The 72,089-nt window shown below is 47.3% G+C and overlaps 1 protein-coding gene across 1 annotated transcript; it reads right to left on the bottom strand.

Annotated features, from left to right (window-relative positions):
- Positions 1-12,507: 12,507 nt before the first annotated feature.
- Positions 12,508-58,608, bottom strand: LOC137335695 (docking protein 2-like). Its single transcript, XM_068000996.1, has 5 exons — positions 58,515-58,608; positions 43,403-43,702; positions 39,688-39,805; positions 20,728-20,900; positions 12,508-15,529 (listed from the first exon to the last, which is right to left on the bottom strand). The coding sequence occupies exons 1-5, from the start codon at positions 58,572-58,574 to the stop codon at positions 14,468-14,470; spliced, it is 1,713 nt and encodes a 570-aa protein (XP_067857097.1). The 5' UTR covers positions 58,575-58,608; the 3' UTR covers positions 12,508-14,467.
- Positions 58,609-72,089: the final 13,481 nt, after the last annotated feature.

The following is a 72,089-nucleotide window of genomic DNA, read 5'->3' as shown; positions in this document are numbered from 1 at the left end:
TCGGATCGGAGGATAAAAGGCGAGGCCGGAGAGCGGGAGAATCACAGAGACCGGAGTGGGATCGGATCGGAGGATAAAAGGTGAGGCCAGAGAGCGGGAGAATCACAGAGACCGGAGCGGGATCGGATCGGAGGATAAAAGGCGAGGCTTAGTCTGAGACCAGCGGCAGAGTTCAGGGTGACGTCACCAGTCAGAAAGTGACGTGGCACAGGGGAGGCAGCTGATTGGTGAGTAGGTTCAGGTGAGTATTTCTACCATTTTACTGTAAGTAAAGTAATAAGAAAGGGAAGATCTGCAGGTTTTACAGCAGGTAGTGTTTTTTTTAGTGAACCTAGGTCCCTAGTATAGTTAACATTTTCTAATTTCAACGTAATTTAAAAGGGGTAACTAAACTAAGGCAAGTCATGGCAGCAGACCTCGCACCCGTGATATGCCCCTCCTGCAAGATGTGGGAAGTCATGGACACTACCAGTGTCCCTGCTGACCATGTGTGCAGGAAGTGTGTCCACCTGCAGCTACTGACCGATCGTATCTCGGAGCTGGAGCTGCGGGTGGATTCACTGTGGAGCATCCGCGATGCAGAGAAACTCGTGGATCGCACGTTTAGCGAGTTGGTCACACCGCAGGTAAAGGGAGTACAGGCAGGAAGTGAATGGGTGACCACCAGGCAGAGTAAGAGGTGCAGGCAGGTAGTGCAGGGGTCCCCTGTGGCCATCCCCCTCTCAAACAGGTTTACCGTTTTGGATACTGTTGGGGGAGATGGCTCACCAGGGGAAGGTGACAGCGGCCAGGTTCATGGCACCATGGCTGGCTCTGCTGCACAGGAGGGCAGGAAAAAGAGTGGCAGAACTATAGTGATAGGGGACTCGATTGTAAGGGGAATAGACAGGCGTTTCTGCGGACGCAACCCAGACTCCAGAATGGTATGTTGCCTCCCTGGTGCAAGGGTCAGGGATGTCTCGGAGCGGCTGCAGGACATTCTGGAGGGGGAAGGTGAACAGCCAGTTGTCGTGGTGCATATAGGTACCAACGATATAGGTAAAAAACAGGATGAGGTCCTACAAGCTGAATTTAGGGAGTTAGGAGTTAAACTAAAAAGTAGGACCTCAAAGGTAGTAATCTCAGGATTGCTACCAGTGCCACGGGCTAGTCAGAGTAGGAATGACAGGATAGCTAGGATGAATACGTGGCTTGAGAGATGGTGCAAGAGGGAGGGATTCAAATTCCTGGGCCATTGGAACCGGTTCTGGGGGAGGTGGGACCAGTACAAATTGGACGGTCTGCATCTGGGCAGGACTGGAACCAATGTCCTAGGGGGAGTGTTTGCCAGTGCTGTTGGGGAGGGTTTAAACTAATGTGGCAGGGGGATGGGAACCGATGCAGGAAGTCAGTGGGAAGTAAAGTGGTGACAGAAACAAAAGGCAGTAAGGAAGAGTGTACAAAACATGACCGGACAGATGGTCTGAGAAAGCAGGGCAAAGACCAAGGGAAGTCTAGATTAAACTGCATTTATTTCAATGCAAGAAGTCTGATGGGCAAGGCAGATGGGTACATGGGACTGGGATGTTATAGCTATTACTGAAACATGGCTAAGTTAGGGGCAGGACTGGCAGCTCAATGTTCCAGGGTACAGATGCTATAGGAAAGATAAAGCAGGAGGTAAGAGAGGAGGAGGAGTTGCGTTCTTGATTAGGGAGAACATCACGGCAGTAGTGAGAGGGGATATATCCGAGGGTTCGCCCACTGAGTCTATATGGGTAGAACTGAAAAATAAGAAGGGAAGAGATCACTATGATAGGATTGTACTACAGACCCCCAAATAGTCAACGGGAAATTGAGGAGCAAATATGTAAGGAGATTACAGACAGCTGCAAGAAAAATAGGGTGGTAATAGTAGGGGACTTCAACTTTCCCAGCATTGACTGGGACAGCCATAGCATTAGGGGCTTGGATGGAGAGAAATTTGTTGAGTGTATTCAGGAGGAATTTCTCATTCAGTATGTGGATGGCCCGACTAGAGAGGGGGCAAAACTTGACCTCCTCTTGGGAAATAAGGAAGGGCAGGTGACAGAAGTGTTAGTGAGGGATCACTTTGGGACCAGTGATCATAATTCCATTAGTTTTAAGATAGCTATGGAGAATGATAGGTCTGGCCCAAAAGTTAAAATTCTAAATTGGGGAAAGGCCAATTTTGATGGTATTAGACAGGAACTTTCAGAAGTTGATTGGGAGAGTCTGTTGGCAGGCAAAGGGACATCTGGTAAGTGGGAGGCTTTCAAAAGTGTGTTAACCAGGGTTCAGGGTAAGCACATTCCTTATAAAGTGAAGGGCAAGGCTGGTAGAAGTAGGGAACCTTGGATGACTCGGGAGATTGTGGCCCTAGTCAAAAAGAAGAAGGAGGCATATGACATGCATAGGCAGCTGGGATCAAGTGGATCCCTTGAAAAGTATAGAGATTGCCGGAGTAGAGTTAAGAGAGAAATCAGGAGGGCAAAAAGGGGACATGAGATTGCTTTGGCAGATAAGGCAAAGGAGAATCCAAAGAGCTTCTACAAATACATAAAGGGCAAAAGAGTAACTAGGGAGAGAGTAGGGCCACTTAAGGATCAACAAGGTCATCTATGTGCGGAACCACAAGAGATGGGTGAGATCCTGAATGAATATTTCACATCGGTATTTACGGTTGAGAAAGGCATGGATGTTAGGGAACTTGGGGAAATAAATAGTGATGTCTTGAGGAGTGTACATATTACAGAGAGGGAGGTGCTGGAAGTCTTAACGCGCATCAAGGTAGATAAATCTCCGGGACCTGATGAAATGTATCCCAGGACGTTATGGGAGGTTAGGGAGGAAATTGCGGGTCACCTAGCAGAGATATTTGAATCATCGACAGCTACAGGTGAGGTTGCTGAAGATTGGAGGGTAGCAAATGTTGTGCCTTTGTTTAAGAAGGGCGGCAGGGAAAAGCCTGGGAACTGCAGACCGGTGAGCCTGACATCTGTAGTGGGTAAGTTGTTAGAGGGTATTCTGAGGGACAGGATCTACAGGCATTTGGAGAGGCAGGGACTGATTAGGAACAGTCAGCATGGTTTTGTGAGTGGAAAATCATGTCTCACGAATTTGATTGAGTTTTTTGAAGGGGTAACCAAGAAGATAGATGAGGGCTGTGCAGTAGACGTGGTCTACATGGACTTTAGCAAAGCCTTTGACAAGGTACCGCATGGTAGGTTGTTACATAAGGTTAAATCTCACGGGATCCAAGGTGAGGTAGCCAATTGGATACAAAATTGGATTGACGACAGAAGACAGAGGGTGATTGTAGAGGGTTGTTTTTCAAACTGGAGGCCTGTGACCAGCGGTGTGCCTCAGGGATCGGTGCTGGGTCCGCTGTTATTTGTTATTTATATTAATGATTTGGATGAGAATTTAGGAGGCATGGTTAGTAAGTTTGCAGATGACACCAAGATTGGTGGCATTGTGGACAGTGAAGAAGGTTATCTAGGATTGCAATGGGATCTTGATAAATTGGGCCAGTGGGCCAATGAATGGCAGATGGAGTTTAATTTAGATAAATGTGAGGTGATGCATTTTGGTAGATCGAATCGGGCCAGGACCTACTCCGTTAATGGTAGGGCGTTGGGGAGAATCATAGAACAAAGAGATCTAGGAGTACAGATTCATAGCTCCTTGAAAGTGGAGTCACAGGTGGATAGGGTGGTGAAGAAGGCATTCAGCATGCTTGGTTTCATTGGTCAGAACATTGAATACAGGAGTTGGGATGTCTTGTTGAAGTTGTACAAAACATTAGTAAGGCCACACTTGGAATACTGTGTATAGCTCTGGTCACCCTATTATAGAAAGGATATTATTAAACTAGAAAGAGTGCAGAAAAGATTTACTGGGATACTACCGGGACTTGATGGTTTGACTTATAGGGAGAGGTTGGATAGACTGAGACTTTTTTCCCTGGAGAGTAGGAGGTTTAGGGGTGATCTTATAGAAGTCTGTAAAATAATGAGGGGCATAGATAAGGTAGATAGTCAAAATCTTTTCCCAAAGGTAGGGGAGTCTATAACGAGGGGGCATAGATTTAAGGTGAGAGGGGAGAGATACAAAAGGGTCCAGAGGGGCAATTTTTTCACTCAAAGGGTGGTGAGTGTCTGGAACGAGCTGCCAGAGGCAGTAGTAGAGGCGGGTACAATTTTGTCTTTTAAAAAGCATTTGGACAGTTACATGGGTAAGATGGGTATAGAGGGATATGGGCCAAGTGCAGGCAATTGGGACTAGCTTAGTGGTATAAACTGGGCGACATGGACATGTTGGGCCGAAGGGCCTGTTTCCATGTTGTAACTTCTATGATTCTATGATTCTATAATGATCAGGTCATTAAACCATCTGTTGTAAGCAAACCCTAATCTCTGCATTTGTAATTTAGTACTGACATGCAATGACATTGTCAGAGTTACAAAATCAAAGTAAACTGGAACAATTTATTATGTGAAGAGAATTAACATCCATTCGGTGGGTTAGCATTGGCTCCACACTCACATCATTAATCATCGGTGACTGGATTTTCCTTGCTTGTTTTGCAATTGCTTTCTGGAAATAAATTATTGCCATAATAGAAGACCTACATGAAAATGATTTCAAACTCACTGGAGGCTTTGAGAGCAACTGACAATGATGTATTAATTTTTGGGGGCGCACAGAAAACTCATTAAGTATCGCTGACTCGAGATGTGATGAGGTCCGCGTGCCCTTCTCCGCGCTCTTGTCGCGCTGACGGGAATTGTGGCGCAGCTCATTAACCCTTGCCCGCCTTGTAATCGTTCAGTCGTCGTTCTGTGATTATACAAGCACACACTGACCCACATCTCTGCTGACGCGGATTAAAACCAAGCCTTTCCAAGAGTGCGCCCTTCTAACCTCCAGCTAGCGTGAAATTCATGTAACAGGATGACACGATAAACCAAATTGCACTTCTTCGGGAAATCTTTAATTCAATTTACAGCTGAGCTGAGTTGGTCAAACTGAATCTCTTTGTTAACTCTGCTGCTTGGGATCTGGCTGGTGTTGATCAAGTTTGAAGGCTTACTCACAAATCCTCAATCTGTTGCCACCATTGTTTTACTAGGATATTAAAGCACCCCCTCCATCACCCCCCACCCCCCCGCCATCGCCCCCTTCCCATCGACCATCACTCGCACCCTCCTCCCCGCCCTCCTCCCACCCCCACCAACGCACTCAATTCTAATCCCTTCATCCTGCCGTTAGTCTGAAATTCCTTCGCTTTCACTTCTACAGAAGATGTTGTCCCTGTCACTCCACACAATGGCAGCTGGGCCCACTTTTACTGTTCGGGATCCCCCTCGGTTCTTTCCAATGAAGGAGAGACTGGCATCGAAAGAAAGTGATTTTCCAAATGAAGTTTTAAAGGCATTCATCAAACAATGAGGATGAGTGCAGAGTGCATACAGGCGTTCAGGGTGAATACAGGCATTCAGAGTGAATACAGGCGTTCAGAGTGAATACAGGCGTTCAGTTTGAATACAGAAAGACAAAGTGCATACAGGCATTCAGAGTGAATACAGGCGTTCAGTGTGAATACAGAAAGACAAAGTGCATACAGACAGACAAAGAGTGCGGACAGGCAGACAGAGTGAATACAGGCATTCAGAGTGAATACAGAAAGACAAAGTGCATACAGGTGGACAGAATGAATACAGACAGACAAAGAGTGCATACAGGTGGACGGAGTGAATATAGAAAGACGAAGTGCATACAGACAGACAGAGTGAATACAGAAGGACAAAGTGCATCCAGGCATTCAGAGTGCATACAGGTGGACAGAGTGAATACAGAAAGACAAAGTGCATACAGATAGACAGTGAATACAGACAGACGAAGAGTGCATACAGGCGGACAGAGTGAATACAGGCTGACGGAGAGAAGGTTGTCCTTTGAGGAGAGATTGACTGCCACATTTCCTACATTACAACAGTGACTACACTTCAAAAGTACTTAATTGGCTGTAAAGCGCTTTGGAACATCCTGAGGTCGTGAAAGGCGCTATTTTCTGTTTTCTTTTTTTATCTGTGTGAGATTCATTGCGAAACACTGGTTATGTATAATATGTCAACGTGACTTAAAATGCAGTTTGAAAGATGGCAGCCTTTTTAGCATGTAGAATTTACTGTCGAAATATCAATCTAACAAAGCTATCACGTTTATATTGCCTCCTTTATGGTGCTGTGCATTTTATTTACGATCGATGCATGGGCCTCACAATCTACAACACAAAGCTGAGCTGCCTGAAATCACTTTAAAATGACAAGAATTGTGAGCCTGTCAGGACAGCTTTAATTCATCACCAGATATCAGAATCAAAATTCTTTATCTTAAAACCCATGCAGAGGATGTGGAATTAATTTCCTGGCACATTGTCTCCCTCTTTAAGTTTACTGGCTCCCGCGCTTGCCTAACACGGTGAGGGTTTTATTTTCTCCATGCTTTATTTATACTGATCTGGTTAATGACAGCATCATGTCAAATTCCCATCTGCACTCGAATGTTCGTGACTAAAAACAAGTCAGAGGAAGTTGTGATCAAACTGTACAGGGCTCTGGTCAGACCGCACTTTGAGTGCTGAAGAAGAGGACGAGGAAGAAGAACCTCTCTTGTGCATCTCCCACTCCCTTCAGCCCACCATTGGCGGCGGAACCTTCAACTGCCTCAGCCTTAAGCTCTGGAATTCCCTCCCGAAGCCTCTCTGCCTCTCTCTCCTCCTTTAAGACGCTCCTTAAAATTCACCTTCTTGACCAAACGTTTAGTCAGCTGTCCTAATATCTCCTTCCTTGGCTCAGTGCCAATTCTTGTCTGATTAAAGCTGTTGTGAAGCCTCGGGATGTCCGAACGTGCAGATAATGCAATTTGTTGTTATTGTTGAACTCGAGTTTCTGTCGCACCTTTCACACCCTCAGGACGTCCCAACGTGCCTCACGGCCAATTAGGTACTTTTGGGAGTGTGGTCACTGTTGTCATGTCGGGAACCGTGGCAGCCACTTTGCTCAACTCTTTCCAGCTCTGCTCGCCAAGACGCCAGGGAGACAGCCCAGCACTGGAGGCAGTGCGGAGAAGATCCATGAGGCTGATCCCCAGTACCAGGGGTCTAAGTTATGAGGAAAGGCCTGGAGAAACTCGAGCTTTTCATCCAGGAAAGGAGGCAACTAAGATGCGCCCTTATTGAGATGTATAAGATAGTCAAGTGAATGGGAACGCTATACCTGGAATATCACTTTAAAATTAAATTGCGAGAGCAAGACAAGAGGGCACAGGTTCAAACCAGTAAGAGAGTAAATTTAGGACTGATGTCTGGAAATGGACTCCCGGATAGAGTAGTGAAGGCAAAAACCCTGGAATCATTTAAGAACCAATTGGATGCTGCAATGAGAAGGACTGTCGGGTTGTTCTGGATGGATGAATTAAGATGGGCCGAACGGCTTCACTCATCTGTAATTGTCTGTGACTTTTGTAATCTTAACGCAGCCACTTGTTTCAAACCAGGTGACAGCTGCTTTATGAGTCAGGAATGTAATGTGGATGAGATAACCAGTGCACTATAAAAAGCCCCGAGAAGTTTTTTTTTCTTGCCTTTGTGCATTCGTTTGAGCACACCACTCAATCCCTACCTGTGCTAATTTGAGCACACAGGCTTGGGTTAACCGGCGAGCTAAAAATAGAGCAGAGAGGAAGTTAAAACCAAAGTCAGCTGTTTGGTCTTTCTGTTTTCATTTTCATCCGCTTCTGTCTTGTTTGGCTGTTTCGAGTTTTGTAGTCTGATGCAGCAGGCAGTGCTAAAATTTCACCCGGCAATAGTGTTCCGCTGATGACTTTCAAGCTGTGCATTCTAACAGTGCCAGGACCCTGCTGAGTTAGTTCTCTATCATTAGAATTACCCCATCCACCACCTCAAGCAGCCACACCCTCCACCACCGACGCACCGTGGCTGCAGTGTGTACTATCTACAGGGTGCATTGCAGCAACTCGCCAAGGCTTCTTCGACAGCACCTCCTAAACTTGTGACCTGCACCATCTAGGAAGACAAGGGCACCAAGTGCATGGGAACACCACCACCTGCACGTTCCCCTTCAAGTCACACACCATCCCGACTTGGACATCTCCTGACCGTTCCTTCATCGTCACTGGAACTCCCCCCTACCTGACAGCACTGTGGGAGAACCTTCACCACACGGACTGCAGCGGTTCAAGAAGAAGGCCCACCACCACCTTCTCAAAGGGGCAACTAGGGATGGGCAATAAATGCCAGTCTTGCCAGTGACGCCCATATCCCAAGAATGAATTTAAAGACAACTTGGAAACCAGTAATCACTGGCACATGTATCCCACACTCAGAGCTGCTGTTTTACGATTGGCTAGATGGGCCAAACTATCTGAACCTCAGTGCTATTCCCCCCCACCCCAGTGGGGTCCAGCAAGCAGTGGGTGGCTGATGGGAAAACCGTGGGTGCGTTGATTTCGACGGACACCAAACCGTGGGCAGAGCCCCCCGCGATTTTCTCCCAATCCATGGGAGACCCCGTCAGTGGTGAGGGGTGTCGGAAAATCTTTGCTCCAGAAGTAAAGTTTCAATTATGCTGCGTGGGATTCTATGGGTTTTTTTTAACCGATATTTTGGGCATCACATTCCATCACGAAGTTATGCTTAATCTTTATAAATCAGTGGTTAGGCCTCAGCTGGAGTATTGAGTCCAATTCTGGGCATCACATTTTAGGAAGGATGTCAAGGCCTTGGAGAGGGTGCAGAGGAGATTTACTAGAATGGTACCAGGAATGAGGGAGTTCAGTTATGTGGAGAGGCTGGAGAAGCTGGGATTGTTCTCCTTAGAGCAGAGAAGGTTAAGGGAAGAATTAACAGAGGTGTTCAAAATTATGAGAGATTTTGATAGAGTAAATGGGGAGAAACTATTTCCACTGGCAGGAGGTTCGGTGAACAGAGGTCACTAATTTAAAATAATTGGCAAAAGAACCAGGGGGGAGATGAGGAGAAATTTTTTACGCAGTGAGTTGTAATGATCTGGAACGCGCTGCCTGAAAGGGCGGTGGAAGCAGATTCAATAGTGACTTTCAAAAGGAAATCGGATAAATACCTGAAAAGGAAAAATTTGCAGGGCTGTGAAGAGCTTTTGGGACGTCCCGAGGTTGTGGAAGGCACTATATAAATGGAAGTTCTTTCTATTATAATTAAGCCCACTTGTTTATAAGTGAGTGAATAAGTCAATTTCTGTTTTTAGTACATGGGATCACAGAGTAAATTCACTACCATCGCCAGAGGTGATGGCAGAAGTGGAAATTATAGGTTACTGCTGGGAATAACTGATCCAAACCACACCATCATTTGATGCCTTAGCAACACTGGGTGTCAGGAATGGCGTTACATTCCTAGCGGCCAGCTTTGCCAAGGCTGCAGTGGGTGGGGAGGATTTTGAAAGTTGAAGGGCCACCTTGCCTTGCAGAGCGATTGATTGACAGGCCCACAGGATACCAGGTCACACTACACTGCAACAGGTAATTTAGTAATTACCCTCCCCGCCCCCCCCCTCCCCCACAGTGGGCACTGCCAGGAAAGCGCCAGAAAAATTTAAATGAAAATCTGTGCCAGGGTCAGCACTGATGGAGGCAGGTGGGTCTAAAGTTTGTGGGAGAGTCCAGAACGAGGGGGCATAACCTTCAAATTGGAGACAAGCCGTTCAGGGGTGATGTCAAGAAGCACTTCTTCACACAAAGGGGAGTGGAAATCTGGAACTCTCTCCCTCCAAAAAGCTGTTGATTGAAATTTCAAAACTGAGATTGATAGATTTTTGTTCGGTAAAAGTATTAAGGGGGACAGGGCAAAGGCAGCAGGTAAATGGAGTCGAGATTCGGATCAGCCATGATCTAATTGAACGGTGGAACGTGCTCAAGGAGTTGAATGGTCTCCTCCTGCTTCTAGGTTCCTTCCCATGTTCCTATGTAACCTCGTTCTCAAACCGTTGTAGGAGACAAGGACCATCTACATCTTTGAAAAGTTGAAGAAAGAAAGAAGGAAAGATTTATAATCGCACCTTTCACAACCTCAGGACATCCCAAAGCGTTTTACAGCCAATTTAGTACTTTTGAAGTCTAGTCACTGTTGTAATGGCGGCAGCCAGATTCTTATTTCTAAACTGTCAGGTTTACAATGAATTTGGTAAAAGAATTTCTTTTGACTTCATATAAATAGATAAAAAGAAAGAACTTGCATTTATATAGCTCCTCATTGCACCCTCAGGACGTCCCAAATTGCTCCACAGACAATGAAGTGCTTTTGAAATGCGGTCACTTCTGTAATGTAGGAAACACATTTGGGGAGTTAATTTAATGGGCCGAAAAGCTTCAGGAAAATGTTTGTGCACAGCAAGATCCCACAAACAGCAAATGAGATGAATGACCACATAATCAATGTTTTTTGGTGGTGTTGTTTGACGGAAGAATATTGGCCAGGACACCGGGGAGAACTCCCCTGCTCTTCTTCAAATAGTGCCATGGGATTTTTTACACCCATCTGAGAGGGCAGACGGGACCTCGGTTTAACATCCCATGTGAAAGACGGCACCTCTGACAATGCAGCACTCCCTCAGTACTGCAGTGGAAGTTTCAGCCTGGATTTTGGGCTCAAATCTCTGGAGTGGGTCTTGAACCCAGGACCTTCTGACTCAGACAAACAGGTAGAAATATACCCGCACCAGTGAGGATTACCACGAAAGGGAAAGGAACAGCATGAAGTCAACAGAAGTATTAAGCAGCAACATATTCAGATCCTAGGGAGATTCGACTGGCAGATGAGGTCAGGGGTCACCCCGCCCCCGAAGGCGAAACACAGATCCCAGCACCTGCCTTCTGCGCAGCAAACATCTCCTGAATGACATCCCAACTCTTGACAAAACACTCAACCCTACTCCAGAAATGATACCACCTCGGCAAATTGCACTTGATCCATGGGTGGAGAGCACACAGTTTAAGGTTTCTCCTGCAGCCTCTGTGTGCTGGCTGGAGTTGCCAACCATCCAGGAGTCTCCAGGAATTAAAGATTGATCTGCTGCGAGTAACCCAGGAGGAAAATCGTTGGGGCACTAAAATAAATGCGGTGTATTTTTTTAACTTTCTTTGAACACGTTTGTTTATCATTTGTAAAAAAAAATATTGGAAATGGGAATAAAGGCTATTTGATTGACGGTTAAGATTCATCCGATTGGATAGCAAAAAGTTTATTTGTTTTCCAATTGATGTGGGAAGACGGGACGCCATGAGGATGGACATGTCAGGCGACCAACGGCGGGAGCGTCGGGGGTGGTGGGGGGGGTTGGAGATGGGCAGTCATGTGATGGAACCTCCTGGAATACGTCCAACCAGTGTTGACAACTCTCGTGCTGGTGGACTGCCACAGAGTACCCCTGCCTCTTGTAACGGAGCCTGGGATAACTCAACGAGCAGCAGTTATTTCTTCTACAATAAGCTATCCTGCACTTCACGTCCACAAAGCATTGCAGGCGGTTCTGAAGTAGATGATCAGTCCGATAAATCCATACACTGAGGAGGAACACACTGCAAATGGAAATTATGAGCATCGCGAAAATCCAATAACTTGCGCACCATAGTGGTGAGATGTAAGGAAAATATATCACTTAGTCAATCAAAACTTGGCCACTCATTTATTGTTGTGATCTGTCTGCCCAGTTTTGACAGCTTATCTGCTTATCTCCATTTGAAACATTTTCCTGAAGCTTTGAGGCCCATTAAAATAGCTCCAAGAGAGGAGTAGGAATTTCAAATTCTGACAACTGATGGGCTCCATAGCAGAATCCAGTTTCAAAGATTCTAAGTCCTGATTCCACTCCCTGTCTTTCTGTTTAGCTTTCGTTGTCACCCCCTGTTTGGCTTGTTACACAGAGGTGGGGGAGCGAAAGGAAGATATTGTTCAGTCACTATGAGATAAATTTGAACACACACAAACACTTCAAAAACACACTCTAAACACACACATTCACATTAAGCACACGTACACAATCTCTTCAAGCACATGTACATTTTAAACATACACATATCAAGCACAAACACATTCCTGTTAAACACACACTTCAAACACACAGTCATGTTATGCTTGCATATGATAACATGCACAATCTCTTCAAACACACACGTACACATGTCAAACACATGCACACTCAAATACACACGTTAAACATTAAATGCACATTTTCATGTCAAACACACACATACCACAAACACATACATAATACTTCAAAATGACACAAACTTCAAACACACACACGAACATGTCAAACATACATACCTACTTCAACCAAATACACAGACATACATATATGCACACACATTCTTCACAAACACACATATACAAACATCAAGCACACAACAAGCATAGCTAAAAGATAATTTCCTCCAATTCACTCGTTTATTTAAATTTCACTAACTTTATTAAGTTATAAAGATGTAACTCAACGACAGACACAAGTGAACAAGAGATGGAGATTGGAAAAGCAGTGATATTTCTACCCGTTGCTCTACACATCAGGTGTCAGTAAACGTACAGATGCAACGGGCATTTGGTCAGTCGGTGGGCTTGTGGTGGGTTGTAAGAAGGCCTTAGGTTTCAATAACCATGACTATATTTTAGGAAAGGAGACTTTCGTTTAGACCAATTCAGAATCCCAAGCTTGACACATGCATTATATATATATATCTATATACTCGTCACATTAAACATCGTACTTCAGACATTGCTTTTCAGACATCGCACTTTGATGTTAATAAGCTGTTTTTAAAAAGAAGAAAGAAAGCCAGTCCTTTTTGTGCTGATTTTTTTAACTGGGGGAGAATTTAATAACAACCGCCAATCTACAGGGAGCTAATACCCTTCTAATTGACCTCAGCATGTGCCTAGGAATAATTAGCCTGTGATTGACCTCAAGATGTGCCAGGTTATTGCACTTAAAAAGGACACAATTGCACTTTTGCAGTGGAATAATATGTTGTGCATTATCTGGTGTACTGCTCCAATGAATTTATACACGAGCTGATCACCTATGGCATTGCTCACGAGTAGTGTGGGGTCTGGAGCACCGTTATGATGTTTAGCTATTAACCAGGCCCACCCCCTAAAGGGCACTGCTCAGGGACCTTCTGTGGGCAAGTGATCTAAAATAGACTCATCCTGAAATCAGTCAGCTGCTAATTGCTGTTAGCTGGGCTCCCCTTTGGGAAAAGGCTGGGTTGTCTCAAGGTCAGAAAAAAACAGTGAGCAATGACTGGCTTTCTTTCTCCCTTTTGTATTTCTGGTCGGCATGGAGCTTTTCTCTACATTCCAAGCGCAGGCGTTCATTTCTTTAAAAAAAACAGACGTGTTGGAAGAAATTTAAGAATAAGCTCATCAGCTGCAAGATATTTGCCCGTCTTTCGGATGAGAGGTTGAACCGAGGCCCCGTCTGCCCTCTCAGGTTGACGTAAAAGATCCCAATGCACTATTCGAAGAAGCGCATGGGAGTTCTGGCCAATATTTATCCCTCGACCAACATCACTGGAACAGATTATCTGGCCGTTATCACATTGCTGTGTGTGGGACCTTGCTGTGGGCAAGTTGGCTGCATCACAAAAGTAATTCATCGGCTGTGAAGCATTTTGGGGTGTCCTGAGGTCATGAAGTCTTTCTTTCTTTTGAAGTTGGCCAAAAATCTGTCCGAGCAAAGAATTAAGAGCATTATAGGGAGTAGAGCTACACCTGACTATTCCCGGGACAAATCCTACACTCTTCGCCTGTAGTGCAACTTTTCACCCAACTACTGCCATTTGACATACAAAAAAAGTCCCAGAGACAGTCAAAATGCATGTTTCAGAATGGAGCTGAGCACTTGCCCTGCCTAAAAATGAGACCTCACCAGATTCATTGCATTTTTCCAAGAGAGAAAAAAATGTCAAAATAGGAATACAATTTTATTGGGAATTAAAGACTATAAAACATAATTAGTTGAAGCATTTGAGACAGCTGGTTGGAAAGGAATATTGTCGCCATGATCATCAGTTCACTTAGAGCTGTCAGAGGCAAGAGACTTTTCCTGCTTCTCTTTCCCCCTCCCTACCCCACTGTACTATTCCTTAGCCAGAGGACACACCGGCAACCCACTCGCAGGCTTCGATGAATGTTGCAGGGCGACTGTCCCTCTTCGAGTTGTCCCAGAAGGAGTGGCCCGCAGGCCAAGTTTCCCCCTCCCACTTTCATTTCCCCCTCGTGATTCAGTCAGGGCCTGCATGGGCAAATTGCAGGGGCGAATGTCCAAGAATGTCCTACCACACCGAGTCTCCTCAGTTCACCTATGATTTAAGATTCGTTCGCCCCTAAAGGTTGGCCTTGCTCGACTTATTTGGCTCCCTTCTTCTCCAAGATTTTTAACAGTACGTTATCATATTCACTTTCTGTGGGGACGCTGTCTTTTTGGTGCAACTTCTCTCTGGATTTCTTTTTACTGACGCCCCGCTTTGCTGCCTTAGGCACCGCGTAGTCATCCATGTTTGGGTTGTATGGGTATTCATGCCCTCGCGGGTCACAATCCAAGCCCTGAAGCTTCCATGCGTGACCTTTGACCTCCTCCGGGTTGTCATAGACTGAAGGAGTAGCCACTCCTTCTGGTTCATCATAGATGTGGTCTTTTGGGAGGCAGCTGGACAAAGCTGCCTTTCGCCGAAAGGTGGATTCATCTATGGTGTCATAAAGAGGGTCTCCAGCTTCTTCATGATTCATAGGTAAAAATGTAGAAAATGTCATTTCTGGAATGTCATTGTCTTGTTGTTTGAGGGGGAGTAGGCCTAAAGAAGGAAGGCATAATGTTTTTGCTATAGCGTCAAAAGGGACCGCATAGTCAGACTCTGGCGCACACTGGTTCTCCTGTGATTTCTTCCCAGCTTGAGTTTTGGTCATTGCTTTTGTATTGCCACGAGAACTTTGTTTCACAATTACATCCTTTACCTCAGCATAAGTTGACTGGACATCCGGGAGTTGAGGAAGGTTTCCTTTGGCCCCTGCACTCTGTGGGTAGCTGTGATGGCTCTTGACTGGCAGCTTCCAGGGCATAGTAGAGGCCAACTTGGCATCGCAGGCTGACTCCAGTGACAAACACCTCAGGGAAGGGAGAGTGGCATTTGACATTTCACCTTTGACCTTGGTTGACTGTTGCCCTTCCTCGAGGTCACTTGGCACCGCCTCCTCTTCTGCCTCATGACCAGGGATTGGTAGAGGCCTCGAACTTAGAAGAGTTTCATTTTCCAAACCACTAGGCCACTGCTTGTCCTCCTCGTTGCTTTGCTTCTGCGTTTTGATAGCAGACTCAATGATTTGGAAAATCTCATTCCCTTGCCTGGTGTCAAACTCAAAGTTGCCTTCTCCAGATGCACATCTCCTCCCGGCCTCAAAGGAAAATGTCACCTAGAAACATAACAGACAGACAACATTTTACAATGCTGGACCATCATGGAGGACTCCCAGTTCAAGCAGGCACCAATGACCATTTTACCAGGACATTTCTGATTTGATTTCGATTTTCATAAATGTTTCATTGAAATGTCTTCCTAAAAAACCCATACATTTTTCAGTCAACGACACCTTTTTTCAATAAAACCTTGGAAATACACAGCAGTTCAGTCAGTATCTGTTTAGAGAAGAGATGGGTTAACATTTCAAGTGTAGACCCTTTGTTAGCAGGTTCCTTTTTACCTCTTTTTAATGCATAGGTATCGCTGCGAAGGAAGCTACTTCAATCCAAATACCTTTTTTTAAAATTATTTGTTTGTGGGATACAGGTGATGTTGGTGATACCGCATTTATTGCCCATCCCTTGTTGCCCTTAGAAGGTATTGGTGGGCCTTTTCCTTGAAGCAATTGTTTTGGCAACTGATTGGCCACTTCAGAGGGCGTTAAGAGTCAACCATGGAGTATGGACTGGAGTCACATGTAGGCCCTCAGACCACTTAAGGATAGCAGGTTTCCTTCCCTGAAGGAGATTAGTGAACCAGTTGGGTTTTTATGACAATCCGACAAGTTCCATGGTCATTTTTTCTGATGCTAGCCCGCACACTGTCAGATGTATTGATTTCTATTTCAGAACTTGCCACGGTGGAATTCGAACTCACAACCTATGGGTTGCTAGTCCAGTACCATGACCAGCGCACTCGCATGCCTTAGCAAGCATTTAAACCATTCTGATAAAACCCGCCGAGTTCAAGTGGGCACAGTTAATGAGGGGAAATAATCAGCAAAGTATTTTTAGGGGGAGTTTGAAAAGGGGAAAGGCACAGAACACAATCTCTCTTCCAGTGTCATCAAGTCCCAATGAAGGCTTGATGGCGTGTTTTGATGCAATTGATTTTCTTGCCTCGTGCAATAATTTATATGAAAAATAACGTTTTCCAACAACAACAACAACAACAACAACAACAACAACATGCATTTATATAGCACCTTTAACGTTGTAAAACATCCCAAGGCGCTTCACGGGAGCGAATATCCACCGAGCCACATAAGAACATATTAGGATGGGTGAGAGGTAGGTTTTACAGAGCGTCTTAAAGGAAAAGAGAGAGGCGGAGATTTAGGGAGGGAATTCCAGAGCTTAGCCGCCAATGGTGGAACGATGAAAATCGGGGAGCGTTGTAGGGATGGCAGAGGTTATAGAGGTAGGGAGGGGAGTAGTCACAGAGACGTGGCCACTTTATCCACAGGAAAGCCTGTCAATTTGGCTGAGTGATTCAATTGGAAAAAAAGTAACAACTGCTGAAAAATCTGGAATTGGAAAACAAAAAGCTTTGAGGCAATAAAGGACAGCTTGTAATCATAGCAGTTGATGGTTTAACTCTTTTGACAAAGTGCAACCCCCTTTATATATAGCTTCATTCGGCATGAGAAATATGAAGATATCCATGCCAGCCTAAAATATAGAGTAACGGTGTGCAATGTTACATAGATGCAATGGTGTCAGCTGTGGCTCGGTGGTAGAACTCTGACCTCCGCGTCAGAAGGTCGTGGATTCAAGTCCCACTCCAGAGACTTGAGCACATAATCCAGGCTGACACACCCAGTGCCAGTACTGAGGGAGCGCTCCAATGTCGGAGGAGCCGTCTTTCACATGAGACGTTAAACCGAGGCCCCGTCTGCCCTCTCAGGTGGACGTAAAAGATCCCACGGCACTATTTTGAAGACGACCAGGGAAGTTCTCCCTGGTGTCCTGGCCAATATTTATTCCTCAACCCAACACCCAACAACAGATTATCTGGTCATTTATCACGTTGCTGTTTGCGGGAGCTTGCTGTGCACAAATTGGCTGCCGATTTTCCTACATTTCAACAGTGACTGCACTGCAAAAAAGTACTTAATTGGCTGTAAAACGCTCTGGGACGTCCTGAAAGGCGATGTATAAATGCAAGTCTTTCCTTTTTTTAAACTCTAAACTTATGGGTGTTGATACAATCATAAACCATTAATGTTGAGGCACCCTGCAGACCTTCATTCCCACCCATTAACTTGAGGTTGACTGGTCTTTCCCGCTGCCAGCCCAATAATGGCTAAATTGACACTTATTGGCTGCAAAAAGCTTCTTTGACACACCAGCATAAGATGCACCACAATCAGGTTGCAAGTCCTGGATTTTTTTTTGCATTGAGAAACCCAGGGTGAAGAGCTAAAGTCCACAGTACAGTGCAGCACCAAGATTGCAAAGAATAAAAGAGAGGTGAGATAAACCAGCAAGCAGTGATCAGCTGACTCCAGGCTTGGGTTTTAAAAGCTTGGCAATTATAGTTGGAAGGAAGACTGAGTGAGGGGAGGAGGTCCACAGTTTTGAAGTCCTGGGTAAGAATGAGTTAAAGACAATGTAAGAAGCCGGAACTGTCTTGGGTGGGATATTTAGAGGATAGTTGGAATGAGAAAAGAAAAATTTAAAAAACACCAGTTATAGTAATATTGAAATACAGAGGGACCAGGAAGGTTGCAATGGAGAGGGAGGGGTTAGAGAGGGGAGAGAGGGGTGTGTGACAGAGGTGCTAGAAGAGCCACCTCAGGTATGGAAGCAATTTTACAAGTTTTGGACATAATGGGGCTTTATAGAGAGTTGAGGGTTGTTGGTGGGAGGGAGGGTGATAAAGTGTTCGGCCCAAAAGAAGCAATCAGCTTTAGGGGGCGACTTAAGTAACAGAGAAAATTGAGAATCTTCATTGGAGAGCAGAGAAGATAGTGAGGACTAAAATATTGGAAGATGAAGATCGGACATCACAGACAAGAGATGGTAGCCATTAGTTGAACTTGCAAAAAGCGTGAAGATGACATTTCTTTGAAGAAAGGAGATTTTCACTGCTGCATCAAAGGGCCTGGAGGAGCTGAAGATACCCCATCTTTCCTTAAAACCATACTTTACAAAAGGTATCTCCAAACTTTAGCTTTATGAAATGCATAGGTGCCTCAAGAGCTCCAGCTAAAAGCAACAGCACTATGAACACCCTTCCCAAACCTCCAGGCCCATAGAACTCGAACAGGAAAAACCAGCGAGTAAAAATACAAGTGCAAATAGAAACTGAGTTGTCCAGGCTTTTGAGGGCTAGGTTGCCCGGGCTTGGGGACACATGATGGCCTTGGGCAGCGTGACTGTCTGTGAGGATATTTAAATCAACGGAGGAACTAGAAATGCTGCTGGAATAACAGGATCTGACCATGTGTTGCCTTTGAATAGCACAATAAGAAGCAGGAACAGTATCTTGTGTCACAAGGCTGCACCCACCAGACTGCAATGATTGAAATGTCTCGCAAATGCATGAATATTTTAGAATAATTACTTTGTTTACATGATGTCAGAAGAGCACCTAGGTGTGAGTTTAAACCTGTAATTCAATCTGGAGCTCAGCTGACATTTATAAAACCCTCCAGCTTCTAATATAATTAAAACTCCTCAATTGAATTACAACCTCATAATTCAACTCATGAAATCGGTTATTCTGAAGAATTGTGTTCCCTGATGGATCAGCTGGTTAAGCTCTGATACTGTGTTATCAATACTGCAGAATGAATACAAGATCTAGTGCTGTATTATCAATACTGCAGAATGAATACAAGATCTAGTGCTGTATTATCAATACTGCAGAATGAATACAAGATCTAGTGCTGTGTTATCAATACTGCAGAATGAATACAAGATCTAGTGCTGTGTTATCAATACTGCAGAATGAATACAAGATCTAGTGCTGTATTATCAATACTGCAGAATGAATACAAGATCTAGTGCTGTGTTATCAATACTGCAGAATGAATACAAGATCTAGTGCCGTATTATCAATACTGCACAATGAATACAAGATCTAGTGCTGTATTATCAATACTGCAGAATGAATACAAGATCTAGTGCTGTATTATCAATATTGCAGAATGAATACAAGATCTAGTGCTGTATTATCAATACTGCAGAATGAATACAAGATCTAGTGCCGTATTATCAATACTGCAGAATGAATACAAGATCTAGTGCCGTATTATCAATACTGCAGAATGAATACAAGATCTAGTGCTGTATTATCAATACTGCAGAATGAATACAAGATCTAGTGCTGTATTATCAATACTGCAGAATGAATACAAGATCTAGTGCCGTATTATCAATACTGCAGAATGAATACGAGATCTAATGCTGTGTTATCAATACTGTAGAATGAATACAAGATCTAGTACTGTATTATCAATACTGCAGAATGAATACAAGATCTAGTGCTGTATTATCAATACTGCAGAATGAATACAAGATCTAGTGCTGTATTATCAATACTGCAGAATGAATACAAGATCTAGTGCTGTATTATCAATACCGCAGAATGAATACAAGATCTAGTGCTGTGTTATCAATACTGCAGAATGAATACAAGATCTAGTGCTGTATTATCAATACTGCAGAATGAATACAAGATCTAGTGCTGTATTATCAATACTGCAGAATGAATACAAGATCTAGTGCTGTATTATCAATACTGCAGAATGAATACAAGATCTAGTGCTGTGTTATCAATACTGCAGAATGAATACGAGATCTAATGCTGTATTATCAATACTGCAGAATGAATACAAGATCTAGTGCTGTGTTATCAATACTGCATGATGAATACAAGATCTAATGCTGTATTATCAATACTGCAGAATGAATACAAGATCTAGTGCTGTGTTATCAATACTGCAGAATGAATACGAGATCTAATGCTGTATTATCAATACTGCAGAATGAATACAAGATCTAGTGCTGTGTTATCAATACTGCAGAATGAATACGAGATCTAATGCTGTATTATCAATACTGCAGAATGAATACAAGATCTGGTACTGCGTTAATACTGCATAATGAATATAATATCTGGTACTGCGTTATCAATACTGCATTATGAATACAAGATCTGGTACTGTGTTATCAATACTGCATATTTAATACCAGATCTGGTACTATGCTATCAATACTGCATAATGAATACAAGATCTGGTACTGCATTATCAATACTGCATAATGAATACAAGATCTGGTACTGCGTTATCAATACTGCATAATTAATACTAGATCCAATACTGGACTGCACTGAATGAAAATGAAAAATCCAAGTGTTTACCTTGTCTCGCCCAAAGCGTCTCAAAAACTTGTATGGCCAGGTGTAGTGGACATCGCCACTTATATTTTCCCTCAGCTCCAAGCCATCTTTCTCCGCTTTGAGAAGGAATATTCCTCGCAGTCGACATCTCTCTGCAGCTTCCGTCTTCCTCACTGTGACCCTGAATCCATTCACTGAAACAACGAAAAATTAAATAATGAAAGATGTAGATCTGGAAGGAAAATGTGACAACATTTTGTTCACACTGCTGATGCTCCAGGTTGAAAGACTGATCATAGAATCATACAGCAAAGAAGGATGCCATTTGGCCCATTGTGTCTGTGCCGGCTCTTTGAAAGAGCTATCCAATTAGTCCCACTCCCCCTGCTCTTTCCCCATAGCCTTAAAATTTCTCCTTTTCAAATATATATCCAATTTCCTTTTGAAAGTTACTACTGAATCTGCTTCCTCCATCCTTTCAGGCAGTGCATTCCAGATCATAACAGCTCACTGCATAAAAAAATTTCTCCTCATTTCCCTCTTGGAATTTTTGCCAATTATCTTAAATTTGTATCCTCTGGTTACCGACCCTGGTGTAATGGAAACAGTTTCTCCCTATCTATTCTATCAAAACCCTTCAATTTTGAATATCTCTATTAAATCTCCCCCTAACCTTCTCTGCTCTCAGGAGAACAATCCCAACTTATCTAGTCTCTCCATAAAAACATAAGAAATAGGAGCAGGAGTAGGCCATATGGCCCCTCCAACCTGCTCTGCCATTCAATAAAGTCATGGCTGATCTTCGACCTCAACTTTCCCGCCCAATCTCCATATCCCTTAATTCTCTTAGTATCCAAATATCCATCGATCTCAGTCTTGAATATATTCAAAGACTCAGCATCCACAGCCCTCTGGGGTAGGGAATTCCAAAGATTCGCGACCCTCTGATTGAAGACATTTTTCCTCAAATCTAAATGGCCAACCCCCCATCTTGAGACTATGACCTCTAGTTCTAGACTCTCCAGCCAGAGAAACAGGCTCTCAGCATCTACCCTGTCAAGCCCTCTAAAGATTTTATATACTTCAATGGGATCACCTCTCTTTCTTCTAACTCCAGGGAATATAGGCCTATTCTACTCAATCTCTCCTCAAATTACACCCCTCTCATCCCAGGAATCAATCTAGTGAACCTTTGTTGCAACCCCTCTAAGGCAAATATATCCTTCCGTAGGTAAGGATACCAAAACTGTACACAATACTCTAGGTGTGGTCTCACCAGAGGCCTATATAATTGCAGCAAGACCTCCTCACTCTTATACTCCAACCCCCTTGCAACAAAGGCTAACATACTATTTGCCTTGATTATTGCTTGCTTTACCTCTACATAACTGAAATCCCTCACCCCTGGTACCATTCTAGTAAATCTCCTCTGCACCCTCTCCAAGGCCTTGACATCATTCCTGAAGTGTGGTGCCCTGAATTGGACACAGTACTGTAGCTGAGGCTTAACCAGTGATTTATAAAGGTTTACCATAACTTCCTTGCTTTTGTACTTTATGCATTTGATTTGCAGCAAAGTTATCTGTGGTATACTTCATCTTACAGAAGAATATGTTTGTAACTGCAGTACTGAGGGAGTCCTGCATTGCTGGACCTGCCGTCTTTTGGATGAGCTGCTAAACCAAAGCCCTGTTTCCCTGTTCTGCTGGTGAAGCCCCAGTGGCACTATTCAAAGACAGTGTCCTGGCCAATAAGTTTTCCCTCAGCCAATACCACTGAAAAAAGACTAATTGGCCATTCATCTCACTGCTCATTTGTGGGATCTTGTAGCACATAATCTGGGCTGGCACTCCAGTGCAGTACTGAAGGACTGCTGCACTGTAGGAGGTTCCGTCTTTCGGATGAGACATGACCTCGTCTGCCCTCTCAGGTGGGCGTAAAACATCCCGCGGCACTATTGGAAGAAGAGCAGGTGAGTTCTCCCTGGTGTCCTGGCCAATATTTAACCCTCAACCAACATCTAAAACAAACAATCTGATCGTTTATCTCATTGCTGTTTGTGGGAGCTTGCTGTGCGCAAATTGACTGCCGTGTTCCCTACATTATTGCAGTGAATACACTTCAAAAATACATGATTAGCTGTAAAGCGCTTTGGGACATCCCGAGATCATGAGCGGCACTATAGAAATGCAAGTTCTTTCTTTTTAAATTCATTGTACATGATATGTTTTTCAGTGATGTACGAGGAGATATACAAATTAATGTCTTTCTTTCATTAGAAGCCACTAATAAAGAGATCATTCATAACTTAAAACTTTTAATAGCAAAATTATTGTCGTGTAGCATCTTTTTCTTGCCGTTACACCAGGAGGAAAACCCTTAAAATAAAATCAGTTAAGATGAAATATCGCCAGTTAAAGACCAACTGAAATGACCAAAGGGGGACTTTCACGCCCCATGTAATAACTTTTCAACGCGTGTTTACAGCATGTTTGAAGTTCCACTGAGCAAAGTGCATGTTTAATGGTAAGTTCCTCCAGAGCAACAGGACACAGATGGGCGCAGAAGCCTAGGAGGGGTGTGGTTGAGGCAGCAGCAAATAATGGACAATGAGGACAACCCTGACAATGAAAATCGCATGTGAGAACGCTGGTCCCACACTCCCAGCAAGTGGCCAGGCTAGAAGGGAGTGTGAGTCAACAAAAATTCAGCTCTCACTGTCTCCGGCTCACGGTCCCTATGATCACACCTCCTACTGGGAGCTACGGGATTGCTGAATCTAAACTAAAGTATGGTGGCAGTGACTCCATAGTATTTGTGTTCTGTAGTATTTGTGTTCTGCGCTACTATGTATTATGGTACATTTCATCCTTCGCCTTGCATTGCTGATTGTTGGCATGTTATTTGTGTGTGGCTCACAGGAGCCCTACTGTTCTACTGTTGAACAATGAAACGCAACAATAGTACAAGTCACTCAGATGAGAAAATTAAAAAAATAGTGCGAACCACTTCAGCACTCTTTAAATGCACAAATTAGACACATTTTTCTCTGGGTGTGACAATACCGTACGCCTTGACTGTGACCCAGTGGTTTACTTGTAATTCTCTATTTTCCATTCAGAATCATCAGGTGTAATGTGCTGCAACCTCAACTCATTTCAGCTGTGAGCATTTATAAGTCTAAAGAGAAAAGTCAAGGCTGTAGACCAGAGTAGCGATTTGGGTTAAAAAAAAAAGCAGAGGGTGTCAGGAAGGGACAGAGAGTTTAACAAAGATAATAGGGCATTAGTGACTAAGGTCACATCAGGGAAAAATAGTAAAAGGTTAAAATTAAAGGTGCTATATCTGAATGCACGAAGCATTCGTAACAAGATAGGTGAATTAATGGCAGCAATAGAGATAAATGGGTTTGATCCAGTAGCCATTACTGAGCTGTGGTTTCAGGGTGACCAAGGTTGGGAACTAAATATTCCAGGGTACTTGACTTTTTAGAAAAGATAGGAAAAATGGAAAAGGGGGTGGGGGTTGTGGTGGAGGGGTAGCCCTGATAATAAAGGATGAGAATAAGAGAGAAATGAGAAAGGATCTGAGCTCAGTATGGAAGGAGCTAAGAAATAACAAGGGGCAGAAAACACTGGTGGGAGTAGTTTATAGGCCCCTAACTGTAGTTATAGTGTTGGACACAGTATAAATCAGGAAATTAGAGGAGCATGTAATGAGGGTAATGCAATAATCGTGGGGGACTTCAATCTTCATATAGACTGGGCAAACCAAATTGGCAAAAGAAGTTTGGAGGACAAGTTCACGGAATGCATCCAAGACAGTTTTCTACAATATGTCGAAGAACCAACTAGGGAACAGGCTATTTTAGATCTAGTGTTGTGTAATGAGACAGGGTTAATTAGTAATCTCACGGTAAAGGATCCTCTGGGGCAGAGTGATCATATTACGATGGAATTTCATATTGATTTTCAGAGTGATGTATTTAAGTCCAAAACTAACGTCTTAAATTTAAACAAAGCCAATTACGAGTTGGCTAAGGTAGATTGGGAAATTAGATTAAAAGCTATGACAGTAGATAAGCAATGGCAAACATTTAAAGAAATAATTCATAATTCTCAACGAATATACATTCCCTTGAAGAATAAAAACTCCACGGGAAAAGTGGTCCAACCGTGGCTAACTAGAGAAGTTAAGGATAGTATTAGATTAAAACAAGAGACTTACAATGTTGCCAAAAAGAGTAGTAAGCCTGAGGATTGGGAGGATTTTAGAAATCAGCAAAGGATAACCAAGAAATTGATAAAGAGAGAGAAAATTGAATATGAGAGTAAACTAGCAAGAAATATAAAAACAGATTGTAAGAGCTTCTCCAAGTATGTAAAAAGGAAGAGATTGGCGACAGTAAACATGTGTCCCACAGAGGCAGGAGAAATTATAATGGGGAATAAGGACATGGCAGAGATGTTAAACAAATATTTTGTATCTGTCTTCACAGTAGAAGACACAAAAAACATACTGGAAATAGTGGGGAACCAAGGGTCTAATGAGAGGGAGGAACTTAAAGTAAGAAAAAGTACTGGAGAAATTAATGGGACTAAAAGTGAACAAATCCCCTGGACCTGATGGCCTACATCCTAGAGTTTTAAAAGAGGTGGCTGCAGAGATAGTGGATGCATTGGTTTTGATCTTCCAGAATTCCCTAGATTCTAGAACGGTCCCAGTGGATTGGAAGGTGGCAAATGTAACTCCGCTATTCAAGAAAGGAGGAAGAGAGAAAACAGGGAACTACAGGCCAATTAACCTGATATCAGTAGTAGGGAAAATGCTGGAATCTATTATTAGGGACATGGTGACAGGGCACTTAGAAAATAATAATACGATTAGGCAGATTCAACATGCTTTTATGAAAGGGAAATCATGTTTGACAAATCTAGAGTTTATTGAGGATGTAACTAGCAGGGTAGATAAAAGGAACCAATGGGTGTAGTATATTTGGATTTTCAAAAGGCATTCGATAAGATGCCACACAAGAGGTTGTTATACAAGATTGGGGCTCATAGGATTGGGGGTAATATATTAGATGAACTGAGGATTGGTTGACAGACTGAAAACAGAGAGTAGGAATAAACAGGTCATTCTCGGGTTGGCAGGCTGTAACTAGTGGGGTGCCGCAAGGATCAGTGCTTGGGCCTCAGCTATTTACAATACATATTAATGACTTAGATGAAGGGACCGAGTGTATTGTATCCGAGTTTGCTGATGACACAAACCTACGTGGGAAAGCCTACAGCACAAAACTGTGTTTCAGTTTTAGCAGTAATTACAAACCTCACCGCAGGATGACTGATATGGGAAATGGGGCTGAAACGTGTTGTTGGGCAGAGTAAAAGGATTCTCGCTGTGCTCTACCTGATCTGGCAGTGCTTGATGCTGACACCGGAAGGAGCGGGGAGTAAATTCTCCTCTTCGCAGTGGAGTGCCAATGGGCGGGAATTTCACCCGTCCCACCATATCCGCCCCCAGCACTGACCCATTGTCTCACTGTCCCATTACATAGGCACAGCCGCACCCCACCCCCACCCCCGGCAATATTCCTGCTGTCAAAAAGGAGGCCGCCAGTGCAAAGGGTAAAATCCCGGCACTCCTTTGGCATCTGAAGATCCGGCGAGGGTCCGTAAATTGGGACAAGAGGGCACCGAAGATTACAGGAAATGAAGGCCTCAGTCAAGAATGGGATTTTCAGCCGGTAAGTCTCTGGCGCCAACTGGGGGGAGAAGAGGTCACTTCGACACCCTCTCTCACCATGGGGGCATCTCAGGGTGTCACCTCCACTTCTTGGGGCCCACTGCCACCTTCCCCATTCCCCCCCCGCTCCCCACTCCCCCCGGGTCTGAAATGGGAAGACTCCCACCATCCAGCACTGACATCCCTCACCTTGATGAGCGCAAAGGAAACATTTGGTTGTTTTATCACCCTTTGTTTTTAGCCGACATTCCAGGGATAATTTTAACCTAACTCGCCCGTTGGGACACTCATGCGATGGGATCAGCTGCCTGATTTTACACCCCGCCCGATTTTACACACCATTGACTTTCACCACCGAGCATGGAGATTTTTGTGACTGAGTTTTAATCAGGGACCCACTTTTACATGGCTGTTAATTTCTGATGTTGTCTGAGTTCTTATCCTTCTGACATCAGCGGCATATTCAAATTTCAAATAACTGGCTCACTGTTCATTGTAAATCACTCAAGTACTCATTAGAAATTTGCCTAGTGATATGTTACATGAGTCACGGAGACAGGAAAGAGTTTTCACGGCAATTAGCTGCAGTAGTTTTTGCCTCTGCCCCCGCCCCCCCCCATCTTCCTAGCAATTTTGAGGCGGCACAAGGTTTTACTGTCTAGTTGGGAGGATGAGCATCGCTGGGTCTGAAGATCTTTATTTCACTTTTCTTTCCATATGTTCACAACATGGTGTCACAGGCTATAGTGATCTTTCTGATACATGGCTCTCTGTGGGATGCGATGCCTGAATTATTCGGCCCCGCTTGCAGTGACTGTTGTCAGTTCCATTTCATAAGCATGGTTACGTAGAATTATAGGTTGAATGACAAGATAAAATCTAGCTCTTTGGACGTGATGGGGTGGGGGGGGGTTTATCTGCTCTCAGGATGTGGGTGATGTTAGCAAGGCCGCGTTTATTGTCCAACCTTATTGCATAGAAACATAGAAAACAGGAGCAAGAGTAGGCCAATCGGCCCTTCGGGCCTGCTCCGCCATTCAAAATGATCGTGGCTGATCGTCTAACTCAGTACCCTGTTCCCGCTTTTCCCCCTTATCCCTTTAGCATTGTTGCCCTGTGATGAATCTAAGTGATTGATTTTACAACTGAGCGATTTCAGGGAGCATTAAGAGTCAACCACATAGTGTGGGACTGGAGTCACTTGTAGGCCCGGACCGGGTAGGGGCGGCAATTTCCCAACCCCGAAGGATAGTAGTGAACCAGTTGGGATTTTACAACCATCTGGCAGCTTTCATGGTCATTTTATGCCAATGCCGTAACCGCTACACTGCCCCTGGGGTCAGTGAAGGCACCTAGGAACTGGCAGGTGTTATTACTGCCTCCGCCAAGCAGGCCTCTCATCGCTCTGTCTGCCCCAATTTAAACTTTCAGTCCCACTGAAGCTGGGGTGTCCAAACTGGTGCCCGAGGGTCCGCGTTGCCATTGGCAACCTGGCCCTTGAAGACCAGCTATCTTATTCTACTACCCCTTATGTTTCTTACTGGCTGGGTGGACCCGTTTCAATCGTGCGGGGCCTGGAGCTTTGGAAAGGGCTGTTCTTAGCGCTGCTCCCTCATTGGTGGATAAATCCTCAATCAGAACCCCGTGATCTGTTGCTATCGGTGACTTGAGGTATCGGCACATTAATGGGGGGGGGTTAATTGAAACTTGAGTGGCCCCTCCAGGTTCCATGATACGCATCGGGCCAGAGAGCTTGGACACCCTTACCTTGCAGCATGACTTGTGTGGATTGGAATGGAAGATGAATCCTCCCCCTACTGAATGTGAAGCATGCCACCGCTAGACGAGACCTACATCACCGCTGGCCGTTTGACCAGCATGTGCCATGTCTAGGTGCAGTTCAGACCTCCCTCGCTGTCACTCTGCCTTCCATATGGGGGCAGGTGAAGTGTTAGGAAGACTGCTGTGGGGGCAGCTCTGTTCCCATGTAAACTGCAGAGCAGCCATGTTTTGTTTTTATTCGTTCATGGGATGTGGGCGTCGCTGGTGAGGCCGGCATTTATTGCCCATCCCTAATTGCCCTGGAGAAGGTGAAGGTGGTGGTATCTCCATATCCTATTCACAATCCAAAAAAGAAAGACTTGCATTTATATAGCACCTTCACGACCTCAGGATGTCCCAAAGCGTTTTACAGCCAATTAAGTACTTTTGAGGTGTAGGAAACGCGGCAGCTAATTTTGCACATAGCAAGGTCCCATAATCAGCAATGTGATAATGACCAGATAAACCGTTTTAGTGATGTTGGTTGAGGAACAAATATTGGCCAGGACACCAGGGAGAACTCCCCTGCTTTTCTTCGCAATAGTGCCATGGGAGCTTTTACATCCATCTGAGAGGGCAGACAGGGCTTCGTTTGGGTAACTTTCACCACAGCCAGACATTTTGCTGAATTTCATCCGCAGAGAGGAGTTATCGGACCTAGGCCTCGTTTGTAAAACACCTACACGGTGGGGTATCATAGCCAGGCTGGTCAGGCTTTCTCCCTAATTATAAATAAAACTATGCCACTTTTCTCATGAGATTTGTGCTGGTTAAAAAGTTGCAATTGCTTTCGCACAGACCAGAACAAATAATTTTCCAAGCTGCCTTATCTTGCCGTGAGCTCTGCGTTGCAGTGTCTTATTGTGTTGTCGATACAATCTTGGGTGCTTCCTTTTGTGAAAAAAAAAGAACACAATATCCTTCCTGTGTTCTCAAGGTTCAAGCCAAGCACATCAAATGCAGAGAATAGAGAGAAGCACTTTTGTCTGAGGTTTGCGATTACACCAGCGTGTCGGTGCCCGAAATACAAAGGACAAACAACAAAGAGCAGAACAATACCTGCCTCACACAAGATACTGTCTGCTTGTACAGAATGGACTGACATTTGCTTCTCATCAGCCGTGGCTCAGTGGGTAGCACTTCTTGCCTCTGAGTCAGAAGGTTGAGTTCAAGTCCCACTCCAGAGACTTGAGCACATAATCCAGGCTGACACTCCCAGTGCAGTGCTGAGGGAGTGCTGCACTGTCAGAGGTGCTGAATTTCCGATGAGACGTTAAACCGAGGCCCCATCTGCCCTCTCAGGTGGACGTAAATGATCCCTTTCAGGACGTCCCAAAATGCTTCACAGCCAATGAAGTGCTTTTGAAGTGTAGTCACTGTTGTAATGTAGGAAACACGGCAGCCAATTTGCGCACAGCAAGGTCCCACAAACAGCAGTGAAATAATGACCATATCATCTGTTTTAGTGATGTTGGTTGAGGGATAAATATTGGCCAGGTCACCGGAAAGAACTCCCCTGCTCTTCTTCGAAATTGTGCTGTGGGATCATTTACGTCCACCCGAGAGGGCAGTTGGGGGACTCGGTGTAATCTCTCATCTGAAAGAAAATGCAGCACTCCCTCAATACTGCACTGGGAGCGTTGGCCTAGATTCTGTGCTCAAGTCTCTGAAGTGAGACTTGACGCCACAACCTGCTGACTCAGAGGCGAGACTACTACCCACTGAGCCATGGCTGACACCTAAATATATGATTCAGGAAGGCACATTCTGGCTGATTTAAGTGTGGCCACGTTGTACAAATGCAGGTCGTGCCATTCCATGCTGCAGAAGGTTAATTATTGCAGGTTGAGTGACAGCATTTGCATCTTTTAGAATATAAAGCAGCCTGCCTCTCTCCCAGCATCTGTACCAAATATTTCCTGTAAACAACGTCTGACTGGTGACTCCTACACAACTGGAACATCTTTCCTTGAACTGACTAAAATTAAACACATCCCTTGAAGTGACTAAAATTAAACTGTCTTATCTGATTTGGAGGGATGCTGAGGCAGTTTTCAGAAAGATTAATCCAAACTGCTTTCAGCCCATTTTTTGCAATCCTAGTGTGCCAAACTGAGAATGTGAGAGAGCTCGCTGATAGTACACAGCGAGCCGGCCAGCACCGGAGAGAGACAAAACCCTGGTCAAAGTTTTGGATGGAGACCCTCCATCGAGACTGACAGTCAATCCTTTCATCGGACTAGCCAAACCACCGTGAGGTACGCTAGTGTACATCAGGGTTCAGCCTTGTAGTGGCTACGGTGCTGGACTGGCAACCCAGAGGTCATGAGTTCAAGTCCCACTGTGGCAAAGTAGGAAACTGAATGTAATAAATCTGGTAATTTTGCCAGTTAAAGAAATGGGCATGAAAGCTACCAGATTGTCAAAGCAACCCAACTGGTTCACTACTGGCCTTGAGAGATGGTCTGGCCTGGGCTGGCCTATACTAGCCACAGTAGCTGGTTGACTTCTAGAAAGAACTTGCATTTATATCACGACCTTAGGATGTTCCAAAGCACTTTACAGCCAATTAAGTGCTTTTGAAGTGTAGTCACTGTTGTAATGTAGGGAAACGCGGCAGACAATTTGCGCACAGCAAGCTCCCACAAACAGCAACGTGATAATGACCAGATAATCTGTTTTAGTGATGTTAGTTGTGTGATAAATATTGGCCAGGACACCGGGGAGAACTCCCCTGCTCTTCTTCAGATAGTGGCATGGGATCTTATATGTCCACCTGAGAGGGCAAACGGGGCATTGGTTTAACATCTCATCTGAAAGACGGCACCTCCAACAGTACACTCTCTCAGTCCTGGCACCGGGAGTGTCAGCCTAGATTATGTGCTCAAGTCTCTGGAGTGAACCCGTGACCTTCCAACTCAGAGGTGAGAGTGCTACCTACCGGGCCAAGGCTGACATGATAATGCCAACCGAAGTTGCAAAAATAATTGCTCACGGTCCTGTCACCACTTTCTCAGGGCAACGAGTGATGAGCACCCACTATTAAAAAAAAAATGGCCAGCATTTTCCATCTTTATCTTGTTTGCCTTTTATGAATGCTAGCCCCAAACTACAGATATACTAATAGAGCAAAAATACATCCATTTAGAACAAGAAATAATACCAGCCACAGAGAGGATGCTAACTCTATAACCAAATGAAACTTTTATCCTGTGACTTGTGGTTGGTTTCTATGCACTGGCCGACAAGTCCTTGGGGTCAGCGCAGTCCTGCTCCGCTCAGAATGTTAAAGCTACCATGCACCTCAGTGAGCCACGAAGCAGGAAACACAGAAAGTCTAGCTCGCCAAGCCGTTTCCATGACGTTAGTGGCTCTTGCCTCTATGCAAAAAAAAACTTGCTTATCTCCAAACCTGGTTTGCAGGTTAACCTCGGCAGTGCTGACTCGAATTCTCTGCAGCTGGCAGGCCCCAGTGAATGCTCCCAGCTCCCCCACCTCTCCCCCTGTCACCCCGCCCCATCGCCCCCTCACGTGGCGGTCACTTCTGCACGGATGGAAGGCCAAAGTAATGAATCTGCACACCAAGGCTTGAGGAGGGGGTCTTTTCCCCAAGATGTTTCTGGACACCAGATACCCATGTTTAGCAGGTAATTTGTGCACAGTAAGCTCCCAACAGCAGCAATGAGATGATGACCAGACCATCTGTTTTTTTAGTGATATTGGTTGTGGGATTAATATTGGCCAGGACACCGGGGAGAACTCTCCTGCTCTTCTTTGAATAGTGCCATGGGATCATTTACATTCACCTGAGAGAGCAGACAGGGACCTTGGTTTAACGTCTCATCCGAAAGTTGGCACCTCTGACAGTGCAGCACTCCTTCAGTACTGGCACTGGGAGTATCAGTGGCACTATGTAAATACAAGCCCTGTCTCAGAGTCAACCGCAGGCTGGAGTCACGTGTGGGCCAGACCAGGTCAGAGCGACAGGTTCCTTTCCCCCCCCCACCGGTCCGTGATGAACTGGTCTGGTTGCTAAATTGGCTGCTAAAACCGACTCCCTTATCCTGGGCAGAATCGGAAACGTGAAAATGCTTTCCAACTCAGCAAGCTTATTTTGGTGCATGCGTTTTCAGAAACCAAAGCAGGTAAATGGAGTTGAGGTACAGATCAGCTATGAGCTGATTGAATGGCAGAGCAGGCTCGAGGGGCCGAATGGCCTATTCCTGTTCCTATGTAGCAACAGTCACGTTCCCATTACAAATGACTGCTGCATTTTCTCACCTGCCAGTACCTCGGATTGTGTGTGAAGCGCTTTTTTGGGAACGCTTTTGAGAAGGACAGTAAAAGGCAGTGTATATATGCAAGCTCTTTCCTTAAACGTGAGCCCAGAGGTGTTCCATGAGATGAGCGCTGTTGGTCGCAGTTTGCATTATCTGTCGATTGGGAGTTAAATGAGTACGTGTGACGGTTACAGTCGAGGTGAGGAAGTATATTGATTGGCTATATCCCCCCTCCCCCCCCCCCGAATCACATCCCTCTCTATCTAAATAACGCGGGCTAAACTCCTGCACGAGGGCTCGGTGAGGGCCTGAGCATGCGAGGCGGGTTGTGGGACATTCAAGTTGATAAGGTGACCCAGAAGAGACCAGCTTCTACCAGGCACTGGTGTTCTGCAGGACAAGGAAACAGCTGAAATTCCGAAGAAAGAAAAGAAAGAACTTGCGTTTATATATAGCCTTTCATGACCACAGCACGTCCCAAAGCGCTTTACAGCCAACAAAGTACTTTTGAAGTGTAGTCACTGTTGTAATGTAGGAAAGTCGTAGGTTCAAGCCTCCATTCCAGAGACTTGAAGGAGACAGCACAGATCAATTCCACAGGACACTGGGTGGAAGGAGGGCTCCCACTTATTTATTTGTAAATTGTCTAGCCTCCCCTTCCCCCCTGTCCCCCCCCTATTCCCCCCCTAACATTTAAGAGTCTTTCTCACCACCAGCCTCTGAAATTCCCTCCTCAGAAAACATGAAGATTAAAGAAGATTAAGGGGTGATTTAATTGAGATGATTAAGATGATCAAAGGTGTTGATAGGGTAGATAAAGATCAACTATTTCCTGTGGGGAGGGAGTCCAGAAGAAGGAGACATAATCTTAAAATTAGGCCGTCCAGGGGTGATGTCAGGAAGCACTTCTTCACACAAAGGGGAGTGGAAATCTGGAACTCTCTCCCCCAAAAAGCTGTTGAGGCCGGGGGTCAATTGAAAATTTCAAGACTGAGATTGATAGATTTGTTTTTTAGGCCAAGGGTATTAAGGGTTACAGAACCAAGGCGGATAAATGGAGTTAAGATACAGATCAGCCACGATGTAATTGAATGGCAGAACAAGCTCAAGGGGCTGAATGGCCTCCTCCTGTTCCTATGGTCCTAAATCTCTGGAGTGGGACTTGAACCCATGACCTTCTAACTCAAAAAGGTGAGAGTGCTACCCACTGAGCCAAAGCTAACACTTACTTGGCAGAAACGAAGGTCTCCCTTGGTATTCCTGCAGGTTCTGGAGATACGGTGGGACACCGGCGGATCCCCCCCCGCCCCCCCCCCCGCCTCCAAGGAACGTCACAGCCGTTAGCTTGTACCGGGTACGGTTCCACGGCGACTGGAAAGCCCCCGCGGTACCTCGGCCAAAGTGAACGTCCTTCGTGGTTGAGCTGCAAGAGCAAATTCCGACGCGTCGCTCCTGAAGGGCACCGGGAGTGCGTGCCGCGAAATTCCCTGCCCGTTCACTCTGAAGGATGGAAGATGGCGGGCCGGTTGCACATCAGGAGCCAGGCCGTCGGAATTTGTGACCAAGCGTTGGAAGACCAAGGTCCCGCTACCGGTCTGAACGTTGTTTTTTTTTTCCCCCCCCCCCCCCCCCGCTTCAGCCATTTGCCCGAGCTGACTCGACGTTTTCTGAGGAAACCTGTTGCCGACAAACAACAGCCGCCTGCATGATCAGCAAAAGCTCGGCATTCGTTTCTCGAATCGGCGGAGATTTCCCATAAAACGCACGAGAAGGTTTCATACATCCCACACTCTGCCGCTCGTACGCCCTGCACTGTCACTCTTTCCATGTAGGAAACGCTGTACATGAAGACGTGAAAGCTGTCTCTAGGTTGTCAAACAGAGAACAAAAACCGATGCCTATCTCGTTTCTATTCATCTCTGAACATGCTCTCTCTCGAGATGGAGTGAAAATATGCTTTTTTGTTCTTGCAAAACCCCTAGTAGGGTATCTGTGGACAAACAAGCAGGAGAGGCCCGCCAACTCTGGCAGGGGGAGGGCGCGACTCAAAAGATGGCCACCCTACTGTCCTTCATTTGCACTTTTTTTTTATTCGTTCGTGGGATGTGGGCGTCGCTGGCAAGGCCGGCATTTATTGCCCATCCCTAATTGCCCTTGAGAAGGTGGTGGTGAGCCGCCTTCTTGAACCGCTGCAGTCCGTGTGGTGAAGGTTCTCCCACAGTGCTGTTAGGAAGGGAGTTTCAGGATTTTGACCCAGCGACGACGAAGGAACGGCCGATATATTTCCAAGTCGGGATGGTGTGTGACTTGGAGGGGAACGTGCAGGCGGTGTTGTTCCCATGTGCCTGCTGCTCTTGTCCTTCTAGGTGGTAGAGGTCGCGGGTTTGGGAGGTGCCGTCGAAGAAGCCTTGGCGAGTTGCTGCAGTGCATCCTGTGGATGGTACACACTGCAGCCACTGTGCGCCGGTGGTGAAGGGAGTGAATGTTTAGGGTGGTGGATGGGGTGCCCACCATTGTTTTGAGTCTCACTGCTTCTCTGCTCTCTGTGCTTGGGGTTTGCCTTGTGAGGGGGTGGGTATTGATAGTCTTCCGGTGGGTTTTCTGTGAGGGGGGAGGAAGGGAAGACTGGCAACAGAGTGTGTAGTTTAATTCATTATCGGGATGTGGGCATCGCTAGCCAGGCTGGCATTTATTGCCCATCTCAACTTGCCCTGAGAAGGTGGTGGTGGGCCTTCTCCTTGTGCCGATAGTGGTTGGATACAACCGAGTAGCTTGCTGGGACACGACACAGGCCAGTTAAGAATCAACCATGTTGGTGTGGGACGGGGAGTCACATATAGGCCTAGACCCGGCAAGGACAGCAGGTTTCCTTCCCCAACGGGCATCAGTGAATCCGTTTTTACGACAATCCGACAGCTTCACGGTCACTTATACCGATACCAGCTTTTTATTTTCTAGATTTTTTTTTAAAACCGGAAATCAAATTCCCAAAGTGCCATGGTGGGATTTGAACTCACGTTCCCTGGATTATTAGTCCAGACCTCGGAATTACTAGTCCAGTAACATAACTGTTACACTACCGTACCCTGGTGGGTGAGGGTGTGGAGTTAACCCTGTTCACACACACCCTTCCCAAATTATCCAGGAGATTAAATTGACAGTGGAAGGGAGAATACAGTTGGGCCACGAACAAGCATTTTGCACATCAGGCATCTCAGCGTCACAATGATACAACTTCAAGGCAAAGCGTCAGGCATTCTTCGAGGCCTAACAGAAGAGAATGGGCTCTGCACTCTGTGTAAAGAGAAAGAGAGGAGCATTTTTAACCTGTGCTTCTATGCGGAAGGGGCAATGAGTATTGCACTTCTGGGAAGCCAATCTTTCATCACTGGTTCATATTTTATCAACTCGGGCCAAACAATTCAGATTTAAAATGGCGTATGCACCAGAGCAGCACGTAACGATGGCGCTGGCACCTAACATTTTCATTTAGGCGAATGTAATTTTAAGAAGAAACACAATTTCCACTCCACTATGAGTCAGTTCTTCTATAACTCTGTGGGACCTGCGCCCGAGTCATGTGACGGTCGTGGGAGCATCTTGCTCACTGACAATTAAAGTCACCACTTAACAGAAAGTGAATAAAAATAAACTTGAAAGGACTTGAATTTATACAGCGCCTTTCACGACCTCAGGACGTCACAAAGCGCTTTACAGCCAATGAAGTACTTTTTGAAGTGTAGTCACTGTTGTAATGTAGGAAACGCGGCAGCCGGTTTGCGCACAGCAAGATCCCACAAACAGCAATGTGATAATGACCAGATCATCTGTTTTAGTGATGTTGGTTGAGGTATAAATATTGGCCAGGACACCGAGGGAGAAATCCCCTGCTCTTCTTCAAAATAGTGCCCATGGAATCATTTACGTCCACCTTAGAGGGCCTCGGTTTAACGTCTCATCCGAAAGACGGCGCCTCCGACAGTGCAGCGTTCCCTCAGTTCAGAACTGGGAGTGTCAGACTGGATTCTGTGCTCAAGTCTCTGGAGTGGAACTGAAACCCCCCGACCTTCTGACTCAGAGTCAAGAGTGCTGCCCACTGAGCCCCACCTCAGTATCATGGTTCATTATTCCTCTCCATAGCCCCAGGGCGATGAAGCAAAATGCAACTGTCCTACTGTCACTTGGACTGAGGTCAATTAGCTCAACGTAGGAGGAGGAAACCTTTAAATTCAGTTTGAATCTTGACTGCAGGGAACGGGGACATAGGTGCAAACCGGGAAAAGCCTTGGTTCCTCCACCCTTAATACCCTCGCCTAACAAAAATCTATCAATCTCAGTTATGAAATTTTCAATTGACCCCCAGCCTCACCAGCGTTTTTGGAGGGAGAGAGTTCCAGATTTCCACTCCCCTTTGTGTGAAGAAGTGCTTCCTGACATCACCCCTGAACGGCCTAGCTCTAATTTTAAGGTTATGCCCTTATGGTTACATGCTGTCTATCCTTTCCTTGTGGCTCTTCTGTTCAAAAGTTGACCACAAGCCAAAAGCACCTTCAACTGACGAGGCTCAAAACTATGACTTACTATTAAGAACAAAGATGCTTTGTTTCCGGCGTTACTCAACCACTTTTTTTTTTTTTAAATTTAGCCCGATTTCTTTTAAAGTCACCTTTTCTCCTTTCAGGTTCTCTCCTTGCTACGGAGGTAAGCAGTGGTCACCCCACGTGGTTCCTCGATTAGCCACGAGGGCTTGTACGAGAGCGGTCGATTTTACCTCCTTCCCTGTTCGGGAGCACCTGCTCTCTGCTCGAGGCCCTCTGCTCCCACTCCCGCCACCGACATCACCGCTGAAATCAACAGCTTGTGGGTTTGGCGATGTGTGAACTTCAACTCGTATCTTTCCACTGCCCAACCAATATAGCTCATTGCAATAGCACCAAACTGCCCCGGCGCAGAGTTCGAAATCTCTTACTGAAACACTGGGTTCGATTTTAACTTCGGTGTGAACGGGGCAGTAGCAGCCCCAAGATGGCCGCCGCCGCCTTGGCAGGGGCCTACCTCCGGGGCAGCCAAAGTGCCCGCCTCGTTCAGGCCGTCGGCCCTTTAAATATGCAAATCGGGGCCCCCCCACTCCACGAGGGGCACGCTCTACCGGGTTTTAGCTGGTGGTCCAGCCGAACAGGAGCCAGAAGGCAAGTTCTTATTTAATTCTGTGGGGCCAGGAGGAGCAGGAGTGCTTCCTCCCGCTCCCACAAAAATAACCTGGGCCGCTGCCCCTCCCGCGAACAGACCAGCACCCCCCCCCACCCCCCCGCCCCCCCACTCACGTTTACAGTTTAACAAACCAGGCCAGACTCCTGGCCGCCCAATGTTGCGCCAGCCTGCCCTGGGCACCTGTTTTCCACCCGCAGCCCACCGGCGGCATGGAAAACCGGGCCTGGCCCCTCTCAGTAGTCAAAATCTAGCCCAGTACTTTTAACTTCTCTCAAGCTCCTCGTCAGTTCAAATTTACCGATGGAGCGCATTTCCCTGGGGCGGGGGGGGGGTGGTAACACATCACACAATGGGTGCCGATGAGGCAGGTCGTTCATCCCATTCCCACCCACTCTATTCAGAAAGAACCTCTCCTCACAACTGCTTCTTAAACGACTCCACGGATTTTGCCTGCACCATTCCATGCACTGAACACTTTCCTACATTGCAACAGTTACTGCACTTCAAAAAGTATCTCATTGGCGGTGAAGCGCTTTGAGACATACTGGGGGTCGTAAAAGGCGCTACATAAATGTGAGTCTTTCTTTCTCTTTGTTCTTTCATTCTGACGCGGTTCCTAAATTTGTCTGTTTTGCTAGTTTGGGGCTGTACCCCCCCATGTCTCACGGTCACGGTTTCATTGGGAGTGAATGAGCGACTGTATCTTCAGGCCGCCAATGGTGCGGTGAAGAAAGGGGGAGATAAACAAAGGGCCAGAATCAGAGGGACGGGGAATTACTGGAGGAGGTTAGAGATGGAGAAAGAACAGTTCAGTTTATTGTCTCTTCTAAAGGAAACTTTATACAAGTGCTATGATTGATTGACTTTTCCTTCTTTATACAAGACTTTCAGTGTAAAAATCAAGATGCTGCCTCTCATCAGAACAACAGTCCATGATGCTTTCTTTTAAGAGGTTAAAGAAAAAGTAGAAATAAAACCAGTGAGGTGAAACTTTCCTTCCTGGCTACAACCTGCGGCCACATTGTTCTAAACTAAATGCTAAGGCCAAAGGCGTCCAAACTATAGCCCGTGGGCCACATGAGGTCTAGCAATCCAGCCCACTGCAGAGACTTGAGCACATGATCTATCTAGACTGACACGTCCAGTGAAGTACTGAGGGAGTGCAGCATCGTCAGAAGTACCGTCTTTCAGATGAGTTGTTAAACCGAGGCTCCGTATGCCCTCTCGGGTAAACATAAAAGATCCCATGATGCTATTTCAAAGAAGAGCAAGGAAGTTCTCCCCATTGTCCTGGCTGCTATTTATCCCTCAACCAACACCACTAAAACAGATGATTTGGTGATTATCACATTGCTGTTTGAGAGAGCTTGCTGTATGCAAATTGGCTGCTGTGTTTCCTATATTACAATAGTGACTACACTTCAAAAGTATTTCATTGGCTGTGAAGCCTTTTGGGATGTCCTGAGGTTGTGAAAGGCGTTGTATAAATGCAAAGTTCTTTCTTTCTTTTTCAAGCCTAGGAACATAACATAGAATTACAGCGAGAAAACAGGCCATTCGGCTCAACAGGTCCATACCGGTCTTTCTGCTCTACATGAGCCTCCTCCCACCCTACCACCATATCCTTCTATTGCTTTCTGCCTCATGTACTTACCCAGTTTCCACTTAAATGCATCTATGCTATTCGCCTCAACTACTCCTTGTGGTAACGAGTTCCACATTCTCACCACTCTTTGGGTAAAGAAGTTACCCCTGAATTCCTTCTTGGATTTATCGGTGGCTATCTTATATTTATGGCCCCTAGTTTTGGACTCCCCCACAAGTGGAAACATCTTCTCTATGTCTACCCTATCAAACCCTTGCGCAAGAATGTACATGAACACAAATAAAGGGGAAACTCGATGAAGGGAATCTCCCTTACCTGGCGCTCGTGTGCTGTACAATGTGTTCTCCTCCATTGCAACTGAATTATTCTTCACCTTCCATGACCGTTGCATGCCATCATTCTTACTAAGCGCTGGCCAATCACCCCAATTCATCTGAAAAAAAAAATTAATATCAGTAAAATATCTCACTACAGGGAATCCACCTCCCTCATTTCTTCCTGATATGCTCTACAGCTTTCTATTCTATTCCTGTCTGTACCTCACGTTCATTGTCTCGGTCCGTCTCTATCACCTTCCACCTCTCTCCATCGTTGTTTTGTTGGCGCAGGAAGGATGGGGCTCCTTCTGTGCTGTAAATTCCAGAGTAAGTTCGCCGATCCCGCATTCCCAGCAGGAAAACCACACTCAAAAAGGAGCGTAGGTGTTGCTTGCTATTAAGATTGTGGCCCATGGAATAAAGGGGGCAGCAGCAACATGGATACAGAATTGGCTAAGGGACAGGAAACTGAGAGTAGTGGTGAACTGTTGTTTTTCGGACTGGAGGGAGGTGTACAGTGGTGTTCCCCAGGGATCAGTGCTGGGACCACTGCTTTTCTTGATATATATTGATGACTTGGACTTGGGTGTACAGGGCACAATTTCAAAATTTGCAGATGACACCAAACTTGGAACGGTAGTGAACAATGAGGAGGATAGTGATAGACTTCAAGAGGATATAGACAGGCTGGTGGAATGGGCGGACACGTGGCAGATGAAGTTTAAAGCGGAAAAATGCAAGGTGATACATTTCGGTAGGAAAATGACAAGAGGCAATATAAACTAGAGGGCACAATTCTAAAAGCGGTAGAGGAACAGAGGGATCGTTGAAGGTGGCAGGGCAGGTTGAGAAAGCGGTTAAAAAAGCATATGGGATCCTGGGCTTTATAAATAGAGGCATGGAGTACAAAAGCATGGAAGTCATGATGAACCTTTATAAAATACTGGTTCGGCCACAACTGGAGTATTGTGTCCAGTTCTGGGCACTGCACGTTGGGAAGGATGTGAAGGCCTTAGAGAGGGTGCAGAAAAGATTTAGTAGAATGATTCCAGGATGAGGGACTTAAATTATGTGGATAAACTGGAGAAGCTGGGGTCGTTCTCCTTGGAACGAGACAGTTGAGAGGAGATTTGATGGAGGTATTTAAAATCATGAAGGGTCTAGACAGAATAGATAGAGAGAAACTGTTCCCATTGGCGGATGGGTCAAGAACCTGAGGACATAAATTTAAGGTGATTGTCAAAAGAACCAAAGGTGACATGAGGAAAAACTTTTTTACACAGCGAGTGGTCAGGGACTGGAATGTCCTGCCCGAGGGGGTGGTGGAGGCAGATTCAATCATGGCCTTCAAAAGGGAACTGGATAAATACTTGAAAGGAAAAAAATGCGCAGGGCTACGGGGATAGGGCGGTGGAGTGGGACTAGCTGGATTGCTCGTGCATAGAGCCCGCAAGGACTCGATGGGCCGAATGGCCCCCTTCCGTGCTGTAATCCTTCTACGATTCTAGGTCAGAGAATTGTAGCTACAGTCTCGTAGCCTGATCCCCACTCCATCCTGCTAATCTTTGATTAAAAGATTGCACTACTTTATGATTTGGCTAGATTCTTATCACATTCATGTTTCCAATTAAACTAGCTCTTCAATAACGATACTTTTATTTAGTATCCAAGGTGCTTCACCCAACTGGGTTTCTTTTCTATAATTAGCCGCGATCCCGTGGCATTGCTCACTAATGGTTGCGACGTTTAGCTGCTGGCCTGCCTGTCACTTAGGGACACGGCTCAACTACTCCCTGAGGGAAAGTGATCTAAATAGGCAAATCCAGCTAATTGTAAACACCTGCCGTCAGAGGGCATGTAAATTTCTAGCTCCAGGTCAGAAGAGCCCAGCATGAAATTACTGCTTTTCTTTGCCTTTTTAAAAAATAATTATCTGCAACTGTAATAAAGTGACCCAAGACTTTTAGATTTTAGATTCGCAAATTTTTACAACAGAACACACAGATAGTTTACATTTTGCCCCAGTGGTGTCAGACACATGGGGGGCGATTTTAAACCCCAAGAGCGGATGGGCTGGGGTCGGGTGGGGGCTGAAAATAGTTGTTTATTGGTTCGCGGCCACAACCCGGCTTTATTTCCGGGTTTAACGTCGGAGCAGAAAAGTACAGGCTTTGCATTGGGAATGCCAAGTCCGAAAATTTTGCGGTTGTGATCCAAGATTTTCAACTATTTTCAACTCCCACCCGCCCCCCAACCCACCCGTTCTTGGGGTTTAAAATCACCCCCATGTTGTGTTATTGTTCCTCTAAAAGTTTACAGTTCAGTTCAATCTGCAACAGGAATACTGATTGCCTTTCACTCAGATTCAATCGTGTGACAATGGTGGAAAATTGGTCTGAGGCCTGGAGCCCTGAGGGTATAATAGAAAATCCTCAAGTCCTCTAATCCAAGATGGAGTTTTGCCATTTATATTGTTCACTGATAGGTGTATGGTGGCAGAAACACAATACTGCAGGCTTACACTGCAGTTCAACTTACAACAGGAATACTGATTGCCTTTCACAAAGATTCAATGGTGGAAAATTCGTCCGTGCTACCGCAAGCTTCCTTTGAGGGAGTCCAGCAAGGAATCACTCGGAGCCTGGGTTGAAGGAGCTGTGTGAAGTTGTGTTGTACTCTCTAGAGATGAAGAGGTTAAGGGGTGATCTGATTCAAGTAAATAATGAAGAGTGTTGACAAGGTAAAGACTCTTCCCTCTAGTAGGTGAATCAAGGGCAAAGGGGACAGAATCTTAGAATTAGAACTAGACCAGTTACAGGCATCTGCAGGATAAGTGTCTTCATGCCTTCATAGGGTTATGACAATGTGGAATGTATTGCCTCAGAGGAGCATGGATAGAGAATCAGTTGAGGTGGTTAAAAAGAGATCATTTCCACTTGGAGAAGAGGATATAGAGAAAGAGTAGGAGTTGAGGATTCAAAGATAGAGCTACCACAGCTAACAATATGGTGGAACAGGCCCAATGAGCTGAATGGCCTGCTCCAATGAATGTTTTAATACTATCAATCAGGCCCCGGAGCTCAAATTACTACACACAAAAGCTGTCTACACCTGTAAAATAACTTAACCTCGGCGAGGGAGCTTTAGCATATTGCTGGATGGCGCTAGGCAGGTAGCGAGGTGTCCAATCTCAGGGAATAGGAAAGCTGGCACTTCCTATCTCATCACCTTGAATTGCACTGGCTGTGCTGCAGTGGCATCGGTATCTGTGGATCAAACTGTGGCCCAGAATGCCCTATAGCCTCACTCGAAGCAGTAAATGGTTTGGGTGGGAGACAAATGTAAATCTATCTATCCACCTATCTTATCTGTATATCTTATCTGTGTATCGCATCTAGCACATCCGTCACACTCCAGGTATCACACGTTGGCCATCATACTTTCCTACAGTTGCAAAACAATCTTAAAAAAGAAAGAAAGCCAGTCAATGAGCCGCAGCCTGAAATTTACAAGCAGTTACAATTGCCCCGTGAATGACCACATCAGTTTACAACCTGCTACAATTACCTGGATTGGCTTTAAAAGGAACAGGTTAGGAGCTAAACATCAGAACTGAGCTGCAGGCCCCAGGTTAACCGCGAGCAACTCCATGAAGAGATCCCGCAGGTAAAATTTTTATTTTCAAACTTTTCAGGCCGGCACGGTGTTCTTACCGGAAATGCCATTTCACACAGGCTCTGGCTCCACGCCTCATATTCTGACAACTCGACTGCGAAGACGAACAGTTTCTCAATCGTCTCTAAATAAAATGACCGGCATTCGCCGGGGCAGTTCTCGCCCACAGCCTCTGCGATCCGAATGCAGTCGCTGAGCTTTATGACTTTCTTGTTCTCCGCCTTTTTGGTCCCTTGCCTTTCTGCCACGCTCGTGCCCTCCTTGAACTCGAAATACTCCAGGCGAGCGACAGAGCAAGTGCTCTCTCCGTAGAGCAAAACCCAAACTTTCTTCCATTTCTGCAAAGAAAGGAGGAGGAGAAGATTTCATTCATTCCAGGCCAATTTCATTGAATCAAAGAATGATACAGCAAAGAAGGAGGCCATTCGGCCTATCATGCCTGTGCCGGCTCTTTGAAAGATCTATCCAATTAGTCCCACTCTCCTCCCCTGACCCCATAGCCCTGCAGATGTTTCCCCTTCAAGTATTTATCCAGTTCCCTTTTTGAAAGTTACTATTTAATCTGCTTCCACCACCCTTTCATGCAGTGCATTCCAGATCATAACAACTCGCTGTGTAAAAAAATTTCTCCTCATCTTGCCTGGTTCTTTTGCCAATTACCTTGAACCTGTGTCCTCTGGTTACCGACCCTTCTGCCACTGGAAACAGTTTCTCCTTACTTACTATCAAAACCCTTCATGATTCTGAACACCTCTATCGAATCTTCCCTTAACCTTCTCTGCTCTACTATTATTATCATCATCATTGTTATTATTATTCCTGCATTATCCAGCAGTAGCTGGGAGCCAGATGTACAGCTGTTTGCTCTGATGCTGGCACCTGCTTTCTCACCGTAACCTTTAATAAATGTCAGTATGGATAGAATTCTCAGCACTGCTGCACTGTTTAATTAATCGATCCATTTAGGAAGTTTAAATGTGTGAAGGCCCTGGGCTGGGGGGGCAGTCAGGCTGTGACTGTGTTTCCATAAATCAATGTAATGATCTCTGTCCGAATGTAGCTCCTCTCATTCCACCGCTGGGAGTCCGAGGGAAGCCCCACTTCTGCACGTAAACGGGGTTTTGTGCTGCACTTCCGGCAAAGTTACGGCAGCGGAACGGGAGCTGCTCTGAGGAAATTCCCGGCCTACATATCTACGGGGGTCATTTTAACCTAATCCGCCCGGCAGGAAACTGACAGGATCGGGTCGGCCGCCCAATATTACTGTGGAGAATAAAACCAGACAGAGTGTAAAACGGGCAGCAGACCTGATCCCGTTAGCCTCCCCCCGGACAGGTTAGGATAAAATTACCCCCACTGTCTCTTTGTATATCTTTATATTTATCAACCTGCTGTGTCGGTCAGTCTGTCTGTCTGTCTGTCTATCCCTAATTTATCCAACTAATTATGTCTGCCGTTCTATCTCTATATCTATCAATCTGCTTAATATTACTAAAACTTTACAGATGTGCACACTCCCTGTCCGCCACACGCTGATGCAAAATTTAGTGTTACATGCAATAAAATAAAGAAACAAAGATAGTCATTTGCAATGTACGGTAAAGATCTTGGAACAGAAAATAACAGAGTCACAATATCCACAGGCTCTTATTCTACTTTCCCATAAACAAAGCCAGGGTTCTGATTGCCAGCCTGAATACCAATTAACATTTCCATGAAGTCAATTAGTCTGTTTCAGCATTAAAGGGACACAAACCTCCACTTTAACAGCAGAATAATACAATGGTATAATGGCCCTATCCTTATAAAACAATGCAGACTTGGATTTTCTAGATTTAAATATCTATTGCCTACCATGCACCATTGCACTCCACCCATTATACTCAAGAAGCCAAACTTTGTTAAAGATACAAAGTTATCTTTTTTAAAAAAGCAAAAGAAAGTCAGGCTAGGTTCTTCTGAAGCCTGAAATTTCCTAGCAATTTCCTGACCTCAGCAACTTACAAGCTGCTACAAGTCCCTGTGTTTCCAAAGGGAGTACATGAGCACTGCTTTTGAAGGCCAGGTTAGCAGCTAAGCATCTCAATCATGGTCCAGAATCCAGACTACCCACTGGCGATGCCACAGGAACTCTGCTAGTCGAGTAAAAATTCTGCATTGTTGGATGACAACATGCCCAACGATGTCGAGCAGTGCCGAGGGAGCCTCCATTAACAAGAGCCATCTTCTCAAGCACTTGCCAATTCTCAGTGTTGTTTTTATCCCCACTCCTGGGTTATGCTTAACAGGCATTAGCTGATAAATGGGACAGTTTAATTTCCCCGACCAATTAACCAGCTTGATTTCCATCAGCTTTATTTACAATGCATTTCCCAATAGCTTGGCCAGCTTATTAGGAAGCAGGCTAGGAGTAGTTACAACTGAGAATAGGGCTGGCTGACAAATACTTTATCCAGTGATGGAACATCACCCCTACTACTTCCACGCTTCCCAAAAGAGTAATACTGGTTAAGAATAAACCTTCTGCAGTCGTCTAATCAATCACAATGATGTCGACAAGAGTGCAACAGGAAATCCTCTGCTTGGAACTTAACCCTCTTCTATCAAGTGCGTTCCAAATGCTTTCACAAGATCACAAGGCAATTACGAGTGAGGAAAGCCATTCAGGCCATCTTAACTCATCCATCTGCAGTCCCACCCCCACCCCCTACCGAAACATCCAATTGTCTCCTAAATGATTCCAGGGTTTCAGCTTCCACTTCTCGACCCGAGAGTCCATTCCATGTGTTCCTCACTGAGTGAAGGGCTTCCTGACATCAGTCCTAATTTTTTACTTTTACTAGTTTGACCCTGTGTCCCTCTATCCTAGTCTCACAATTTACTTCAATGTAATATTCCATGGATTTGCCTCTTCTGCACTCTTAATTACGTTGTATGAGGTCACCTCTCAGATGCTGCCTTTCCAGCTGAAAAGCTAAAATCTCTCCAGCCTTTCCTCATATTTCAGACTCTTGACGCTAGGAATCAAACTCGTGACTCTTCTCAGCACTGCCTCCACCTGAATGTCTCTCTTGTTTCTCAACGGCCTGCTCTGACACAGTACTCAAGTTGCGGTCTGACCAGAACTGGACCCAGTTACTCAAGGTGGGGTCTGACCAGAACTGGACACAGGACTCGAGGTGCGGTCTGACCAGAACTGGACCCAGTTACTCAAGGTGGGGTCTGACCAGAACTGGACCCAGTTACTCAAGGTGCGGTCTGACCAGAACTGGACACAGTACTCAAGGTGGGGTCTGACCAGAACTGGACCCAGTACTCAAGGTGGGGTCTGACCAGAACTGGACCCAGTACTCAAGGTGGGGTCTGACCAGAACTGGACCCAGTACCCAAGGTGGGGTCTGACCAGAACTGGACCCAGTACTCAAGGTGGGGTCTGACCAGAACTGGACCCAGTACTCAAGGTGGGGTCTGACCAGAACTGGACCCAGTACTCAAGGTGGGGTCTGACCAGAACTGGACCCAGTTACTCAAGGTGCGGTCTGACCAGAACTGGACCCAGTTACTCAAGGTGGGGTCTGACCAGAACTGGAGCCAGTTACTCAAGGTGCGGTCTGACCAGAACTGGACCCAGTTACTCAAGGTGCGGTCTGACCAGAACTGGACACAGGACTCGAGGTGTGCTCTGACCTGTGCTATGTACATTTTGATCGTTCAACATTCTATTGGACTTGTTGATTGCTGCTCTGCATCGGTTGAATGTTTAGCGTCGAGTCTACTGGGAGTCCTCGGTCTGCACTGCATTAATTGGATAGCTCTTTCAAAGAGCCAGCACAGGCACGGTGGGCCGAATGGCCTCTTTCTACGCTGTATCATTCCATGAGGTCTCTTTCAACTTCATCCTTAGTTATTTCAACACTGTTCATGGCGTATGTGTGCTGCTTATTTTCCGTTCCTATGTTCAGTACTTTGCACTTGTCTGCATTAAATTCTATCTGCAATTTATGCCACGTAGTTATTTTGTCCAACTCATCCTGTAATTTCTGAGTTGCCGCCCCCGATTCCTCTGCCCCTTCCAGTTTGGTACCAACTGCAGATTTGACCTTCATACAACTCTACACTGCTACAATCAATCTCATTTTGATAATGAGTAGTTAAACTGCTCAGTAAAGGCCTCCTGATGGGCTAGTAATAGTGTCCACAGGGATATTGAGTCAGAAGGTCTCAGGTTCGATCCCTTGAGCGTGCTGAGCAATCTGATCCCTGTCAGAGCAGCATCTGGTGCACCAAAATTGGTCTCCGTGTCACTGGAAGAACAAAAAATCAGCTCAGGGTTCCCACCCGAGGGAGCACTGCACTGTTAGAGATAATGGGCCTGATTTTAGCAGGCCTGCGGGTTGGGTTTCGGGAGCGTGGCCTCCCCGCTCGGTGAAATTAGTGGGTTGCCCGCGCGATCGTAGCAGGCAACACACTAATAGGAATCAATTACCTGCTCCTCCGGGCTCCGCGCTGCTGGTCTGCGCGTCGGGCGGGCTGCGCATGCGCAGTACGATCTGTCAGCTGGAGGCTATCTAGTTAAAGGGGCAGTCCTCCACTGACAGATGCTGCAACCAATGGAACAAATTACAGCATGGAGCAGCCCAGGGGGAAGGCTGCTCCCAGTTTAATGATGCCTCATCACAGGTATCATCAGATGGGGTGCGGAGGAGGGGGAGGACAGAGATCTTCCACCCGGCGGGCGGGAGGAAGCGGCCTGCCTCTGCCACCAAGAAGGCCTGGCTCGAGGTGGCAGAGGGGGTCACCTGCGCCACCAACATATCGCCCACCTGCATACAGTGCAGGAGGCGCTGCAATGACCGCAGTAGGTCAGCCACAGTGAGAACACGAAGTCTTTCCCCTACACTCCGTCTGCCACAACACTGCCCCCACCCCACATCTCCTTCGGCACCGCCAACACTACTCTGTCACATCACCCTTCATACCCACTCAAACCCCATCCTCATCTTACCTCCACCTACTCACCTCGCCAGTACTCATCCTGCCACTAACACGCAACCCAATCCTCATACAATCTCATGGCTCTATCCCATACTCACCCTCTCGTGCATCTCCCTCACGGCCAGCCTCACTCAACCTGCCACCACCTGTGCTGCAGCCACAGGGCATGCATCACATATGTGCAGTAGGCAGCGTAAGGCAAACATGTCGTGAGCATGAAGGGGGTGCACAAGGATGTCGGAGGGTTTGCCATGGGTGTTGCCTATATTGAATTTCAGAGCAACAAACATCACACATTATATTGGCACCACCACTGCCATGTCTCCGCGAATCCTGTCTGTTGTGTCCAATAATGCCCGCTCCTGGGTATCACTATGAGGACCCACCACTGATGCCACCCATCGTGTTACTGCAGAGTAGGTGCAGGTGTATTTGCAGGGCTCTTCCGCGCAGACGACTGAGAGACATCGGCGGTGTAGCCGGCTGCACCCTGGCAGGATGCGGAGGAGAAGTTGTGGAGGGCAGTGGTGACTTTGACAGCGACAGGTAAGCAGTTGGTGCTGGGGCCAGCCAGGAGCAGCTCGGCATGAAAGAGCCTGCAGATCTCCACGACTACATGTCGAGCGAATCTGCGCCTCCGTGTGCACTGCTGCTCGGAGAGGTCCGGGGAGCTGCGCCTCGGTCTGTGGACCCTGTGGCGAGGGTAGTGCCCTCTGCGATGCGTCTTTCTCTGCGGTAGCCCTCCCTCCTGCTGTGCAGGTGGGCGTGCAACAACACCGTGTTGGGGGGCTCCACGTCTCTGCGGCAGATGGCGTGGACTGCGAGGCTGCTGGGGCTGGTCATGCTGTTCGTCCTCCAAGGGTGTCCACGCACCACCCATCTGGCAGGTGTTGGTCTGAGGGGTTGTGCAGGGTAGGTGGGTGGTTCCTCGGACTGGGGCTGCGGTTTCGTGTCGGTCTGTCCTCTGGCTTGGCGGGGGGTGGTGGGGGGCAGGGGTTGCCCTATGTGACGCGGTGGCCTCCTGCGTGGGTGAGGGCTCTCCCCCGTGGAGTGCACCTTGGCACCTGCCACAGGCTGCTGGCTGCAACACGCCTGGCTGGAGGGAGACTGTTTCCCCCAGTGTGTGAAACACTCTGCAATGAAGGTGAAATCCCACACTTCCTCTTTTGACAGCTGATTCAGCTCATTAACTGACCTCAACAACCAAGGTAAGTACTCTCAAGTGGAACCCCGCTGGCTTTAATTGCCTGCGGGATTCCCACCAGCGGGGGCCACGCACGCAGCCCCGCACGTCATCGGGGAACCCGGAAGTGGTCGGGATCGCGGCGCGGTCCGGTCACGTGACCGGATATCAGGATTTTCGGGGCCCCCCCGCTGGAAACCCGCAGGAAACCCGACGCTAAAATCGAGCCCAATGTCTTTCGGACGAGACGATAAACTGAGGCCCTGTCTGCTCTCTCGGGTGGACGTAAAAGATCCCCTGGCACTATTTCGAGGAAGAGCAGGAGTGTTCTCCCCGGTGTCCTGGCCAATATTTATCCCTCAACCAACATCATGAAAACAGATGATCTGGTCATTATCATATTGCTATTTGTGGGAGCTTGCTGTGAGCAAATTGGCTGCTGCGTTTCCAAAATTACAACAGTGACTACACTTCAGATGTGTAAAGCACTTTGGGACGTCCTCAGGTCGTGAAAGGCGCTATATAAATGCAAACCTTTCTTCCTTTCCGCCAACCCTCTGCCGAAATTATGGTGGAAGATGGGAGGGGTGGTTGGGGGAGGGGATCGACCACGGAAGTTACCGATGTTCATTTTTTGCCCCTGTGAGACTCTTTGGGATGTTTGACCGTGTGAACAGTTCGATATAAATGCATCTTGTTGCTGTTGTTAAAGTGGGAAGGGAGGCAGCAAGGCAGCGGTGTTTAGGGAGAAAGCTCCAGAGTGTGGGGCCCAGACAGCTGAAAGCTCTACACTGAATGGTAGAACACGACAGCTCTCTAATCTAACGTTTCAAGATCATTGCTAACTTGCAGCTTTTGCTTGCTGTAAACAAACCTAACAAATTGAATCAAAATCAAATGCAATAGAGTCAAAGCAAATAACTAATTAAAATGTCTAAGGGCAATGCAGCTGAGCCCGGTCCTGTCTCAGCCGCGTTCCACAAGCATGCGCTTTTGAGCGACTGGATCGTAATCAGGGGCAGGAACTCTGGCTGATCATCTTCTCTCCTAACTGAGGGGCACTGAGGCTGACCGTGCTACTGCAACTCACTGCCCCCGATTAATCAATTCAGTACAGCCAAGGACAAAACCTGAAGGAAATAATGACAACTGACACCCATTTTCAAAAAGAAACATTTTTTAAAATTGATCTCGGGACGTGGGGCTGATGCTGGTACGGTGACCTGATAGAGGTTTATGAAATAATGAAAGAGTTGGATAACGTGCCTACTTATAGATTATTCCAGTTTGAGAGTTTAGGGAGGATCGGGGGACGTGCGTTTAAACTACACAAGAGTAGGAATAGACTGGATGTTGGGCCATTCTTCTTTTCCCAGAGTCTCTGGAGTACGTTACCAACAGGTGTGGTGGGGGCTGACTCACTCTCTGCCTTCAAGAGGGAGCTGGACTGGTTTCTGACCGGGGCAGAGATCGAATCATATAGAAGGTAAGTGTCTTTATAGATAACACTTGGTCCATGTGATCTCCTGGACTGATTGCGATCGCCTGAAAGGGTCGGAGAGGAATTTACCAGAGTATTTTTTTTTTCCTTATTGGCCCTGGGTTGTTCTCTGTTTTTTCGCCTCTCCCAGGAGATTACATGGCTGCAGGGGGATTGGGGGAGTGGGGAAGTGTCTGGTTATGATGCTCCAGCCATTATGAGTGTGGGGCAGGCTTGATGGACCAGCTTGTCTTTTCCTGCCCGCCATTTTCGTATGCTCGTAAGGCCGGCATTTATTGCCCATCCCCAGTAGCCCTGAGATGGTGGTGGGCGATCCCTTTCAACCACTGCAGTCCGTGTGGTGATGGTGTTCCCACAATGGTGTCACGTGGGGGAATTCTAGGATATTGACCCAGCGACGATGAAGGTGATATATGTCCAAGTCAGGATGGAAGAGCGACTGGGAGGGGAACTTGGACGTGATGGTGTTCCCATGTACCTGCTCCCCTTGCCCTTCTAGGGGGTGGAGGTCACAGGGTAGGAAGGTGCTGTCGAAGTAACCTTGCTACAATGCATCGTGTAGATCATCCATCCTGCAGCCACAGTGATGGAAGGGGTCGTTAGCGAGTCCAGTGGTAGGGCTGAAAATCAAATTCAAACCTTTCGGCAATTTTATATTTAAGAATTTCTTTTCAAGTAAATCAATGATAGTGCTCCTCGTAGAAAGGTATTTTAAATACTACCTTCAGAAGGGATCGGTTGTTATAAAAGGTTTGTGTTTGTAACTGTGCTGCCTGCTTATCTGAGGAAGGATATATTTGCCTTAGAGGCAGTGCAACGAAGGTTCACTAGATTAATTCCTGGGATGAGAGTGTTGTCCTCTGAGGAGAAATTGAGTAGAATGGGCCTATTCTCTCTGGAGTTTAGAAGAATGAGAGGTGATCTCATTGAAACATATAAGATTCTAAGGGGACTTGACAGGGTAGATGCTGAGAGGTTGTTTCCCCTGGCTGGAGAATCTAGAACTAGGGGGCATAGTCGCAGGATAAGGGGTCGGCCATTCAAGACTGAGCTGAGGAGGAATTTCTTCACTCAGAGGGTTGTGAATCTTTGGAATTCTCTACCCCAGCGGGCTGTGGATGCTGAATCATTGAATATATTCAAGGCTGAGATCGATAGATTTTTGGACTCTAGGGGAATCAAGGGATACGGGGATCGGGCGAGAAAGTGGAGTTGAGGTCGAAGATCAGCCATGATCTGATTGAATGGCGGAGCAGGCTCGAGGGGCCGAATGGCCTACTCCTGCTCCTATTTCTTATGTTCTTATGCTTCCTGTCGATTTTATATGGGGGAAGCTTTCCGCTTTGTTCTCCCAGCGCAGAGCATTTCAGGCTGGGAGTGTTGACCTGGCCTGTCCCTTTAAGGCCACTTTACCCCCCCCCCCCCCCACCCCGAGCATATCCAGGTAATTTGGGGTCAATTAGAGACCAGAAAATGACATGTAAATTTAATGCTCCGTGGTCAGAAGAACCCAGCAGGAAGTGCTTGGCTTTCCTTCTCCATTTTAAGGTTGCTTTGCATTTATAACAGAACATGGAGTGTGATGGAAGTTTCCTAAATGCAAAATTGGTATATTTTTATATACCTACATCGAATTGTTATGCCCCAGCTCAAGCTGCTGCCTCTTTGATGTGTGAATTATCTTATCATGAGCCATACAGTCAGGAACTGGAGCGCAGGTGCAGTATATCCGTCCCACCACCACCACCATCAACTGTGGCAGGCACCTGACCCTGAACAAGTCAAAAAAAATAAGTAAAGATTCAAGGAGAAGGATCTCACTCATAAGGGAAGAATGCCTGAGGTGGTTTCCCGTTGCCTTCTTCACGGCTTTTATCTTCGGAGTACCTTCTCCTCGGTGGGCTGCATCCAGGGCTAAGAGACTCGCCTACCCTTTACGATGGGGAGTGGGGGGGTCACCCTTATCCATCGGACACAAGTACCCTCGCTGGACGTCGACCCAGTATCCAGAGCCGGCATTCCAGTCTGCGCTCGGCGGGGCTGCCTGGAGTGCGGCCCGAACCCAGCTCTTCTGACTCAGAGGCGGAGATAGTACCCCAGGGCCAGTGGTCACTCTGTCCTGATGCGAGTCCCCCTGCTGGATGTCAACCCAGGATTGAGAGACAAGATTCCATTTAGGTTGTAGGTTGAGGTGTCAGCCGTGGCTCAGTGGGTAGCGGTCTCGCCTCTGAGTCACGGATTCAAACCCCACTCCAGAGACAAAATCCAGACTGACACTCCCAGTGCAGCACCGAGGGAATGCTGCACTGCGGGAGGTGCCGTCTTTTCCAGTGTCCTACAGGGTCCTCGGACACACAGAAGGACGTAAACGAGGGATAAAGGGGCTCAAACTCGGGACTGATGTCAGGAAACTTTTCTCCATACGGGGATTGTGCAAGACGTGGGAAAGATTTTGTCTTCACTGGCTGGGTGGTAATTTGACAAAGCGAATCGCCCGCCCATTATAAAACCTGCCCGAATCAATGGGATAAAAATCAGACACATCCTATAACAGGCGGGTGATCCGTTCCGCCCAGTTATCACCCAGGTGGGGAAGATCAAAATCTACCCCATGGAATTAACTTCTGGGAGAGTGGAAACAAAAAAAACCCCAGAACCATTTAAAAACCAGTTGGGCAGTATGATGGGGAGGCAGGACCGGGAAGAATTTGCGTTTATATGGCACCTTTCACGTCCTCAGGACGTCCCAAAGTGCTTCACAGCCAATGAAGTACTTTTTGAAGCGTAGCCACTGTGGTAATGTAGGGAAACGCGGCGGCCAATTTATGCACAGCAAGCTCCCACAAACAGCAAATGAGCTGAATGATCAGTGGATCTGTTTTCGGTGGTGTTTGTGGAGGGGGAAGTATCAGCCAGGACACTGGGAGAACACACTACCCAGCAAATAGTGCCCAGGCCCCCTCTTCTGACAGCAAGGCCGAAATGAGGAATTCACCGTGTGGCAAATCAAGATGAACTCATGACCTACAATCCCGTCCTATCAATGCACCGTAAGTCTCTCTCTCTAACATTTCCGAATGATAGAGAGAGATGTACTGTGCATTGATAGTACGGGTAAGTCATGGTGAGCGCAGCCATGATTTCTCAAACGGCAGCAAGGACGGGGAAAACTTTGCATTGCGGTTGTACGTGCATAAAATTTACCCCAAGGCTTCATATCTGGTCATATTTTAACTGTGGATCCTGAGACTGGAAAGGGCGGTTGACGATATCGACAGGTGAACTTTCAATGCGTTGGTATTACATTCTTCAGTCCGTTACTTGAACGAGATTTGAAGAGAACAGTTGACGTTTGTTCCCTGTCCCACAAACACTGCTGACGTGGCTTGTAAATGGGCAGCAAAATAAGACCGACCTGGTCTCCCGAGAATGCGGCACTGCAGTTGCCGTGGATACCGACAGCCCTCCAGTTCCACGCCCAAGTCCCCGTTTACCGCGATTGAGCTCGGGCGGCGAGTGTCGGCAGGCTAGTCAACCGGGCCAGTTTTCCCATTTAGTGGAAACTCCTCCTCCCAAAACGTATCACCTCACACTTTGCCACGTTAAATTTCATCTGACATCTATCTGCCCGATCTATGTCTTCCTGAAATTAAGCTGGTTAGTCATCACATTTAGTCACACACCTTATTTTTGCATTGTCTTCAAATCTTGATATTGTGCCCCTATAGATCTGAGTCATAGATCATAGATCATTTATATATAGAGAAGGTCAATGGTTCCATGTTATGTAGACAGATGCAGCAGCCAAGTTGCACACAACAAGGTCCCACAAGCAGTTATGAAATGACTGATCTGTGAATCAGTTTTTTTGGTGGTGTTGGTTTTGGCAATTATGGTGAGTGCTGGCCAGGACACCGGGAGAACTTCCCTGCTCGTCAGCCAATGTTGCCATGGCTTTCCTTTTTAACATCCACCTGAGCAGGCAGACTTGGTTTAACTTCTCATCTGACAGACAGCACACCTCCGACAGCATAGCGCTCCCCGGAGTGGGAGCCTAGATTTTGTGCTCAAGGCTCTGGAGTGGAGCTTGAACCCACAACCTTCTGACTCAGAGGCGAGAGTGCTACCCACCGAGCCAAGCTGACGCTGAGCCAAACTCCCCTCTGATATGTCAGCTATTGGTGTTGATATTTCCCATTTTGTTTTATTGACGCACAGACAGTGACAATTAAAACACACCCGTGTGTACAACTCGCACGGTGGATGTTCCCATTCAAAGGGAGATGCTTTCTAAGAGCCCATTCACTCTCACTGCTGTTCTGCTCAGTGTACATTGAGACTGGGTTTTGGGGTCAGTACATATTGAGTGGGCTGATAACCTCCTGATATGTCTCTACTGGACCTGCGATTTAAATTTAAAATTCTCGTCCTTGTGTTCAAATCCCTCCATGTTTTCATCCCTCCCTTTAGCCCTCGGAGATCTCTGTGCTCCTCCAATTCTGGCCTCTCCCTTCGTCCCACCGTTGGCAGCCCTGCCTTCAGCCACCTGGGCCCTAAGCTCCAGAATTCCCTCCTCAAACCTTTCCACCTATCTCTTCTCCTTTAAGACGCTCCTTAAAACCTACCTCATTCACCTATCCTGATGTCTCTTCCTTCGGTGTCAATTTTTTGACTGATCGCGCTCCCGTGAAGCCCCTTGGTAAGTTTTACTACGTTAAAGGGGCTGTATAAATGCAAGTTGTTGTGATAGAAGTGTAAACTTTATGTAACTGTATTGTGCATCCATTACAGCTGCTCTGAGTATATTTGCTGCATTGAATGGGTCAAATGGGCCTGCTGGAGTTACCCATTGTCTGTGAAGTGCTTTGGGATGCTTCTGAGAGATGTGATAAAGCCTTTCTCTCCTCTTCAGAAATGCAGAGTTGTTGAATGTTCATCTAGAAGCAGGTCAGTTTCATTGCCTCATCATTTGACAATCAAATTTAATTCAGTACAACACTGTGCTTCTCAGCTTTTTGATCCTCTTTACCCAGTTATGATAAACACTTTCTCAAATCTTGTTTACTTTGATTAAGAATCAGTCATCTTGTAACAAGGTTGTTTGGATTATAATAAACCTGCTTATATCGTACCTTTCACTTCAAATATTTCCAAAGTGCTTCACATACTGAATTACTGGAAAAGGTGCAACGATTAGGTCGACAAATATTCCATAGCAGCACAGTCGCACAAACAGCATTGAAATGCGTGACCAGTTCATCTGTTTTTGGCGGTGTTGCTTGAGAAGGAAAAAGGAAAGAAAGACCTTGAATTTATAGCACGCCTTTTGCCACCTCAGGACGTCCAAAGGCGCTTTACAGCCAACAAAGTACTTTTGTAGCGTAATCATTGTTGCGATGTAGGAAGCGCAGCAGCCAATTTGCGCACAGCAAGCTCCCACAAACAGCAGCGGGATCTTTAATATCCACCTGAACCACTGGATCAGGCAGAGCCAAGCTGACACACCGATTTCAAGAACTTTCTGTCTTCTGATATGCCATCTGGATGGATTTTTTTTTTTGTAGGGAGACAGTTGAAATTTAAGAGATTTGAGTTTATATTTGCAACCAGGAATCCAATTGCATTAGAAATTTAGACCATCCATGTGTGCATGCATATGTATCCGTCACACTCTAGGGGTCACACACTAAGTGTCACATTTTGTTTCAGATTGAAAGCAATCTTTAAGAAAAAGAAGAGAAAGAAAGCCTGAAATTTACAACTGCCCTCTGACTGATCTCATCAATTTACAACCAGCTACAGAAAACCTGGATTTGCCCATTTCGAGCTGTGGCCTTGAAGGCACAGGACAGGGACATGGCGAAACATCGTGCCCATGCTCCCCAACCCAGGGACCCTGCAAGCAACGTCACGGAAGATCGGCTAGCTCCACTCAAATTAAATTCATCGTGATCTTGGTTTCCCATCCTCCAAATACCCGCACCAGATAATGGAACGCACTGGAACGAAATGGTCGCTGGGCTATTGGCAACGTGTCAAAAACACCAAGCAAACACTTTGTGAAGGAACACTTTGGACTGCCTCCTCAACTTGTTTCATTCAACTACCTAACATTGAATTCCATAGTGACCAGGAACTACAAAACCTAACAGTGATCTCGAGAGGGGGGAAAAAAGAGTTTCAACATAGCCGCAGCTCTCGGACTGCCCTCCTCTAAACACTTTGCATCAGACCCACCGTGTTATCTATCCTGGAGGTTGGTACTGCCTGTGTGCTGTGCACTAACATAACATAAAAATAACAAATGTAAGGAGTCGCACAACACCAGGTTATAGTCCGACAGCTTTATTTGAAATCGCGAGCTGTCGGTCGGAGCTTTGCTTCACCTGACGAAGGAGCGAAGCTCCGAAAGCTTGTGATTTCAAATAAAGCTGTTGGACTATAACCTGGTGTTGTCAGACTCCTTACATTTGTCCACCCCAGTCCATCACCGGTATCTCCACATCATAAAAATAACAGCCTTCTGCTTTATCAAATCGCTCTTGTATTAAGTTGGCAGTGCGGAACCACAGCGTCCAATTCACTGTGCCACATTTCCATGCTCATAAGTAAGATTGTTTACTTACGTTGTAAAGTAAGATCATTTGTACGAGGATCATTTAACAGCGAGGCTGTCAGCAAGATATTAAGAGTGATCGCTGTGGTTAAAAGAAACACACACTGAACTCTTCATGACAAAGCAGGGACATCTTCTCAAAAGTATGGGAAAGTCTCAGAGTCGCTGAGTCTCAGAGCAACTAATGGTACAAACACAGCAGTTGTGGAACTGCTCCATTTGGGTTCAAGTCCCACCCCAGGGTGCACAAAATCTAGGCAGGCGCTCCAGCGCAGAGTGCAGTACTGAGGGAGTGCTGCACTGTCGGAGGTGTCGTCTTTCGAGGGAGACGTTAAACCGAGGCCCCGTCCGCCCTCTTAGGTGGTCGTAAAAGACCCCTCAGCACTATTTCAAAGTAGAGCAGAGGATTCCTCCCCGGTGTCCTGGCCAATATTTATCCCTCAACCAACATCACTAAAAAAACAGATTATCAGGTCATTATCTTATTGCTGTTTGTGGGAGCTTGCTGTGTGGAAATTAGCTGCCTCATTTCCTACATTACATCAGTGAATACACTTCGAAAAAGTACTTGAGTGGCTGTGAAGTGCTTTGGGACGTCCTGAGGTCGTGAAATGTGCTATTATTGCAAGTTCTTTCTTTCTTTAACACAGCAGCTGCGTTGGAATCATGCAAATGTGCTTCATTTAAATTAAATGATCAACAAGAATATTATACAAATATTTTACGGTTGTTTCCTGCAGGTGCTAAAGGTAAGAGGAAGGCTGAAAAAAATAATTCACAGTGACCGTCTCAAAGTACCAAATAAAACCAGAGCCCTCTCCCCACCCCAAAAAAGTATTAAAAAGCATCTTTTACCTTTCCAAATTTCTGCTGCAGCTGCACGTGAAGGACGCCCTGCTTTATGACCTCTTCCATTTTGCAAGGTTCATCCTCTTGTGCCAGATTGCGATCAGCCCTCAGATCTGAGCGAGCTCGAGCTCGGGAGCTGTGGTTTGAAGCTCGCAGACGTCAGCTGCCTGCCCTCCAACAAGAGGCGTGACAGTCACATGCAGCCTTTCAGAGGCGGGAGGCGGGACCTCCCCTCATTCCAAGCTCGCGCCCTCACAACCTTGCTTGAATCGCACCGACACGAGGTCACAGATGGAGCACGCTCTTAAAACAAAAAGAAGATATGCACAGTGGCCAGCTTGCCTTTGACAAAAGTTACATTAGCTGACTAGTTACTTTGACAGTGGGGTAGAAGTTGCTAGCGGCAACACTCGCGAGCAAGATGTGTCCTTATGACGTTCCTCTGTTTTAGTGGAGGTGTTCATCCATTTAAATTTAATGCCTACTTCCAACCAGAGGGCAGAGGAACGTGAGCCCCAGTTCATGACTATCGCCGCCAGTAATCTTTAGGTTCTAATGTCCTTGTCATTGCTGCTTCAGATTTCACTGGACAAGGAGCAAGGTGTTTGGTAAAGGGGAGTACACTTCGAAGGTGCTCCATTGGCTGTAAGCAACAAACTTGCATTTAAACGGTGCCTTTAATGCAGTAAAACCTTCCCCAAGGCACTTCACAGGAGCGTAATCAGACGAAAATTTAACACCGAGCCACATGTGGAGACAGGTGACCAAAAGCTCGGTCAAAGAGATAGGTTTTAAGGAGCATCTTGAAGGAGGAGAGAGGGGTTTAGGGAGGGAATTCCAGAGCTTAAGGCCTAGGCAGCTGAAGGCACGGCCGCGAAGAAAATCGGGGATGCGCAAGAGGCCAGAATTGGAGGAGCGCAGAGATCTCGGAGGATTGTAGGGCTGGAGGAGGTCACAGAGATAGGGAGGGGGCGAGGCCACGTGAAGCACTTTGGGAGGTCCTGAGGTCATGAAAGGCACTGTATAAATGCAAGTTTTCTTTCTTTCTAAAAGCTACAATTTTTTGAGGGGGGAGCAACAAAACATTTTTTCTGCAGCCTATTTTGAGTGTCAGAAAGCTGGATTTACCTGTTTGCCAACCAAGCTTAGGGAAACATTGGAAGAAGGAACCTGCATTCATATAGCGCCTTATCACATCCTCATATCTCAAAACGTTTCACGTCCAATGAGGCACTGTTGTTATGGTGGCAGCCATTTTTGCAAAGAGCAAGGTCCCACAAACAGGAAGTGAGATAAATGACCTGTTCATCTGGGTTTTTTTTTTGGCGGTTTTGGTTGAGGGAGGAATGTTGGCCAGGACACCGGGGACATCTCCCCCGTTCTTGTTTGAACAGCGCCCCATGCGCTGCTCGAAGTGCGGCTGACCCACACGCTACAGACTGGGGGAAATCTCCATTCAGGCTGCACAACAATCGCGACACTTGGTCAAGAGCGGTGAACATGCTTCAAAACTGTTGACGCTATGTACGACTTAAGCTATGCCGCAATGAATGACAGAACCCAGCAATGCAGATCGGTGGTGGCTCCACCTACGTAGGGAGGCAGCTTTAGGCGAGCTCCATAATATGCTCTCGCGGATTGGCCGTGGTCAGTTGATAAATATAAGGGGTTGTTTCACACACAAAATGAGAGACAGGTTTGAGAAACTGGCTCCCCAGCACCACCCACTGTGCACAGCCTGCACTGACACCATGACAGACAGGATTGGCATTCGAAATGTTGACATAAGAGCATCGGAACAGGAGGAGGCCACTCAGCCCCTCCAGCCTTGTTCCGCCATCCGACTCAGATCATGGCTGATCTGTACCTCGACTCCATCGACTCGCCTTCTCTCCGTACGCCATTTCATTATCAAATGTTGATATAAAAACATGTCAAAAAATTGTGACATCAGGAAACTCGACAGAGTGTGCGTGCTCCTCAGCCTTGACCGCCCCAGGCCCTGCTCCTCAGCCTTGACCGCCCCAGGCCCTGCTTCTCAGCCTTGACCGCCCCAGGCCCTGCTCCTCAGCCTTGACCGCCCCAGGCCCTGCTCCTGTACCTTGACCGCCCCAGGCCCTGCTCCTCAGCCTTGACCACCCCAGGCCCTGCTCCTCAGCCGTGTCCACCCCAGGCCCTGCTCCTCAGCCTTGACCACCCCAGGCCCTGCTCCTCAGCCTTGACCGCCCCAGGCCCTGCTCCTCAGCCTTGACCGCTCCAGGCCCTGCTCCTCAGCCTTGACCGCCCCAGGCCCTGCTCCTGTACCTTGACCGCCCCAGGCCCTGCTCCTCAGCCTTGACAGCCCCAGGCCCTGCTCCTCAGCCTTGACCGCCCCAGGCCCTGCTCCTCAGCCTTGACCGCCCCAGGCCCTGCTCCTCAGCCTTGACCGCCCCAGGCCCTGCTCCTCAGCCTTGACCACCCCAGGCTCTGCTCCTCAGCCTTGACCACCCCAGGCCCTGCTCCTCAGCCTTGACCGCCCCAGGCCCTGCTCCTGTACCTTGACTGCCCCAGGCCCTGCTCCTCAGCCTTGACCGCCCCAGGCCCTGCTCCTCAGCCTTGACCACCCCAGGCCCTGCTCCTCAGCCTTGACCGCCCCAGGCCCTGCTCCTCAGCCTTGACCACCCCAGGCCCTGCTCCTCAGCCTTGACCACCCCAGGCCCTGCTCCTCAGCCTTGACCACCCCAGGCCCTGCTCCTGCACCTTGACCACCCCAGGCCCTGCTCCTGTACCTTGACCACCCCAGGCCCTGCTCCTGTACCTTGACCACCCCAGGCCCTGCTCCTGTACCTTGACCATCCCAAGCCCTGCTCCTGTACCTTGACCACCCCAGGCCCTGCTCCTGTACCTTGACCACCCCAGGCCCTGCTCCTGTACCTTGACCATCCCAAGCCCTGCTCCTGTACCTTGACCACCCCAGGCCCTGCTCCTGTACCTTGACTGCCCCAGGCCCTGCTCCTGTACCTTGACCGCCCCAGGCCCTGTTCCTGTACCTTGACCGCCCCAGGCCCTGCTCCTGTACCTTGACCGCCCCAGGCCCTGCTCCTGTACCTTGACCGCCCCAGGCCCTGCTCCTGTACCTTGACCACCCCAGGCCCTGCTCCTGTACCCTGACCATCCCGAGCCCTGCTTCTGTACCCTGACCATCCCAAGCCCTGCTCCTGTACCCTGACCACCCCAGGCCCTGCTTCTGTACCCTGACCATCCCGAGCCCTGCTCCTGTACCCTGACCATCCCAAGGCCTTTTCCTGTACCTGCAATGTGATGATAACCAGATAATCTGCGTTTGTGATGTTGGTTGAGGGATACATATTGGCCAGGACACTGGGGAGAACTCCATGCTCTTCTTCGAAATAGCGCCGTGGGATCTTTTACGTCCAATTGAGAGGGCAGACGGGGCCTTTGTTTAATGTCTCATCCAAAAGACAGCGCCTCCGACAGTGCAGCACTCCCTCAGTGCTGCACTGGAGTGTCAGCCGGGGACTTATTTGCTCTAGTCCCATGAGTGGTGCTTGAACCCACAGACTTCTGACTCAGAGGCGAGAGTGCTACCCTCTGAAATGGAAGAGTTACTTTGACCTGGGCTCTAGGACAGGGTGCAAAGAGAGATTGTTTTCTTACATTACGGAAGGACCCTCCACGAAGCAGGCTAGCATATTCTTTTGTGACCGTACACGAACAGGAGTTATACTGACTGTACCGGGCGTCTCCCATCATACTCGGCGTTGTGCAGGGTTTTCCCTGGAATAAAGAAGCTTATGAATCAAATGGAACATCGTTTCGCCCAGTGTTAACTTGATCCGCCTTTGGAGAGATTGACGGGCGTGAGACGTGCAGACTTGGTCTCGAATACAGGGGAGTTTTATTGTTACACTCTTGGGTCCTGATACCCCACGTATCAGGGCAGTGGGAGACAACTTCTGCAAGTCCTGCTCACCTATCACGCACTGTGCTCGCTGACCTACACTGGCTCCCGGTTCGGCAATACCTCGATTTTAAAATTCTCATCCTTGTGTTCAAATCCCTCTATGGCCTCACCCCCTCCCTATCTCTGTAACCTCCTCCAGCCTGACAACCCCTCCGAGATCTCTGCGCTCCTCCTATTCTGGCCTCTTGCGCTTCCTTGCTTTGCATCGCTCCACCATTGCCGGCAGTGCCTTCAGCTGCCGGGGCCCTAAGCTCTGGAATTCCCTCTCTAAAACTCTCTCCCCTCTCTCCTCCTTTAAGTGGTTCCTTAAAACCTCTTTGACCAAGCTAATGTCCACCTGCCCTAATATCTCCTTATGTGGCTTGGTCATAGAGTCATAGAAGTTTACAACATGGAAACAGGCCCTTCGGCCCAACATGTCCATGTCGCCCAGTTTATACCACTAAGCTAGTCCCAATTGCCTGCACTTGGCCCATATCCCTCTATACCCATCTTACCCATGTAACTGTCCAAATGCTTTTAAAAGACAAAATTGTACCCGCCTCTACTACTGCATCTGGCAGCTCGTTCCAGACACTCACCACCCTTTGAATGAAAAAATTGCCCCTCTGGACCCTTTTGTATCTCTCCCCTCTCACCTTAAATCTATGCCCCCTCGTTATAGACTCCCCTACCTTTGGGAAAAGATTTTGACTATCTACCTTATCTATGCCCCTCATTATTTTATAGACTTCTATAAGATCACCCCTAAACCTCCTACTCTCCAGGGAAAAAAGTCCCAGTCTATCCAACCTCTCCCTATAAGTCAAACCATCAAGTCCCGGTGGCATCCTAGTGGCTTGGTGTTAAATTTTGTCTGATAACACCCCTATGAAGTGCCTTGGGATGTTTTACTACGTTAAAGGCGGTGTATAAATGCAAGTTGTTGTTGCAAGGACCAGGTGGTCAGACACTGAAGGGAGCGGCTGACACCCCTGAAGCCGAGTCGACTCCTGCGGCAGACCCGAATTCAGAGCACTGACCTTGGGCCATTCCAGGCGGCCACTCCCCTGGCTCGGGCCTCCACCTGCTGCCAATAATAACTCACATCAACCTAGGGTTGTCAACTCTGGTTGGATATATTCCTGGAGGTTTCATCACATGACCTCTCACCTACAACCACCCCGCCTTCCCACACCAAGTGTGAGGTGAACAGACTCTTTGTTACTCAACTGGATGATTCTTGACAGTCAGTCAAACAGCCAATTTTCCCATCTCCAATATTTTTACAACTAATAAATTAATGTGCTCAAAGAAAATGAAAACAACATACAATTTTTTTTATGCCCCTATGATTTTTCTCCTGGGTTTTACTCGCAGCAGTGTCCTGGAGATTAATCTGTAATTCCTGGAGACTCCAGGCCAATCCTGGAGGGTTGGCAACCTTACATCAACCACCTGAAAGTTTCAAATGTAAAGAATCTTACAACACCAGGTTATAGTCCAACAATTTTATTTGAAAATCACAAGCTTTCGGAGGCTTTCTCCTTCGTCAGGTGAGTGTGGGAATCCTTCCGATGAGAATTTTAAAAATTGCAACTTTGCCGGACCGGGAGCCAATGTCGTCCAGTGAGCACGGGGGTAATGGGCGAATGGGACTTGGTGTGAATTAGGATGAAGGCAGCAGAGTTTTGGATGAGCTGAAGTTTACGGAGGGTGCAACTTGGGAGGCCGGCCAGGAGTCGAGTCTGGAGGTGACAAATGGATGAGGGTTTCAGCGGGAGATGAGCGATATTACAGAGGTGGAAGTAGGCGGTCTTTTTGCGGTGGAGAGGAAAGGTCAGAAACTGAGATTCGTGTCAAATAAGATGCCAAGTTTCAGGCAGACTGTCCCACACAGAGGCCACTCAACAGGTGGAACCAACGCAAAGCGCCTCAAGCACGATAAGTGCAGAGATTTATTTATTTACGAAACTGTGAGGGAGACAATTTTCTTTCTTCATTCATCTACTTTCAGTTGCTGGGGAGACCACTATTAAATTATGTACTCAGTTTTTGTTTTATTCTTGAGCAACACATCAGGAAATCCACTACGGTACTTTGTAAGAAAAAGCACTGGAATTTCAGTCAAAATTACCTGTTAAAGGTACTCATTTTCTCGTGACCTTGCGGGAGACCCAGGGGGAAGGAGCTGCCTGACAATACTTCCCATCCGCAGCCCCAAGCAATCTCCCGCCAATGTTGGTTCTCAACTTGTCATTTTATTTCAGTACTTGCATTATGCTGCCACCTAGAGAACAGCTACTGTCATTCCATGTGAGTATTTTGGTCATTTTTGAAGAAAGACTTGCATTTATATAGCTCCTTTCATGGCTTGAGGACGTCCCAAAGCTCTTTACAGCCAATTAAGTACTTTTGAAGTGTAGTCGCTGTTGTAATGTAGGGAAACGCGGCAGCCAATTTTGCCCACAGCAAGATCCCACAGTGAGCAATGTGATAATGACCAGATAATTTTTTTTTAGTGATGTTGGTTGAGGGATAAATGTTGGCCCAGGACGTTGGGGAGAACTCCCCTGCTGTTCTTCAAAATAGTGCCATGGGATCTTTTACCTCCACCTGAGAGGGCAGATGGGGCCTCGGTATAACGTCTCATGGGAGTTTTGGTCTAGATTATGTGCTCATTTTAGTTCTAACCCTACCACTACAATGTTCCAATGGGCATGCTGGAATTCCATGTCAAGAAATAGGTATGTATCCAAAATACCTTAAAGTTCTTATGTCGGTCACATACTCCACTGAAATCTCCTATGTAAACACTTCCTATGAGAATTGCAATGTTATGGCATCTACACTTAGCTGTTGTGTTTCCCTGTAATGCCACTAGGAGGCGCTCTGGTAGAGATTACATTGTTAAAGCGATCAGGACCTGCCTCACTCGTTGCTCTCTCCCGTTTCCCCTGCAGCTGCTACAAGCCTCGTCTCCAACCCTGGCCTCCTGTAGATCCAGCACTTTCATCCTCTGTTACCCTGCTGGCCCTGGCTCCCTCCTTTTTGGCTCCAAGTCTTCCTGGCCTGCCTCAATGCTTCCAACCACCCCTTTCGTACTTTGGTGTTAGGTGTCAGCCGTGGCTTAGTGGGTGGCACTCTTGCTTCTGAGTCAGAAAGATTGTGGATTCACTCCAGAGGCTTGAGCACAAAATGCCAAGCTGATACTCCAGTGCCAGTACTGAGGGAGCGCTGCACTGTCGGAGGGTGCCGTCTTTCGGATGAGACTTTAAAACCAAGGCCCCGTCTGCCCTCTCAGGCGGACGTAAAAGATCCCAAGGCACTATTTCGAAGAAGAGCAGGGGGAATTCTTTCCAGTCTCCTGGGCCAACATTTATCTGTCAACCAACATCACTAAAACAGATGAGCTGGTCATCATCACACTGCTGTTTGTGGGAGCTTGCTGTGCACAAATTGGCTGCCGCGTTTCCGACATTACAACAGTGACTACACTGCAAAAAAGTACTTAATTGGCTGTAAAGCGCTTTGGGACATCCTGAGGTCGTACGTTATAAGTGCACGTCTTTGTTTCTTTCCTTGTGAGAGCTTTAGCCTCCATGGCCTCTACAACAACAACTTGCATTTATATAGCACCTTTAATGTAGTAAAACGTCCCAAGACGCTTCACAGGAGCATAATCAGTCAAAAACTGACACCGAGCCAAAGAAGGAGATATTAGGACAGGTGAACAAACGCTTGGTCAAAGAGGTAGGTTTTAAGGAGTTCTTAAAGGAGGAGAGGAGAGGCGGAGAGGTTTAGGGAGGGAATTCCAGAGCTTAGGGCCTAAGCAGCTGAAGGCACGGCCGCCAATGGTGGAGCGATTAAAATCGGGGATGGGCAAGAGGCCAGAATTGGAGGAATGCTTTGATCTCTGAGGGTTGTAGGGCTGGAGGAGGTTACTGAGATAGTGAGGGGTGAGGCCACGGAGGGATTTGAAAACAAGGATGAGAATTTTAAAAATTGCAACTTTGCCGGACCAGGAGCCAATGTCGTTCAGTGAGTACGGGGGTGATGGGCGAATGGGACTTGGTGCGAATTAGGATGAAGGCAGCAGAGTTTTGGATGAGCTGAAGTTTACGGAGGGTGCAACTTGGGAGGCCGGCCAGGAGTCGAGTCTGGAGGTGACAAATGGATGAGGGTTTTCAGCAGGAAATGAGCGATATTACAGAGGTGGAAGTAGGCGGTCTTTTTGCGGTGGAGAGGAAAGGTCAGAAACTGAGATTCGTGTCAAATAAGATGCCACGGTTGCAAGAAGTCTGGTTCAGCCTGAGACAGAGGAAACACTTCTTCCTCCCTCAGGCTAAACTTTAAAAGCCAGTTCCTGTTCTTAACCAGGAGCAGGTTTCTGAAATATAGGTGGGTAGGACTGCTTAAAAAGTAGGCCCTGTTATTGAACTCATTGTCAATTTAAATATTGGGGCCTTCCGCAAGTCATGTGAAGCCTTTTAGGGAATCCTTTTCCTGTCGTTGGAAAACCTATTATAGATTGGGCCAGGAACCCTTTTTTGAATTACAGGGTGTGAATTCCCAAAGAGCCTTCCCACAACTTAGGGGATGCCCTGTTACTTAAACTGGAAAGGCTGTGAATAACTGGGCCTTTCCCAAATCTGTGGCTGGGAACAGAATCCAATGTTCCTGATTCTTCCTCCCAATCTGACTCCCACCCCTCCCCCCCCCATTCATTCCCATCCCCCACACTTTCAGCTGGCTTTCTACTGCCTTGAACGACCATTCCTCACACTTTCCCTCTCCCTCCTGCTGCCTCCACCCCACCGCCCCCCCCTACAACAAGCACCCATTCCTTTCTGCCCATTATCCTGTTCCTTCTCCCTCTTGCTGCATCCTTGTCCCTCGCCATATCCCTTCCTAGCCAGCGTCCTATATTCATACAATCAGTGGCTTACATCCCTTTCCCCAGCCACCAGCCAAGACCAAAACGCATCAGTGACCCGCTGGCCTAAAGCATTGCATGGATCCCAATCCCCTACCAAATGCCCCCATCCCTCTTACAGCCTCTCAACATCTTTGGTCGGAATCCTCCTCCAACCCAGTTGCCTGCTTCACCACCAGTAAATACTCCCTTCCCCACTATACCACCCACCGCGTCCCATCAGAAAGCACAAGGGGAGAGAGCAGACAAAGAGAGAGAAAGACAGACACAAACAGACAGAGAGAGAGAGAGAGGAACTGAAGAAGATAAAAGGAACCACACAAAAGAAGAGAAAAAGACATAAAGAACGCAGCAGAGAGAAACAGAGGGGAACAAAAAAGGTGAGAGAACAACAACTTACAGCGCCTTTAACGTTGTAAAACATCCCAAGGAGCTTCACAGGAGCGATTATCAAACAAAATTGAGCACCAAGCCACATAAGGTGATATTAGGACAGGCGACCAAAAGTTTGGTCAAAGAGGTAGGTTTTAAGGAGCGTCTTAAAGGAGGAGAGCGAGGCAGAGAGGTTTAGGGAGGGAATTCTAGAGCTTAGGGCCGAGGCAGCTGAAGGCACGGCCGCCAATGGTGGGGCGATGGAAATCGGGGATATGCAAGAGGCCGGAATTGGAGGAGTGCAGAGATCTTGGAGGGTTGTAGGGCTGGAGGAGGTAACAGAGATAGGGAGGGACGAGGCTGTGGAGGGATTCGAACACAAGGATGAGAATTTTAAAATCGAGGCGTTGGTGGACCTGGAGCCAATGTAGGTCAGCGAGCACAGGGGGTGATGGGTGAATGGGACTTGGTATAAGGTAGGATACGGGCAGCAGAGTTTTGGATGAGCTCAAGTTTACAGAAGGAGCAGAAAAGAACCAGAAGAGAAGGGAGAGAGGCGATCAGAACAGCAGATCATGAGAGAATCTTCAACACCAAGGCAGATAGAGGAGACCTTCTGTCAGCATCACCACAGGAGAGCCACGAATGGTGCCTCTACTTAGCATTTCCTGATCTGTCACGCTGAACTTCCCGTTTCACAGTTCAAAAAGGCAAAGGAACTTTCCAGGAACACAAAAGAATTACAGCAACCACAAGGGAAGATTTTTCTCCATGAGAGGCAACAGCTGCCGCCCCTATTTGTCCCTCGTCTGGGCCATTTGCATCGACCAGGGAAACCCCAGGCACGGGCCTGCCCCTTTGACTGGGCCTTGTGCCTACGACAATCAGGAGAGACGGCGACCGAGCTGCAGGCTGAGAGGCCTGCAACTGTCCGCCTGGCCACTGCGATTCGGGCGTTCTGGCTGCTTCAGAGGAGTCCCTGAGTTGTTCTGAACCACCGGGTTGGCGCAGCGCTCAGGGGGGGCGGGGGGGGGCACGATCGCAATTTTTCCTACTTGTCTGCATGATTTTTCATCCTGTTTCCCCCCCCCGCTACGACGGCTCCCGCAGATGCACCGGTTCGGGTTGCCAACCCTCCAGGTTTACCCTGGAGTCTCCAGGAATTACAGACTAATCTCCAGGACACTGCTGTGAGCAAAACCCGGGAGAAAATCAGAGGGGCAATAAAAATTGTGTTTTTCAAAAAAAAAAGTTCTTTGAACACTTAGTTACCAATATCCAAGATGAGGCAAAAAGGCTGCGTGACTGACAGTCAGGAATCATCCAATCGGGTAATGAAGAGTCTTATTTGGTTTCCCATTGGCTGTGGGAAGGCGGTGAGCCACAAATATGGATGTGTTGGGCGACCAATGGCGGGAGTGTGGGGGCGGGGCGGATGGAGGCAGGCGGTCATGTGATGACACCTCCACGACTACGTCCAACCAGAGCTGGCAACCCTACCTCCCGTCATCGGGGGTCAGAGGGCAGGCCTTGCACCAAGATTCCTCAGGTGCCCAGAACTAGTGAAAGCCCAGGAAAATAAGGCAAGAGGCTAGGAACACCTCATTGAGATACCAACACTGGGCCTGCATCTACCCCAGGCCCACTTGGGGGTACAAAACGGAGCCCCAGGAAATCCCGGGGACCTGACTCAGAGGCGAGAGAGGCACCCACTGAGCCAAAGCTGGCAAGTTAGATGCTTCTTGTAACTTGAATGAGGTTATGTGCCTGTTTTGAGGATTTTAATTTGATGTGTTTAATTTTTTTTGATATACAGTCGGAATACACGGACTATGTTGGAGACCAGGTGAATACAAGGAGCCTGTAGGGGGCCTGAGTGCAGCAGAAGGTGTGAAGAGAGTAAGTGCAAAGATTTCTGTCAGGAGGCAGAGATAATAGTGCTTACGGTGTTTCTTTAAGGGTCTGCAACTGGGCTCAAATTCTGTCATGTCTCGTGTTTAGTAATCGTATGGCTCTCCCCGCCCCCACCCCAGTTTTCTTAGCAACCTTTTCCTGGGCACGAGAAAATCGGGGGTTATTTTCAACCTCATTACCTGGGCTGTGACCTGACGGAGGGGATTGCCGCTGTAGAACCTGCCCGAGTTTCACCCTATTAGGAACATCAGGAACAGGAGGAGGCCATTCAGCCCCTCGAGCCTGCTCCACCATTCAATTAGATCCTGGCTGCTCTGCATCTTAACGCCAATAACCTGCCGTTGCTCCATAATCCCTTGATACCCTCACTCAACAAAAATCTTTCTATCTTGGTCTTGAAAGCTCCAATTGACCCCCAGCATCCACAACCTTTTGGGGGAGTGAGTTCCAAATTTCCGCTGCCCATTGTGTGAAAAAAGTGCTTCCTGATTTTGCTCCTGAACAGCCTGGCTCTAATTTTAAAATGATCTCCCCTTGTTCTTGATTCTCCCACCGGAGTAAATAGTTTCTCCGCATCCACCCTGATCAAATCCTTTTAAGATTTTTAGCACCTCGATCAGGTCACCCCTCGGTCGTCTATGCTCAAGGGAATGCAAGCCAAATTTATGCAGCCTGTCCTCGTAATTCATAATCTATTGAGATCAATGGGATGAAATCCGGGCGAGTTCGACAATGAACAGCAGATCCACTCCCGTCCAGGCAGTGAAGGTGAAAATTAGCTCTCACCCCCTACCTTACCATCCCACCCCTCTCTTTCCCCCCCTACCCATCCCTCTCTTTCCCCCCCCTACCCATCCCTCTCTTTCCCCCCCCTACCCATCCCTCTCTTTCCCCCCCCTACCCATCCCTCTCTTTCCCCCCCCTACCCATCCCTCTCTCTTCCCCCCCTACCCATCCCTCTCTCTTCCCCCCCTACCCATCCCTCTCTCTTCCCCCCCTACCCATCCCTCTCTCTTCCCCCCCTACCCATCCCTCTCTCTTCCCCACCCTACCCATCCCTCTCTCTTCCCCACCCTACCCATCCCTCTCTCTTCCCCACCCTACCCATCCCTCTCTCTTCCCCCCCTACCCATCCCTCTCTCTTCCCCCCCTACCCATCCCTCTCTCTCTCTTCCCCCCCTACCCATCCCTCTCTCTCTCTTCCCCCCCCTACCCATCCCTCTCTCTCTCTTCCCCCCTACCCATCCCTCTCTCTCTCTTCCCCCCCTACCCATCCCTCTCTCTTCCCCCCCTACCCATCCCTCTCTCTCTCTTCCCCCCCTACCCATCCCTCTCTCTCTCTTCCCCCCCCTACCCATCCCTCTCTCTCTTCCCCCCCCTACCCATCCCTCTCTCTTCCCCCCCTACCCATCCCTCTCTCTCTCTTCCCCCCCTACCCATCCCTCTCTCTCTCTTCCCCCCCACCCATCCCTCTCTCTCTCTTCCCCCCCACCCATCCCTCTCTCTCTTCCCCCCCTACCCATCCCTCTCTCTCTTCCCCCCCCTACCCATCCCTCTCTCTCTCTCTCTTCACCCCCTACCCATCCCTCTCTCTTCCCCCCCTACCCATCCCTCTCTCTTCCCCCCCTACCCATCCCTCTCTCTCTCTCTTCCCCCCCCTACCCATCCCTCTCTCTCTCTCTTCACCCCCTACCCATCCCTCTCTCTTCCCCCCCTACCCATCCCTCTCTCTCTCTCTTCCCCCCCTACCCATCCCTCTCTCTTCCCCCCCTACCCATCCCTCTCTCTCTTCCCCCCCCTACCCATCCCTCTCTCTCTCTTCCCCCCCTACCCATCCCTCTCTCTCTCTTCCCCCCCTACCCATCCCTCTCTCTTCCCCCCCTACCCATCCCTCTCTCTTCCCCCCCCCCCTACCCATCCCTCTCTCTTCCCCCCCTACCCATCCCTCTCTCTCTTCCCCCCCCTACCCATCCCTCTCTCTCTTCCCCCCCCTACCCATCCCTCTCTCTCTCTTCCCCCCCTACCCATCCCTCTCTCTCTCTTCCCCCCCTACCCATCCCTCTCTCTTCCCCCCCTACCCATCCCTCTCTCTTCCCCCCCCCCCTACCCATCCCTCTCTCTTCCCCCCCCCCTACCCATCCCTCTCTCTTCCCCACGCCCCCACCCCCAACCCCAGGCCTCAGCCGATGCAACTTCCTAAACGGGCACAAGATGGTGCAAGAGAGCATCCAAAGGCAACTCTCCTGGTATTTCCTTCCTGCTCAGTGAGGGACATCCAGCCCACACTCTGTATCCAAATACAAAGACAGGCTTGAAAAATTGGAGCCGTTTCTATTAGAAACGGAGCAGATTAAGGGGTGATTTGATAGAGATAGAAATTATGAAGGGACGGGACAGAGCAGATAGAAACAGGCTG

Source organism: Heptranchias perlo, chromosome 20 (assembly GCF_035084215.1).
Source record: "Heptranchias perlo isolate sHepPer1 chromosome 20, sHepPer1.hap1, whole genome shotgun sequence".
Lineage (NCBI taxonomy): Eukaryota > Metazoa > Chordata > Chondrichthyes > Hexanchiformes > Hexanchidae > Heptranchias > Heptranchias perlo.
Note: the sequence above shows the minus strand (reverse complement) of the source record. Positions and strands in the feature narration are given on the sequence as shown.

Coding starts and splice junctions, on each gene's coding strand:
- LOC137335695 (XM_068000996.1), bottom strand. CDS start 58,574: ATGGAAGAGGTCATAAAGCAGGGCGTCCTTCACGTGCAGCTGCAGCAG. Junction 39,806..43,402: donor TGTGTGAAATGGCATTTCCG/GTAAGAACACCG, acceptor TTTTTTTTTCAG/ATGAATTGGGGTGATTGGCC. Junction 15,530..20,727: donor GACGCTTTGGGCGAGACAAG/GTAAACACTTGG, acceptor TTATGTTTCTAG/GTGACATTTTCCTTTGAGGC.